Source organism: Centruroides vittatus, unplaced genomic scaffold (assembly GCF_030686945.1).
Source record: "Centruroides vittatus isolate TY-2023 unplaced genomic scaffold, ASM3068694v2 contig_2425, whole genome shotgun sequence".
Classification (NCBI taxonomy): domain Eukaryota; kingdom Metazoa; phylum Arthropoda; class Arachnida; order Scorpiones; family Buthidae; genus Centruroides; species Centruroides vittatus.
The window spans coordinates 30,779-102,867 of record NW_027121527.1 but is presented as its reverse complement, the minus strand read 5'-3'; the positions used below and the strand labels follow the sequence as shown (position 1 = coordinate 102,867).

The following is a 72,089-nucleotide window of genomic DNA, read 5'->3' as shown; positions in this document are numbered from 1 at the left end:
TGTCTAAATTTAGTTGTGACTGTTTTTTCACATTTAAACTTATTCAGAATTCTTTAAAATGGCAAGAATGGATGAAACTTAGAGATCTTTGTTTGTTGCATGCCTTTATTTGCCCAAATCATGGCTTAATTTACATGGAATGTGTTCTATATAATACACTTATAATAAGTGTATTTATCCGCATTAAAATTCATTTTAAAAAAGCACACAATTGCATTTTTATTTTTTTAAAAATTCAAAATTTCAACTTAAAAATTTTCCACGGAAGCAGGCATAAACATCGAAAAAGTTTTTTTTTTTTGAAAATTTATATAACTGGCAACATTGATGCTCGCGAATATTCGAATTATACGTTACGTAACATCAACCAATAACCGTTTAATAAAAGTAAACGTCATATTTCACAACCAATCATATTCAAAATAGTGCGAATCGGTTCAAAAATTTGAATTTGAATTTATGTTTCGTGAATTTTACCGTAAAATGTGAAAGAATTAATCGAGGAAATCGCAATAAAAGGAAGTAAGAACGATTTTTTTTTTTTTCCTCATTTAATTTCTAATTATCGGAATAAAATTGAAAGTTATGGATCAATCAATTATTAAGTAGAAAATGATCATTTTATGTTATTTTGCAACGATTTTTTGAAAAATATGTATGGAATTTTGTCAGTTCTTTGTAAGGATTCCCCGCTCTGATTTGCGGTTTCCGTTTTTATTTATTTATTTTCCTGTATCCTGCCGGCTAATCTCTCTTTCCTTCACGGTTTATTGTTGTAAATGCAGAGCTAATATCTAAAAAATATCATGTAAAATTCTCATGATCCTTCATTTGAGTGGATTTTTTTTTTAATTTAAATTCTAAGGAATTTCAAGGTTTTATATTTCAAAATTTCGTGGAAATATTTCGTGATTTTAAACGAGAATTTCGTAATTCATAACTGAAATTTAATGGGTATAAAATGGAAATTTCATAACTGAAAAGCGCGGTTATGTAGTAAAGTACTTCACAGAACCTCATAGTGTGAAAATTCGCTTAAAAAGTATTTTAAAAGAGCATTTATCATGTATGAAAAGTATGGAAAAACTATGAAAATGCGTTTCAAACCCGGTTTAAAATAGCAAATATCATATGTGCAAGCACTTAAAAAGCGCTATCGTGTAGTAAAGCACTTTAAAAAAAACTCCAAATTATCGATCCAAATATGGATTCCAACCCATTACCGTTGTTCGTGGGTTCGCACTTCACCAACGGACGTGTCTTGTGGACTTTTCTGGATTTTTCCCCGCATGCCTAACACTTAAATAGGGTCCAGTTTCTACAGAAAGTCTTCTCTTGATAGATAGCCCATGTGTTACATTCCTTACCCCATTAAACCAATGTGACACATAGGCGATTTGCCAAGGGTGTAGTATCTTTCGGGAGGACTTTTATGAGAGATTGGTCCTTACTTAGATGTTAGATACACGAATTGGTTGGTTTGATGGGGCAAGGCAATCTTCACATGTCAAGCACCGAAGTAAGGAGCCAGTTTCTCATAAAAACCCCTCCCGGAAGACACCACCCTTGGTAGATTACCCATACGTTGCGTTGCTTTACCCCATGGAAACAGCAATCTCCGTGTGTCTAAACCCGAATAACAATTATTTTCCCATAGAAAATTTACACGAGAAGGACCTCCCCTTTGGTGGATCGCCCATGTGTTGCTCTACCCGAAACCATCGATCTGACCCTGCTTAATTGCACGCATCCTGAAAGTCATGCTGCAAAATATGAAAGTGCAGTTTAGAAACGTTACAAAATACTAAGTAGAACCTCACACGACATGGGAAAATATTTAAAAATTGCTTTGAAAGTATTATCATGTGGAAATCCATTTAAAAGAACACGCGCGCACAAGGTAATAAAGCAAGTAGTATTTATTTTTTTTTTTTTTTTTTGTTATCGTTTCCTTTGATGTGACAACGTCATGCAAGCTCACTCCTGATTATTCAAAAAAATTCCGTGCTTGTTAGAGAATTTCCAAGCGCTTCTTTGTGATTTATTTGATTATTCGAGTTTTCAAATAAAAGGCAAACAAAACACCATGTTTATCTTTATTGTGACGTATTTGTCTACAGTTTTAGTTAGTGTTTGTGAAATCAATACTTATTAACTTACGTATTTCCTGCAAAATTTCACGAAATATTTTTATTATTGATATATTCTGTTTGTGAAAAGATAATTTCGTAGTTCGGGGATTAAACAGATGCACTTTATAACAGAGCATCAAGGAGCGTCGTAATTATTCTTAAAAGCTCTGTATTGTAGTCCAGTAGAGAATTCTCATTTAAAGCTCTGTTTTAAACTCAAATATTTTACACAACGGTTACAAATAATGCAGACGTTACGCTGAAAGTTACGACGTTAATTTAAAAACTTCCTAACTAAAATATGCTACACGTGTTACGCATAAAAGCATTGAGATTTTCCCATAATAAAGAGTAAATCCTTTTTATATTTTAAGTACCCAACTCTTCGACACTATTTATTGTACTTTTTGCTCGGTATACTTGTACGTAACCTGTCGCACCTGGCGTAACGTAACGCTTATCAAGCAGCGATGCTACGTTACGTGAGCAACAGTAACAATATCATCACGATATTAATTTAAAAAATCAAGGTCAAAGCAAGCGATAGATAGATAGGAAGCAGATTTTTACTTTTTTTTTCAGCGCTCAAATTTCCCTAACGGCATAATTATCACTAAAGAAACGTTGCTAATACGGAAGTACAGCTTGTAAAGTCGTAAACGATTGGGTAATCGACCGAGTGACGTAACTTCCAGATGGTGAAACGATCCTCGTTCGGGAATACCGAACGGAATGTCGAATAAGTAGGTGAATTACAGGAAACTCAACCGCGTAACGCTTTTTATTGTTGTGTTTTCTCTTAAGAGATGCCTCGCTTAACCTCAAATGTTGTCCGATCGCTAACTTGTTTACATCAATACTACTCCCATTCCTCTGTCTTCCTATAACGTGAGTATCGTTTTTGGGTTCCTATGCGCGTTGCCCGTTACGCGTTATGCCACTGTTGGTGCCTAATTAGCTGCTTAATGTACTAAAAGTTAAATTTAAGAACTTTAATCGTATCGTGTAACATCGCCCATCACTTACGTGACTCTCTACAAGGCCCTAAATTGACCAATTTTAATGCCTAGACGAAGGCATTACGAATTATTTTTTAGTGACGAGTTTATTCTGTTATTTTAGGCCCTAAATTTCAAATTTAATTCGTTTTATGCTAGTTTTTTCCGTTGCACGAACTCCGGGCATAACAAGTAACAGGTTCAGGTTTCATAATTTCATAATTTAAATATGCCTTCAGGCATTTTGTAAAATGAAAGAATGTTTTAAATTGTTGGTTTTTAGTTCGGAGAAGAAAGAAAATACTTAGAAAATTATTATTTTTTCCTTCTTCATAAGAACCGAACCCGCGATTCTTAAAAATATAACAAACGCGTCGGTTTTCTTTTCTCTGAATTTGATTAAGAAAGATGTTACGTTAAATATAGGCCTATTATTAGTTCTAGGAATGAATTCACGACCTCTAACAAATGTCGTGGGTTTGGTCCCAGAACTAAACCTACTTCGGATGAATGTATAATTGTGTTAAATACTATTTCCTCCCTTTATTTCGCTCATCGTTATTACATGTCCATAGGGACCGAACCCACAACAATTATAATAAACTTTATTCTAGCAGATAAATTAATGAGTTACTTCCATTTAAAGTCGTACATGCTTTAAGTTTGATTTTAAAGCTGTGGGTTCGGTCCCGGAATTCTTTTATTTCGCGATTATGCCTCATGCCGTAACTTTTATAGTATAAAATCAACTACGAACCAGTGTTTCGTGTGAGGGGGTTAATTTTAGGACCTAGGCTGATTATTTCTCCTTGTTTTACAGGAATGACTGTCGAGTTACGATCCCCCTCGTCACCTCAGACTACGAAAGCATGCTGCATCATTTCTGGAGGCCTCTTCGCTTGCTTGTTACTCCTCGGTGTGGCTACGGTCGTAACAGGCTGCGCCCTGATAGGCCTTACCTACTACAAACAACTGCCACGTGAACATCCTCTGTACTTCGCCAAGGCCTACGAAAGAGAATACCTGAAAGCTATAGGCCCTATCATACTTGTTATCGGACTCGTTTTTATCCTCCTACCTTTGGCCATGTGTTGCCTGATTGTACGAGGCCCCAGACACAATAGGTACTTGTTAAGGGAGGCCCAGTATCACAGCCTGGCCCTTCCTTTGTACGACTTGCCACCTGGTTACGAACACGTTACGAAAGTCGACAAGCAAACAGCAAAGGACGATGCCCACATCAGTGTCATCACTGTGTTAGATTATACTGAGGATAAGCCACCCCCTTATCACGAGGTTACTAAATAAAAGAGTGACGATGACGTGCCAGGCCCGACAGTTACGTGTATTTCTATTTTTTGTGAGTGCGGGTAAGATGCCTCTCTGGTGAGAGGTCCACATGCTTAATAAATTAGAAGAGCGTTGTATCATACTGGAGCACGTCTCTCATTTTCGTGAGTGCGGAAAATTTATAACAGTCTTATACCCGATTTAAGTGGGGCATCTCTGCTTCACGTTTAATATCCCACAAATGCTTGGAGAGCGATAAGAAGCCCTGACATTCAGGTTGAATTTTTGTCATGTATTGTTCTAGTCAATCATTCAAAAAACGTGGGAAAGATGCCCCGAAATTGGATTATAGCCTATTTTATGGATATCTCTTTCATGTTGTATAAATGGTTGAAGCGTTTTATCTCTATTATAAATGGGGGAGAGATGCCCCATTGGTGAGAAATCTTAAATACGTTTAAATCGTTCTTCTAAGTGCTATAAATGATTAAATAACAATAAAAAGTTCTAAAATTTATATTTTCTTCCGTTGTATAAATGTGGAAGACATGCCCCTTTAAAGAATAACAGGAAAATGCATTTTAAAAAATATATTATATTAAATATTTTGTAACAGATCGGAAAAAACCGGGAAATTTCTATAACTGTTATCATCTGTTTTATCTATAATTGCGGAACAGATGCCCTTGTAACATAGATATTACTTCATTTTTTAACGCTTATAATCATAATAAACTGTACATTTTGATATATAAACAAGTTAAAAAAAAGAACAAGACCTCGATTCAATAGGCACAATCCATAATGAATCGAACCCATGACTCCTATTAACTCGAGCTCACTATTTAATTATAGGAACAAATGCATCAGGCATTTCACCTCAGCTGAATTGTTACATTTAAGTCACTTATCGAAGACATGGGTTCGGTTCCCGTTCACGAGTAAAGTGAATTTTGTTACAGAATCTCCAATACATACACTTTTATAAAGAACCGAACCCACGACTCCTATAAGCATCTCTATAGGAACACCCGATACAGATATTCCTACAGACCTAACCTCAGCTATGAAATTTTACATTTGTCATTCTTACAGAAAGCATGGGTTCGGTTCTCATTCACGAACAAAGACTTTTTTACTTTGAATTTTGTTACATAAGCACGTAAACACAATACATTCACTCTAAAAAGAACCGAATCCACGACTCCCATTAACTCCAGGTGTCCGATTACACCTGCAATCAGGGCATCTCACCTCAATCGTGGCGTTTACGTTTATCTCGCCCTTATCGAAAGACGTGGGTTCGATTCTCACTCGCCAATAAAGGATTTTTCTGCTTCCAATTTTGTGGTAGAATCGCCGTTACGCGTGGTAATTTAATTAAATTCGGCCCTTTTTTCGATAAAAGGTAACAGAAAAACGTTATCAACGAGATCGTTATGTCAAGCGTTTTCTGGTTACGCCATATCAGCTTCTACGAAAGGAACACGAGAGCTTTGTATACATGACCTTGATGGGGTGGAAGTGAATTAGGACATATCACTTCTCGATATTTTCCATCGTATACAGAAAAAACTAACGTAACAGAAATTTCCGTCGTGGATCTAGGGAACGGCGGACACGTTACGTCAGTCGAAACGACACAGCACTCCTTCAAAAAATTTTAAAAAAAACCGTAACGGTGTTTATGTTACGTCGAGTGTTTGTAGAATTCGCGATGAAAACACCAGCAGATGCTTTTTATTTCACGGGCGAAGTGTTTACGTTTAACGAATTCATTTTACTTTCACTTTCTCCTAACGTAACGGCAAAATGTCGAACGGAATTTTCCATCTTTAGCGGGAAAATCTGGGCCCCCCTTTTTTTGGATGTAAACTTCGTTTTCTATGCGGAGTGAGGTATTTTTTAGGTGTTAAAAGTCTTGTTTTGCTGTTATATAACACCACTTTTACTAAATAACAAGGTAAAAGCCTGCCCATTTGTCAAAAAAAAAATGTCCCCCCTCCGAAGATATTTACATTTCTGGATTTGGAGACTTAAACTTCCAAAAATGCAAAAAATTTGGGGGGTTTTTTCTTTATGTATGGGTGTTTGTATTTGTCTGTGAAGCTTAATAACACACGTGCCTTTTGTCGAGAATATCCGAAATTTTGCAGGGTGGTTTCTCTATTAGGGACATTGATGCGGTTAAATTTTGGGGTTCAAAGGTCGAAGGGGGAAGGAGATAGAGGAAGTCGCGTGTGTGTCATATCTCGAGTAGGATCGGACTTAATGAAGATTTTACTCGTCGTTTACAATTTTTTAAACTTTCTTCCCTTCAAAATTAATTATAAAAGTGTTTTATAATAAAATCACCTAACAGATGGCGCCACGCAAAATTTTAACTCTCGCAGGGAAAGTCACGCAACCTGTTAGAAGGGAAAAACAAAGACACTTCTCGACTCACAAACGTCTTTTTTTCCCCTTTTCTAATTGCGAGAGGCAACAACGGGAACTTTTTACGTTCAAAATTAATTCTGACGGGTATAAATGACGGCCATCTTTGTCGCTAGCCAGTCATCAATTATTTAGGTGTGACGCGTCATTATCTCTGTGACGTGGCCTTGTTACGCGCGCGACAGACGCGTTGTATCTTTTGACTAAGGCAGCCAAAATAAACTGAGGATCAAATTTCTGTTGAGTGGTTCCGTCGTCGGCAATTGGCGTAATGTATGTTGCACTTAATAAACAAAGTAAATTAGCGTCAAGCCGCAAATTCGAAAAAAATTAACTCTTCAACCTGTAGTTCGCGATCGATTTTAATTCTTATTTAATTAGAAAACTTCCTCAACCTTTCGGTCTGTAGCATGTTGATTAATGTAATAAAGGTATCGCGATCGACTGGTTGGAAAATATGAAAACTCGGGCTGACTTAAGGTGAGAAAGGTTGGGAAGTTACTATTGAAAATCATTTTTGCATACTTTTTACGTTCTTAATAAGTTTTTTAACCTGTGGTACGCGAGCTACTTAAACCGTTCGTCGAGCCTAAGGCTACGGCGATGCAGACGCGAGAGAGCGAGGGAGTCAATTTTATGACGTTTCTCGCTTTCTCGCTCTCGCTAACATCGCCGTGCAGTAAAGCTTGAATTTTCCCCTTCGTTCGAGAATGTAGAAAAAGAAAGAATGGATCGACGATAAATTTTGGATGAATTTTAAATCACTTTTTCTATATTTCGAGATAAGCGGTAATTTTCTAAGAAAATTTTCTTTTCGCTTTCTTTACATACGCCATGTTTGTATCGTAAGCGTATCAAAAACGAGGCAATGCGCAAGCGCAGTATAAAGGGAGAACTTCGTATCGCGATAAAAATCAGTGTCAGATATCTGCGAGAGCGAGTCTTTTTATCGCGCGAGCGAGGGATTCTATTACTATCTCCTGCATGGTCTCGCATTGCGAGAGCGATATCGGTCGCTGCTATTCTCGCGTCCGCACGGCTGTATCTTTGTGTTCACATGTTGACGACCTTTATGTTCACTATAAACTAATTCGACTAATTGAGAAGTTAAGTCTGACAACCATTTTGTTTATGAAAATTCGAAAAGCTTTGATTTATATCTTTTAAATGTCTGAATTTTTTGGTAGTTTGGGACTTTCTTAACGAGAGAGAAAGAGATAAAGCGAGAGAATAAAGAGCGAGAGAAGAAAGTGCGAGAGAAAGAGAAAGCGAGGGAAGAAAGAGAGAAGGCGACAGAGTAAAGAGCGAGAGAAAAAGAAAAAGCGAAAGAGAGAGAGAGAAGAGAGAACGCGAGGGAAGAGAGCGACAGAAGAAAGAGAGAGAGAGAGAGAGAGAGAGAGAAAGCGAGAAAAGAAAGAGAAGAGAAGAGAAACTGAGAGAGAGAGAGAGAGAGAGAGAGAACAGAAGACAAAAGCGGGAGAAGAAAAAGAGCAAGTGAGAGAAGAAAGAAAAAAGAGAGAGAAAAAAAGAAAAAAGCGAGAGAAGAAAGAGAAAAAGAGAAAGTGAGAGAAGAGAAAAGCGAGAAAAAAGAAAGAAAAACAAAGAAACAAGAGAAAAGAGAGGGGGAGGAAAAAGGGAAAGAAGAGAGTAGGAAGAGAGAAGAGATAGAGAGAGATAAAAGGAAAAGGGGAAGAGAAAAGTAAAAGAAAGAGAGAGAGAAGAAAGAAAGAGAGAGAAAAAAGAAGGGAGAAGAGAGATTGATTAGTAACAACTCTTCAACCTTTAAATTTGCCGCGCGTTGAAGAACGCGATAAAGATCACGCGATCGTCGAGTTGAGAAATTCCAAACTTCGACTGGAGAAAGGTTGAGAAGTTAGTTAGCAAATACAAAAATCTACTTGATACTTTCCTTTCTCGGTATACAAATGAGTTTGCTTAACTAAAGCTTAAGTCGAGGAATAAAAAATGCAATATACGAGAAACCTGTACAAAACTTTATTTCATTCACACATCAGTCAACATACAATAGAAAAAAAAAAGTTGATATCCAAGTAGACATGTCAAGATATCCAAAAATTTAAAAATCTCATGTACAAATTAAAAAAAAAAAGGAAATTATAAATATATACAGATGATGAAACCCATTCTCCGTAAACTGGACATTGGTTATTGTTTTTCCCTCACGCGCCTGGCGTGTATACCGAGTAACAAAATTTCTCTTAGAAATCACGTGGTGCGGGTACCACGCTACACATTAATACCAGGCACTTTTAATTTCGATATGTAGTTTCTTAAATAAACGGCCATTTACGATTCTCAAAGTACGTGAAGGTTATCGCAAGATTTGGATCTTATGCACGCTTTCTTCAGGATCCTTCTGATGATGCCCCTTGCTTTATTGCCCGATAGGTCTGTGTGTGTCCTCTAATTTGCCTCCTCCTCACCTTCTGCGCGTGCTTGGTTTTCAGGCGAATTTGGCTCAAAATTCCAACTAGAAGCTCGTCCAACTGATGATTGATACCCGCTGAGGTTTCAATAAACTTGCAACCCACCTCCGTGGCTAAACTGCGACCATCTAGAGGTATACAAAGAATTAAAGGGGAGATTAAGTAAATATAGAATAAGTACCTCATCAACATCAAAAATAGAATTTTAAAGTAGTCCCAAAATGAATTTTTTTTTTCTGGGTAAAGTCGTAAACTAGCGTATTGCCTTGACGTCAAAGAAAAAGTAACTTCAAGAGCCAAAATTTTTGTATATCTTAGAATTACGTAAAAGACACAAATTTACTCGAGTGTTTGTATGTATAATAAGTCAGTAGAAGGACTGCAGACGTTAGCAATCTAAAAACACCAGCTGAAAACTAAGGGTGGCAGCAAAATCAAGCTGGATTTCTTACATAAGAAAATTTCGTAGTCCAAATATTAAAATGTATATGCAAATTTTGGCATTCTTTAATCTCCCTGGTGCTACATGGGGCCCAGGCAAATTTAAATTAAAAGGCCCACGTACAGTGTTAACTTTAGACAATTTTCCTCGAGGAAGTTTTTCGAGGGAAATATTTTCTTATAAAAGAATGGTTTGGGGTCCTCTATTGATGGCAGATAATTGCCCTTTTTGCCCGTAGGAAAACCCGCCACTGCTCACAGAGAAAAAGTGTAGCCATCTTCAAAAAAAAAATCCCTTAAGATTTTCATTTTTTCGGACTCAGAGGACCTCGAAACGTTGGAAAATGCAAAAAATTTGAGTTTTTTTTCTGTATGTATGGATGTTAAATGTGTGAGGGACACGGTTTTGTTCTCCCAATTTGAATCTGAATAACTCCTGTGCCTTTTGTCAAAAATTTATGAAATTTTGCAGGAAGATTTGCATATTAGGGGCATTGACGCTATCAAACTTTGGTGGTTAAAGGTCGAGAGGAATCACATGTCGTACTTCGAGTGAGTCGGACTTCATGAAGATTTTACTCGCTTTTTTTTAAATAAAACTCCTCTCTACCCTCAAAACTAAGCTTCTTTCCACTTTATAATCATTAATAATATAAAAAGTTTTTAATAAAATACCATAACAGATGGCGCCACACACAACTTTACCTTTTTCCCTGGAAAGTTACGCAACTCGCTGCTGGAATTTTTGGGGGGAGTTTTATCTAATATAACTTAATTAGAAGTTAGTGTACAGTCCAAAATTTCGAGGCGCCAAGCTGAATCCTTTTTAAGAGAGGATTTTATCGCTCTGCAACTTTGAATATGTGCAGATCTGTGTATTTTCAACGTATTGTTTTTTTGAGTTTCGCTCTAAAAAATCGGAAATTATTGCAAAATCATAAAAAATATGTCAGAGTTGAAGGCAAAAAAACTACATTTTTAGAAGCTTCGTGACCAAAAAAACCATTTAAAAAATATATTAAAATGCCTTCGTTTTAATCTGAAACCTCATTAAATTTTACATTTTTAGTATCAAATACAAAAAAATTTGATTTTTTAGATAAATATTTTAAAAAAACCCTTCTCAAGTATCGAATTGTAAAAGTGACTCACGTAAACCTTTATAAATTTAGCGTGTTTTTTTAGATGTAGAAGCATTAATCACGTTATTTTTTTTAAACAGAAACGTATGCTTTATTAGCATTTTACATGGCATATCACTTAATATAAGACATTTTAATATAGAGTTATCAAAGGTAAGTAACTATTTAAAAAATAAATTATCACATATTTTTTTCTAAATATCTCAATTATTCTCTGTACTAAGAAAGAAGTAAGTGTCCTTCGTCATTTGGCCAATTTTTATGCAAATTTTTACATTTCCTCGCATTTTATTTGGTTTTTAATAGATTAACACCCGTTGATAACTCGGGCGGATATCTACGGGAAAGCAAACATCAGGGGTAAAGGTGTTTCTGTTTATAAGTTTCAATAAAATGGGGGATATTGTAATTATTATTGTAGTTACAATTTTATCTGTTGAGGAGATGGTTATGCTTTCATTTTACAAAGAACTATTTAAAAATTCCTTATAGAAGAGTATAATTTTCGTTGTTTAAATTTCTCTGAATATACTTGGATTCCTCGATATAGGATGTTATATCGAGTGAAGTTGGGGAAAACATTACTTAAGAGGATCCAATTTGGGTGAAGAGTAGATCGTGTCACGTGATTATTACTAAAGTTTACGGGAATATCGAAAAATCCATTTATAATGAGAAACGAGGGCGAGGGCGCTGCGGACGAAAGCGACACGTGAATGATTCACGTGCGCTTCTCATCTACAGCGCCCTCTCGCTCAACTCGCGTTTAAAGCCACGTTCTAAAAATATTATAAACAGTGATTTAGGGCCTAAATTCATCTTTAAGTCCACTTTGAAGCAATTTTTAACGACAACGAAACTTGACATTTAAAAAGAAATGATTTAAATATATACTATTTTTATGCGAATTGGGCGCGAGGTCGCTGTAGGTGATCGGTTCACGTGTAATTTTCACCTACAGCGCCCTCTCGTGCAACTTTGCAATTTTTTTTACGTATTGTTCACTTCCAAAATTCTCTTTCGATGCCGTGTTTACGCCCAAAAACGATGCAGAAAGAGGTTGAGGGCGCAATTTGTTATATTTATCCACCTACTTATAAACAAAGGAACATTAGATGCCCCTTTCGATCGTCACAGCCAACAATACCGATTTAGAACAATTAAAAATCTCGCTGCCACTTTAAACAATTTCGATTTCTCAATAAGGGGGGCGTATATATAAACGAGAAGTGTACTCACTTTCTGTCGTCACCGTCCTTAATCTTGCCAAATCTGTCTTGTTGCCAACTAGGATAAGCGGTTTATTACTCGATCCGTCCCATCTCTGCAATTGTTCTAGCAATTTTCGAGTCTGTATGAAGCTACGACGTGAGGTTACGCTGTAAACCACCACGTAAGCATCGATATTGGAAGAAGTAATCATCATTTGGACCTGCCCAAAATAAATCAAAGTCTTAATAAATCATATACAGGGGTTCTGTACAACACAAACCAAGTAGTCTGCAAAATTAGCTTACCAAATCTTCGTCACACGGGATTTCTAAGAAGATCATCTCCGATTCTTGCCCATTGAGGACCACTGTTACCGATTTCTCGTTCTCGTCTTCTGTATCAAAGAAAACGTAACCATATGTATTTTTCTTTTTAAATCTAAATAGGTAATTAGCGTAATTGCTCTTCTATAAATCGTGTTACGTTAGAAAATACGTATACAAAACAGACAATCTTGTCTATTTATAGAGAACGAAGGGAGAAAAAAGAGGATAAGAATAGGAAAACAGAGATGTCTTCTCCACCCACTCGTCTATCTACAAATCCCACTTCCCCCATATTCGTAGGTAGAGCGTGGGCGTTCTTTATGTATTCTCTCCATTTCTCTCGTTCTCCTTCTCTTCTGGCTGTCTGTACTAATTTTTCTTACTACTTCCCTTCATAAATAACCGTTATAAATGATAGGAGTAACGTTAAATGGCGTCTAATTTTTCCATTTAGAAACGTAATGGGCGTTACCGTCTAACAGAATAAAGCTCTATTCTGAGTCAAACCTGGTTACTTAATCACTAAAATTACTTGTTTTGTTACTATTTCGGTTACGGTGTTTAGCCTTAATTTTTATTTAGAATGATGGGGTTACTCTGAGTAGCAAGAGATCGAACCAGGGGGGTCGAGAACCCCACGAATTATGGGTTCGGCCAGGCCCTCAATGGTGGTGAGGGATGGGATCCGAACCCACACTGAACACGGGAAAAAGGCTCTCAATCACCCTCAAGTGTGACATCAGTAAGTGTTGCTGCAGAAACTTGAATTTAGAAAAGACATGGGGTATGTGACGCAATGGATGACTCCTCACCTTAACAATTAAATAAGAAATGCGTAAAAACTATAAATTCTAAGTATAGCGAGTGAAGTAAGTGTTAAATAAGAAGGTTGAAGAACCTCCTACGTTAACAGTGAAATAACTTATAGGAAATCTTCAATTACACTAGAAAAATGGAGAGCACCACAAAAGGATGTTGAGGATGTTCTCAACATCCTTTCACTAACGAATCTCATATTAAAGGACTGAGAAACCCTTCCAGCTCACATTAATCTTTGTTTAAGAACTGAGAAACGTTAACAACTCACATCATTCTACATTAAGAACACTTAGAGCCTCTATATAAAGTTACATTAAAGCTAGAAGAACCCTTAAATGCTAACAAGAATTCGAGTGTCGAAATTGCGAGTTTGATAGCATCCCGCCATTAAATTTTAATATAAAATAAGATATTTCTTACAGAATAAATATTTATATAAGTGGGTAACAAGAGCCTAACGAGGTATGAAGAGCATTAAAATAATCCAGACAGCAATTTTTAAGGATAAATGTAACATTCGTGAGCCTAATGAACCCCTAGTACAGTAGCTACATTAGTGAGATCGTGACATAACGCAGCTGTGATTATTTATAGAAGTATCCTATTTTTCCTCCCTCTTATATATCGTAAGAGACGAATATAGTAACATAGTTTAAATAAGGTTTAATAATTAATTAAAGACCCCCTCCTCTGGTTTGTTTCAACCGAAATGAACGTAGTCTAGACGGCAGTTTTGCAGTTTTCAACCATTAAAGACCCGATTTTTGAGCGATGATGACGTTTAAAATAAATTCAGAAACGTTTTATCTCGTTAGGAGACAAGATTTGGAACGTTTTTGCCAGTTCTAGAAGATGCCAAAATTGAAAACTTTCGGATTCCTCGGCTCTAGAAAGTAAACCAGAAACCCAACGAAACGAAAACGCCGACAGTGACATATATTTTAGAATAGCTTTTTTGAACCATCGGGGCTATTGTTAAGATCACGTGTAGCTTGGTTCTGCTCTAATTTAACCAATTAAAACATGTATTTTTAGGTCGGGGAGCGGGTTCGAATCGTTCGGGTGGACCGAAAATGCGAAAAAAAAAAATGCTCTTACCTTGAGAACTATCGTAGGCAGAGATGTACTCGGACGTCATGAATTGGCGGGTGATGGACGATTTGCCAACTTCGGGGGCACCCATAACTAGTACCTTGTACTGATCTATGTAGCTGGTCTGGCGGCTTATACACGGTGCTACCTCCTGATCGGGTGAGGACGGGCTCTCCGATCTAGGGCTACTTGCAGAACTGGGGCTAGACGATATGGAACTTGGTTTCGAACGGAAAGAATCACCCCTGTTAATAACACCCTTTGGAGTTACGGCGAAGTTCCTCAGGCGATAATAGTCGGCATCTTCGCCCGAAAGAGGTAGAGAAGATGCCCTGGGTGAGGGCCTGGTGTTGTTGTCCTCGCTGGGGGTGCTGGAAATCCTGGACCTGAAGCGGCAGCTCGGCTCCGTAGAATTGTGAGGGCATCGCACGGTTTTCACCGATTGGGATCTGTTAACCGATCTGCCTTTGCTGTGTTTACAGGAAGACTTGAAGCTTGCCATGTTGTTGTTGTTAGTCCGTACGCTTCGATATTCGTTGCTTATAAAGTGTGGAACGATTTCGTCAAACTCTATCATGCTTCTTGGAACGGGTTCTATGCACCCAATGTCAAGTGTCATTCTGTCTTCGTCGCCAATCTTTCTGGGAACTCCGTCGTCTGCTGTAGCCTTTTATTTTCTGCCGCTCCGCTGACGTCAGCGCTGATGCGCGCGCTAGTTTCTCCTTTTTACAACTGACTCACTTAACGATACTCGATTGCAGGAGCCGCTAGTAATAACAATCGTAGAAAAGCTTTACAGGAAATAATTATATAAAACAGATTTAACTTAAAAGAATTAAAATTTAAAAAAGAATTTAAGCGTTAAATGACCTAATTTCTTTTTGGCAACGTCTGAGTTAAGAGATCGCGAGTGGATGATAATCGTTGATGTTACAAGTGCCAAAAGGTGACGAATCTCCTGTGTTAATATAAAAATTAAATCGTTTAATAATTATCGTAACGAACAAAACCATCGAATTTACATAATTTCCACCGATGAATTCAAATTTAGACATAACAGTCCCGAATTTCGATACGAGACATTCCCATTGGCTAATTTGAATTCAAAACTTCGCATTCGATCATTGTTGCCAGTCAGCGGTATGTTTAAAGAAAGAACGTCAAATTATTTTCGATCTTTGAGGATAAACAGACGATTTTATTTTTGAAATATCAAAAAATAGCAAAAGTTTCGAAGACTATTTAAGGTTCGATTTATTTGAAAATAAACTTAAGAAAAATTCTTTCCCTCGAGAAGTTATTTGAAAAATTTCGTAAACCAACGAACTTAGTTTAAATATTATTTAAATAACACTAACTTAAGAATTTTAAAATACTAATTTTATCACCTTTTAAAGGGATATTTCCCTTACAGAAATGTGGTTTTTGTAATTAATTGAATGGAGTAATGAGTTCGGAGCTTATACAAGTTTCTTTAATGCAGTCTACAAACAAAACTTGACACCGCCGGCTAAGGCAAAAGCAACAGAGAGACGTAAAAGTGCTGAGATAACAGAGATGCTGACGTATCTTCTCTTATACAACTTATTTTCGTGACTAATTTCGCATCGAATTAAATGTTACGAAAATTTAATAGAAGATAATTAAGATACTTTCACGTCCAGATATATGGGGTCACTATGGGTGGGTTCGAAAATAGATAAAATTATGACGCCTCTGGAGAAATTTATGATTCTAAATCCCGATTACTGACACAGTACTTCTTCAGTAAGCATTATTAATACTAGAGAAAGTAGGGCTTTGTCATAATTATTATTATAAATTTAAGAGCTTTGGGTAGTTCAGAGGGGCTGGTACATGAAACTGTATAATTTATAGGGTAAGAGGTGTTTAAAGGATAAAATCTTAATGAGTGAAACCTGTAATTATCTCTCGAGTGATAATCGTAAGTTAAACGTGTGTAGAGTTTTCTTTAAGCGGCACATTTAGACTTCTCTTTTAGAAGGTTCCAAACATAAATATACGATTTTTTTTGTTAGTACAAAGTTCCAAGGATGCGAGATAAAAACATTAACCTAATTATGGAGGACTTTTTCCTTCTTCTTCTTTAGACCGCTTTGGCTTCAATTTCCATCAATAAGGTATCGTTCTAGTTTTCGGATCGACTTCAAAAAGCCATTAGAATGATGAAGAGGGTCTAAGTTTTGACACATACTATTGTTAAGTTTACATAAGATGTCAATGTTCTCTAACTTGTGTGATTTCCAAAGTGAAAGGAGATTCCGTCTTAAGCCCTGGATGTCATCCAATGTCTTCATTACGTCCTATTAACATTGTTGATATAATGTATGCCACGGTAGATTAAAATTTTAAATCTTTCGTTAACCGTTATGCCCGTTCTTTACGAAAATTTCAAACGTCGAGAGGTCGTTAACCCTTATACAGATTATGACAGGTCTTCTGTGGAAGTTGAACAACCTGATGTGGAAGATAACCGCCTTGTTCGAATATGTATTGTCTCTGTATTGCCAAGGTAAACAAAGAATGTCAAACAATGAAACTTTGTTTGATTTAATACTTGATTTTTTTCCTGGTTTCTTTAAATTCAAATCCTGGAAGGGTGATATCAAGCGCCCTTAACATCACCCTTCCAAGATTTGAATTTAAAGTGAACAGTAACATCGTTTATCGATTTTTAATTAAGTCCACGCAGCGTAAACATTAACAATTTAGAAATTGTTTCGTCATACCCCCTTCTAATCGATTATTTTAGAAGGTTTCTTAGTATCAGACGGGTGTTTCGATTATGTACGAGCGCGAACTGACGTTAGCAAAATACCTCCGAATGTTTATAAGCAAACAGTTTCGAGTGGTAAGCAAACTGATTTAACAAGTTCTTTACTAAAATGACTCAACTGTTGACTATCTTGTTCGCTGTTTACCATATAAATTTGCATTAATAATCACAAAACAAATAGAAGAAACTGATCGATACCACTTCCAGAGAATGAGCGGGGATTATTCAAACACTAAGCAAACTTAAAATAAACTTTATATCTACCCTCCCGCTGTTCGATACAACATCAAAATTGGGGACTTAAACAAAAATTTCAAAAAATCAAGACAGAGCAGGGGGGTATGCTTCACATCAGACTTCAGATGATTTACAAGATAGCGGAACTTTAACAGCAATTCTCTTTGTAAAAAAATTATAACAAGGGGCAATGATACTTTAAAACAATTTTAAACAATGTTAAATTGTTGTTTACCTTTAAAAAGAAATAAAATTAACTTTTAAGATATCGAAATGCCATTCTTTCGAGGCACACTTTCTAAATGCGTACGTGTCAATAAAATGGCGCTCGTTTGTGTTTATTTTTAAACCGCTAAATAACACGCGTTATTAATATTTGAATTCATATAGGAAGATGTTTATTTTTAAACTCATTTTTGTGATAAATCTGTGCCAAAACCGCAGCGAAACTACCGTTTACATTCTATCTGAAGGTATTTACAGTAAGTGATGAAAGATAGCATCCTCCATTACAGGAGCAACAACAATTAATCGCACACCGTGGAAGAATGGTATATTGAACTTTCATCCTTTTTGTTTTATTTTATCTTCCTGTTAATATCTGAAAGCTCGTATTACTACAGGAGGCCATTGTACCCTCCTTTTTTATTATATGAAATTTTCTCAATTAAAGGAAACTTTCTTGGAATAAATCAAAGTTGGTAATTATTTATTCATAAGTTTCTTGCTTGTTGATTAATTGTACGGTAAATTTTAATTATTCCTCTTCGTTGTTATTGTTATTAAACAAGAGTTCGAACGAGGTCATTTATGTAAGCGCTAAAAATATCGATTTTTTTGGTCTGCAACATTCCCCTCTTGTGAAAATCCCGATTGTTTGACAGTGTTTATGTTTATTTTATTAATTTAACATAAAATGATGCCGAAGAACAAATAACTCTTCCTTCATACTCACTTTACACTGAATTATTGGCAATTTGCTCTTCCATTCTCATGCAATATGTATTTTTATTACCCATCTCCAAATATGTAGCATACATCAATAGAGAAAATATCACTCTCATAAAAAATAGATGAACAAATTTCTACTTTGACTAGTTCCAATTGAAGGCTGTTTGCCTGCAGCTCGACATTTATAAGGACAATATGTCACACTCGTGATGAACCCATTGTTTTTGAGCATCCATTTCCATTTCTCAATATCAACAACAGAGAGCCATAAAATTATATAGAAAACACATTGAGTTATATTAAGATGTGTTAAGGAATGAAAAGTGCTGTTTAGAAAATCGATAAATGTATACAACACGAGACAAATTCTTGCTTTAGTATCTATATTATTCCTTGTGATTTCTTGAATATTTAATAATATTCGTACCGCCTATTGATTTTTCTGAAAGTCCCTTTCACTATTCCTCGATTCCTTTCTTCTAATCTTTAATTTCTGTAAATTGCTGGTTACTTACTTTTACTATTACCTAATTGATATGAATGTTTTTATTTCTCAACAGCCCATCCGAGTAAACAGAACCACTAGACACTAGTAGTTACCACGTGGAATTTTCCGGGTTTTATTCACGTTTCTAACACCTAAATATGGTCCATTTTCTGTCGAGATCTACTCGAGGCCCCATTGCATTGTCTTCTTCCATCAATCCTACAATACTAAAACAGTTTTCCTTCCATTATTCTCATGATTTTCTGAATACTGTTGCCCATCTATTAATTTTCTGAACAATTCCCGAACATCTTTTTAATTAATTTTTTTCTATTTCTACTTCTCAACCCGTTCGTCTATAAGATTATTTTGCTTCACAAGCTTTCTCCTGACATTGAAAGCGTTGAAAGCATGTTAAGGATTTAGGAACACAAATTTGGATCAATGTATTAATGGATTCAACAGAGAAAAACTGAATTAAATAGACTTCAAAAGGTTAATTACTGCATCTGCTGCATGAATGAGGAAGCGCTGAAAAAACTGCATACAAAACACAACAGGAAGCCACGAATTTGGCTCGAAATCTGCACGTGTCAGTCGAATATCAAAACATAAGCCAAAAGCAAGGCATAAGAAATATAAAAATAAATAATTTCAATTTATTTCTATAAATAAATCAAACTGTAATTACTTCTTCGGATCGTTCTTTCTTTTTAATTTCTAACTCTCCTTTCTATGGATACTAAAAGGGCCTTTTATTCATAACCATCGTGTGTTCGGCCGGGCCCACAATGGATCAATCGATTGGTGAGGAAGGGCATAATAAATTCATGAGGAACAGTTCGATACCTGGTGTCCTACGATTGAATTGTACTGGATTGATGGAGTTAGACAACGCAACACATGGGCAATCTGCCAAGGGAGAGGTGCCTCCGGGAGGACTCGTATGGGAAACTGCCCCTATTCGGGTGTTAATTAGATACGTGAAGAAAACAAGGATAATTTCACGTTGGCGAGGCGCGAACCCGCGACCGACGACCAGTGTTCGATGGTTTATATAACCCCTTGACCACTGGAAGGCCAGGGTCTCCAAAATCCGAAGGGATCAGTCTACCGCTTTCCCGAGCAGTAGACTGACCCCTTAACCGCCTCGACCGTCCGGGCGTGTTTTCACATATTCCTACTCTTCCATTATTTAACTGTACATTATTATGGACGTGAACTTTAATGGTCTCTTGGCATAAATTTCGATTTTTATGTGGCACAATTTGAACTTTTGTATACTATATCAGCTTTTAGGTGTAGATAAATGCCTTCGCTTGGATGTAAAGTATTATTTAGGACAAGTTTGGGACATTTATTTAGGTTAGTAGGTCCAGTAAAGCGAAAGTAAAATTACTTTCAGGTAACGTTTTTATCTTAGCGAGGCGTCAACTTAATTATACATAAAACACTTTCTGCTTTTATTGAATTACTCCGCAGATAAAAAAGACACGAGAAACTAAATAAGCAACAAGATATTTTCACGAAAAAATTAAGTTTTCGGCACCTCCCTGAAAGACTTTTTCAGTTTTTGCAGCTCCCTTTTCTCTCCTCTGCCGACCTTCAAACCCTTTCTTGGGAACGACATCTGCTGATACTCGTGACGTGACACCTGATCTCGTTTAGTATTAATAAACCTTATTTTTAATTAATTATAAGGGTATAAGGCATGAATCAAAGTTTAGGAACTTTATTTTTGGTCCTGATGCAGAAAATCTCCGAATTTATGCCCCTTGAAACGTATTTTTTGCGGGTTGACTAAACCAACTTTCAGCTTGCAGTTACCAGGAGCTGCAAGATCCTGGTAACTGGAGTTGCAAGAACAATTTATTTTATTAAATTTTCCTAAATTAACGATAAAATTAATTTTAAACTTTTAAAGAATACACGAAAATACAATTTTTATAGTAAAATTGATAATTATTTTAGGGATTTAATTCAAAATTGACTAATTTTATGTTAAATCCTGTCACAAATTACTTCTTGGCACGTGTTCAATGACTTTTCTGTACATTAACACGTAATATACTTGTAAAATGAATAACAAATACACTTTTAACAGCATTCGTATCGATAAAATTGCTGTGTAATGTTACATATATTGGAAATTTTGGCAAAATGAAGCTTAGTGTTCCTAATACATTTATAGATCGAACAGTGCCTTTTAGAGGGTTGTATGAACTTTCTAAATAAGTTTAACGTGTAATAAAGTATTGAAAGTGATATTTAATTAACATTTTCGAGTTTGTTTAACTTATATTTTATAGGTTTTTGAAACATCGGGGTCAATAAATGTGTTAATTGTTAGGTTAGGTTATCAAATTGGTTGTTTGATGATCTAACTTCAATTAATGTTTCTTAGATTAGGTTAGGTTAAGCTAGTTGAGTAGTGTTGGGTGATGGCTTAGCGGTTAAGGTAGAAGCTTGTTGTTCTGGAAGAAAGTAAAGAGGGTTTAATAATAGTAATATTGTATCACTTTTGTATAGATTTGGTTACGGGTGATGTGTTTTGTTTTAAGGATAAATATTTTTATTGGGTCACACAAGTATTCACTTATATTTTGGTTTTGTTACATTTGATTTGATTTAGCTTGATTCACAGAGCTATCGCGTAGTTCCAACTCTCTCGGTATAATATAAATATATATAATTTTACACGCTTTATTGAGAAATCGTGAAAAATAAAGCCTCTGTTATTTTTACTTTGATAATGTTTATATTAGCATAACATTTAACTTTGTCAATTGCATTGCGTTTTTATACATGCGATGTTTTACATTCGCCATTTTCTTTCTAAAACTACCATTAATGCATATTTCAGCATTATGTAAATGATATATTAAATTTATTTTATAAATATGTCCTAAACTTTTAATAGAAAATATGCAGTAGGTAGTGCACAAGTGCACAAATAATAAGGGACTAGTGTCCTAATTTTTGTGTATTTCTGCTTATGTACAGTACTTCACAACTAAAAGTACACAAGTAGTGGGTCAAAAGGAATAGGACACAAGCAGAAGCACACAAGTAATAGAACACAAGCAGAAGCACACAAGTAATAAAACGCAAGCAGAAGCACACAAGTAATAGAACACAAGCAGAAGCATAAAGGTAGTAGGACACAAGTAAAAGCATACAAGTAGAAGCACACAATAGTAAATCACAAGTGAAAGTACACAAGAAGTAACACACAGGTAGAAGTACACAAGTTATAGGCACAAGAAGTAATAGAACACAAGCAAAAGCAAGACACAAGCAGTACGACAAAAGTAAAAGTACTGTCAATTATTTAGTTTGATAGGATATTATTAATTCTAGTGTTTGCACTTAAGTTCTTAAAAGCTTAATCTGATCGAATTTATTGCTGTTTATAAAATTACCCGTTTTTATTTAGTAATAACGTTTTATGAATTCGTTTCGGTTTTAATAGTGTATTTCCTGCTCTTATAAAAGTAAAATGTATAAAAAAGATGTTAACTAAGATAAATCGAAGTAGTCATAAAGTGGTCATGTCGATGGCACCTGGAAGCCGAAAATAGCTTTCTACCTATTAACGTCTGTTATTCTACTACTTATCTTTGGTTAAAATGCACTTTAAACGGCTTGCTGACCAGATATGTTTATTTGTTCCTGTCAAATTTTTCAACTGTTCTCTAGCCTTCTGACGTCATGGTAAGACGGGGTGATGCTTTATGTCTAGGGATTATCTACGTCTCTTAAGTTTATGAGATACAATAGAGGTAATATATGTATTTATATAAGGAGATCTTCGTGTAAGCGTATTGTTTAATTATCTGTTAATGCCTGCGCTGTTTAAAATACGTTTCTGCATGATTAAGCATCTTTTTTAAGATGTTATTGTGCGATGTGTTAACGGGAAATGATTTGTAATTCTTCTCTTCTAAGAACTGGAAGGGTTGTTTCTCTTAGCGGAGTTGTTTTGTTCTCTTGAATTGGTTGTTGGCGGATAATTCTCGGTTCGTTTCTTATTTTCAATTCCGACATTAACGAATTTGTACAGATTTGGAAAGTAAAAGAATGGCCCAAAACCGCTGTAGCCTACTCTTTTATTCGAATATTTAATCATATTTTCATCGTGTTTCCATCAGTTTTTAGAAGAAAAACACGCTGTTTTCAACTCAATTACGATCCACATTCTAAACTATACATTGAAGCTAAATACGTTAAGGGTATTTTAGGCCATTCTAGCGTCATTTTAGGCTACATAAATGATAGGAAAAAAAAGATTTATACGCTTAATCTATTTAAAAACTTTTCAAGAAATTAAGCGCATAAATCGTTATATTTTAATCATTTATTATCTTTTACAGCGGAGCAATCGATACGTAGTCTACGTGTTAAATCAGCTATGCAATCTGTGTTAAACTTATTATTTATCACAGCAAACGAATTGTTTTAGTTAAGTTAATATTCTGCATTTAAAACTCATTTAAATTATTAAACTTTGGATTAAAGTGTGAGTAAAAATGTTCAATTAAAATATTACAGAATTTAGGAAACGTTCAGTCGGAAGGGATGGGTGAAGGCAATGCAACACGTGAGCGATATGCCAAGAGGGAGAAGAACTTTCTATAGAAAACTGGCCCCTATTAGTTGTTAGACACGTGAAGATAGGAGAATCTGGCTCCTTTTAGGTGTTAAACATCCGAACAAAACCCGGAAAACTGCACGTAACCTGCAGTGGCGTAGCGAACATAACTGGCGCCCGACACTTTATTGACGCCCCTCTCCTCCCTCCAGAAACATATAGTTTGTCTTGGAGACCATTTGCGCGCCCCTCTGCGAGTGGCGCCCGGTGCATTATACACCCCCTTGCACCCCCCTCGCTACGCCACTGGTAACCTGGCACTCCCCAGACCGAGCTCACAATGGGCTTGCAATAAAGGGCCCTATTAATGCCGACAGGGCGAAAAAATTCCATGCAGTTAAGTCAGAACGACACAAATCAAAATGTAGTAGTCTTGAAATATTTCTATTCTGTTTGCATAAATTATGCTAATTTTTTAACGTGTGACGTAAATTATGAGTAAAATTGTTTATAAATACTCATTAAAAGCTAAAAAAGAGTAAGCAAATATTAATATTTGTGCGTGGTTTATAATAAATTTGACATATCGTAATTGATGCTTGCAGTTCTCCACGCAGAGATTTAACATAAAAACAGATGGTTCTGGTACATAATAGATTATAAAATCAAAAGGAAGAGCGTGCTTAATCTTTTGAAAATTATGTTATAAAGCTGAAAATGAAGATTTTTGTTGTCAAAATTAAATAATTATTTGGCTTAACAGTTAACATACGCGATAAATCAATGAGGACTAGCGAAAGAACGGCCCGCTCGCTGTGGCCCACACAATTACATTAAAGTATGATGGCTAGAGTTTAAATTAGAAATGAAGGTTTTATGACGTCTAAAATATAAAATTCCTTACCTTAAATTGAAATTTTATATTTTAAGTTTGGACATTTATTTATTTATTATTACAACAGTAATAACGGACAAGAATTTCAAATTTTTTAATGGCGTCTATTTTTGTATTCGTTGGAGGTAAGTGGTAAGTGGAATTTACATTAGGAAAATGTTAGAAATTTTAAAAGAAATGCTTGCTTAGTTATAAAATACAGGCCCACCACTGCCCGTGCGGTGCTTTTATCCGCTCGGGCAGTGGTGGGCTTGTATTTTATATTATACGTGAGAACGACGTGTTCGCTCCTCGCCACGTCAAGTTTTCCGGATTTTCTTCACGTGTGTAACGCCTAAATAAGGGGCAGTTTCCCATAAAAAGGCCTCTTGGAAAGCATCCCTCCTCAGCAGATCGCCCAGTGTCGCTTCACCGTATCCAAATAAACCAAACCTATAAAATATTTAATTTTAAAGGTCGTAAATTCTATATAAGGCCCTTTATCGCTGATCAAGTACAGCAGCTTTCATATAATTCTATATAATGTAAGCCTTTCCAATATAATCCTTTTATTTAAGGCTAAAAAAGCAGTTAGCCCAAGAGGCTCTTATACCGATAAATCCAATGTAAGCATTAATTAAGTAGGCCTTTCACTACGTACACTGGACAAATCCTTATAAATTATTTTATTAGTTTTTAATTTAAAGTGGAAATAAGGCCTCAAAACACATCTTATACGGGCACTATCTCATTCTCAGCCTTTACTATAAAGTACAAAATTCAAACTCAATTTTTTAAATTTATAAACTATAAACGAAAGTAAAAGCTTTTATATTAAGAAGCCAGAAGCCTTTTCTTTCTAAATAATAAAAAGAAGAAGGAAAAAATAGTAATAAATATTTTTAAACTCTAAAAATCCATTCGTATATAAGTGTTACGGATCTCTATGGATTTGAGAAATTTGAAATATTTTATTGTTTTTATTGCCCTTATTTATATATTTTAAAATTTATTTGATATATTAAAATTTATGAAAATTGAAACCGTAATATATTATTTATTTTACATATTTAAATTTATAATTTTACGACAAATTTACGACCAATAAAAAAACAAATAAAAAAAAATCTATAACCGATCATCGACATCGAAATATTATTTTATAGACATTGTAAATTTTCGTTTGAAAAATGATATTTTTTCGGTTTATTGTTCCTGAAAAAATGATTTATATTCGTATTGTTATTTCTTTATCGTATTTTCTCGTTTGTTGCTCTTGCAGAATCTCGTTGCATCTAGAAAGATCAAAAGTCAAGATACGATATCGATTTCGACTAATCTGTTGATAGGAATAAGCCAAATAGGCCTAATAAAATCAATTACTTCACGTTATACGGAGCTTCCTACGCTGTTTACAATACGAGAAAATAGAATAAAAGGAAAAGAAACAATAAAAGAGCTCGAGGAGAAAAAAAATGGCGTCGGTATTTCCCAGTTGTGACGTCATTTTCTCTTGACTTCCGTATTTTCTGCCTTCTATAAAAGTAAAGATTCTTAGAATGCCTCACGGGGAGTTAGTTAACTCGTGACCCAAACAAAACTCCGCTTGTGTTTACTATCGGAGATTTTAATTGAGTCGTTAATGTAATTCCGATTATACTGATTGATCATGCCAGATGTTATGACAAACTTTTATATTTCAAGGAAGTTTTAAACGATATAAATGTATATGTTTAAAAACCAAACAGAAAAATGCCATTTACCGTTCTCGGAATACTAAAATTGTGTTCGGGATCGAGTATATTTATAGCTTTCAGTTTATTGATTATTTCTAAATTTATACTTTTCAAATAATGTATGATATACGAGCTGAATACCTGCTTTAGAAGTGACCTGTATTTTAAGGTTAAAGGTTGCGACGATCAGCAGAGCGGCTTTATAGAGAATTTCTCTCGGGTTCGGCGAAGCGAGGTCAATTTTTCCGTTTCTTTCCTAATATATTTTAAGTTTACGGCCCTTTCTTTAGAAAGATCCCAGACACGATGAAGTATTTTGACCTCGCAATTAACGATGGAAGATTGTTGTTCGTGGGGCCTAGCGTCACACTCGTCCTTGTCTGTTCCCCTTTGTTTTTATCATTTTTTGAGTATAAACAATCAAAAATCTCCGGAATACAGTAGCCCATTCATTGGCCGAACACGTGTTTAAATAAATAAAGGAAGAGGCAGTAAGAATATTTTAAGATCGCCATGTTTTCTGGCCTCTGTTCTTTTCTTATCGCATCTCGAACAAGACCATTGAGACCGAGGACAAACCCGAAATTTCACACGAAACGTCAAAATAGATAAATTTTGTTCGGAAAATCTGACGTAAACAGGAAACGATCGGTTATATTTTCGTCTCCTGGTTTATTCTCTCCCCATTTTTTCTTCTTCTGCTTGTAACAAAAGACGACGTCAATCACACTGCCGTGTTTTATTTATAATCCACAGAAAACCAATCGCGTTTCTAACTTTGTGATGATTTTTCAACATCTCCGAGTGATATGACTGGAGTTAATTAGCCGTGGATCCCACCCAAGTCCATGAAATTAGAATTTCGCAGAATTAAAGGTCATTTAAATCTAAAATTAATAACAACAATCCGAAATTTTTTTAAAATTTGAATTTGTGACGTCATCGCGAATTTAAATAATTTTCCTTCTAACTCCAAATGCAGAACGGAGATTTTCTGCACTTTAATTATAAATATAATATTCCGCATTCAAAATAATCCGGCATAAATATATGAAAATTAGTTAAAATGTAATTTTAAAATTTAATTTTCGATAAAATATACTGAATTATTCACTGTTGCCAGATATTCAAATCAGATTAAAATAATTTAATTAGTATTTAAATTAATCATCTTTTTCATCGACTTACAACTTAATTAATACCGAGTGATTAATAATTAGCAATAAATAATTATCTATATTTAGAACAAATTAAAATGACTTTTAAAAAAAAATACGTTTTTAATAAATAATCGAAAATCGATGACGTAACGTCACTTTCCCTAATCCGCGAGATCAATTTCAATGTTGCCAAATAATTAAATTCAAAAATATTCATATAAATTAAATAATTGTTTAAAATCTGTTTCGAATTTAAATTATTAATTACGTACGCATTTATGATTATAAAATATATATTGTTATTTTTTAAAATTAATTTTCGACTCAAAAAAATAATCGAGAGATGATGACGTAACAAGATGTTTTTCACCTCTCTCTTACTAGTGATTGGTAGAAAATATGAAATAAACTAATTCTATTTTATTACATAAACATCAGATGTTTACGCCAATGTAAAAAATCCTAAAAATTATTTTCCGGATGGGGTAAATTCCCGAATTTCGAATTTTATTGACTCCGTGACCCAGATAGTAGTTGATCAATCGCGTCACGTGACACGCCGTAACCTGTCGTTAGATTTGGTGTCAGTAGAGTACAGGGGGAAAAACGGTAAAAGTCACCCATTTGACCTTTGAACTACTTAATTTGTTCGCGTTTCGATTAAAGTTCAAAGCCAAATTCGGTTATTTCCAACAATAAACAAAGATTTTCGCGAATTTTAAAGTCTTAAATAATAACTTTCTATCGGTTTAGTTCGTCTGCCAACCGAGACTAAGTACGCATGCGTGAAATGTGTCGCGTCGCGTCGTTTGCTCATGCGACGCGACGCGAGAAAACTAAAATTTAACATTTTACGCATTAATTTGACCTTTGTGTGTTTAAACTACACTTCGTACACAATTAAATAGTGTACTTTGTGTAATAAACGTATAATTAACAAATATTAACGTCTTAATATGGCGGGAATGATAACTTGGCTCCGCTTCGCGTCGCGTCGCTCTCGAGTTATATAATTCGCAAAATAAGCTATAACGTTATATTTCTGTTAAAGGAATACGTAAATATGCCTTTAAATAGTCTTTTGAAAGTTATAAAGACGTAAACAATCGTTAATACTGTTCGTTTATACTAAAACTTCAGAAACGATTAACGCGTTGCGTAACATCGCAAGGTAGGTCGCGACGTGTCGCGCGCATCACTTAAAGACGCTTCTGCTTCCGTTAAAATACACAAATTTAAAACGTTTTTTGCGCTATTTGTTAAATTTTAACAAACAGAAGAATTTATTCAAATATACGTTGTGTTTTATTTCGTAAAAAGTCATTATTACGACTGTCTATCGCGTCTCGTTGAGGCTACATACTCGACGTCTGAAGCGACAACGCGTAGTCGAGCCTTTTTAAAGAGGCTCCCCGCTTGATAAATCTGTACTAAATTTACATAGTTCTAACGATCAATCAAACCGCTGACGTATTTAATACGTAATCCTTCTTAGACACATGAATAGGTTAGTAGATGCTATTCATCTCGAAATATCCTTTACATTCATATAATAGGAGAGAAACCATTGTGTAGACACGTGCTAAATGCCCTTACATATAAAAATTCTGGGTACTGATCACTACAGCTTTGGTTCAATAGGCTTAAAATAACTTTCTTACGTATAAAAAAGAATTGTTTGTAATAATGCATAATTTTTTTCAGATAAATGCGAAGATTTGAATTTTGAGAGTCTTAAAAGGTAATTATTAAAATTCAATATTTATAAGCTATAAACTCGGATATAAGACAATTATAAGGAATAAAACACACGATAAATGGCAGAAAGAGAATGCCTTATGAACAAGTGGGCATCGAGAACACACACAGATGATTTCTATCACAGACATATCAATAACAAATCTGGCAGACCACCAGCTACCTAGGAAGACCGAGGGTGAGTCTAGGTGTCAAGCAGCTAAGTAAGCAAACCAATGACACAGTCCGTTTCATATGAAAAGGACTGTGTCATTGGTTTGCTTACTTAGCTGCTTGATCCTCTGGAGAAAAGCAATGTCACTACGACCTGCAGCTTTTAAGATATACATCTATTAGCCACAGCCTGATTTATATATTATATTATGTACTGAGTAATTAGGCCCTCGAGTTTTTATTTATTATTTGTTGAAAGAGATCATATTATAATAGTATATGGTCACGCGTCTAGTATTACGGAATACGGCAAAACAACACTTGGGCGATCTGCCAAGGGGGAATGCCTCCCCGGAGGATCTATAAGAAAGTTGCTCCTATTTAGGTGTTAGACACGTAAAGAAACCCGGTAAACTCCACGTGGCCAGCACGTTGGTGGGGCGCGAACCCGCGACCAAACCACCAGCGATCAGTAGTGTTATTCGGCCACCGGTGGGCTGTAAGGCCACGCGTCTAAATCTGGCTCCGGTCCATTAAAGTAATCAAAGTAGAAACCTAGTCATCGGAGTTCTGTTTGTTCTCCACAAACTCTCAACCGTAGTAAGATTTACAACTGGAAAAATACAGTGCGCCCATCAAGAAACCGCTTACCACAATCCCCCATTTTTATCTAAACCAATAAAAAGAAAGAAATAAAGTTTTAAAAAACACATTTCCCCATTCATGCACGAAAAATATACGGTTATGTCTTCATATTCGATACGACAGATGGTGGCCAATATAAAAGTAAACATATGACAGAACTAGTGACACTTTTGACATCTGGATCGTTGCCAAAATGGGGGGTGTTATAAGCAGCTTCTTCCTGGTTCCCCTTCCGGAAGATTTAAAAAAAAATTAAAGAAAAAACGGCGAGTTCATTGACCTGACACGTGTCCCCTAATATGAACGAAAATCTGATTTTCCAAGACACTCTTGATAAGTTCAGATGTACCAACTTTAGTCGTTGCCACTCTCTAACACAAGATTCTATTCGACTCTTCTTAGAAGTCGGGGGGGACGAACGAGGGTTAACTGGTGTTTAAGTGGAAGAGACCAGAAATAAATCAGAGAAATACGTAACTAGAACCTTACATAACCAAGGTAGCACATGTTGGCTGACGTTGCGGCTGTATAAAAATGATAATGATAAAAAATGATGATGATAAAATCATCAAATGATGCTACTACTAGTTACGAGTATCAAAACATTTAATTATTCCTGCATGTACACGAAAGGGGCGCATAAAACAACTTATAATAATAATCCTTCTTGTTTAGGGATGCATAAAATACAATTATCATTGATGTTTATCTTAAGTGCATGCTTAATGTCAAAACGAAAGATTTTTCTTGGCTTCCGTAACATTTAAACCCACGTGTCAATCGGTTTTCCGTTCCAAGAACATAAATTTACGTAGGTATCTACATTTGAATCCTAGAAAATGCGGTATGTATAACAGTAACACACAGAAGTAGATCATTATGCTGAACAATTAGAATATATATATATATACTTACTTAGAATTCTGCGAACAACACGAGTTATAAATCTACATTTATAGCTTAGTTTAGAAACTTATATAAGTATTTTCTTTTTATTGTTAAACGTTAGCAATCTAAAAATTGCTTGACATCCTTATAAAATCAGCAGGGGAAGGTTATGCTTAGGGACAACCATCTTTCTATCAACCAGACGGCATAGCATCTTCCCTGTCAATTTTATAAGGGTGTCAAGCGACATTTGGCTCACCTTGCAAATCTCCGAACGAACTAAAACACTTAGGAGGGGGGGAGAAAATTAAACACGCTTCTAATCTTAAAATTCCGGAATATTAGCAATTTTATAAAGAAATTTTTTAAATCATGCGCCTAAATTTTCTTAATTACTTCAATTTAAAACGCAGCTTGACTACAGACAATTAGCCAAAACACGGGTAGCTGTTACCGTTATAAAGACAAAATCCAGTTTGATTCGTAAGTGCTTAAGTGGCCCTTAACTATTTAACTGACTTTTCGGCTCCGTTTTGCGGTTTCGATCGGTTAAAATACCTATTTGAAAACTTAAATGGGGGTGGCTTTACGGCTGTGCAGCGTGTCTCCATCATAAACTATTAAGGTGGTGTGGCTTCGGTTACAGCGATGAAAACAAAATGCCAGCGGTGGTTAAAAAAACCACTTCTCTGGGGATAAATAAAAACTACGGAACCACTTTGAAGTAGTGACTATGTAGATATATATATATATATATATAAAGTAGCAATCGCAGGGGAAAAAAAAAAAACACTAGAGAGCGGTTAGAGAGCGCTATTTATACAAACAGTCGCCTCAGGATAAGATTCCCTATCAGCTTTTAAAGTAAGAAACGTAGAAACGAAATTAAAATTTATTAAAAAGGGAATGTAATTTCCAAAAGAGCTACTTTTGAATATTAGCTCCCTCTTTGTGGAATTTTCAAGCCATCGTATCGATTAAATAAAGCTTCCCGCTCGCGTTACGGCATGATCGGGGAGGCCATTCACCTCCCGAAAATATTTCGATAAAATTGAAATACAGGAATCAATTATGGGTATTAAACGAGGGGGGAAGAGAGTCATTCACCTCGTAAGCCAGCTTCCAAACAGGTGGCCAAGTGTGACGTCAGAGCAGAAATCCAGTGTTGTATATACGGTTTCCGCGTTTATGTCACAGGTGACGAGCGCCTTAACAATACACAACACAGTCGAAACGTTTCACAGTAGACTTTATTGCATCGAGTTTAGTAAAGAATTATTTACAAGCATATTTGCAATTTTTTTGTTGTTGTTGTTTTGGTTTTTATCCTATTACAATAAACGGTGATTAAATTATTTTATTTATTTATTTATTTATATAATTGTACAATTTTTTTCCAAATTAAACAGATATAGAAACGTATAAACCATAAAACAATCCTAAAAACAATCTTTTTTAAGGCTAGTTTTTCATTCATTTAACTCTTCTACTGAAGCTGGCTTGTGTGTACGTGAGTGTGTGTGTTGACGTCACAATCGTGTTTATCACCGCAGAATCTAAATTATACGTTAAGTGGACAGAGATTTTCAATTTGTTTAGCCGAAAAAAATCGAAATTTAATCGTAACTCCTGGATGTAATTCTGGAAAAAGTTTGTTAAATCAACGTGGTTCCCCATTAGGTTCCATAGTAAATTTCGCAGATACTTTAAATATAAAATTCTTCATTCGTTTTTTTTTACGCAAGATAAATTCGACTCTTTATTTACAGTATTATAAAGTGGATTTAGGATGCCCAGGCTGCCAATTCTTTCATGTCGTCGTCTTCCTCCTCCGGTTTTGCTGGTTTCTCTGCAAAAATCAGACAAATTTCAATCCCCATACACCAAGTTTCTCTACTTAAAAATTCTACCGTTTCCATATTGTAAACTAACTAAACCTGAAGTTACCAAATGGTGCTAAGACAAGTTATCAATGGTGTCAATATTAGGTTTACTTTCTTAGAGAGGTTACTCTTAGACAGTAGCATTATTTTGTTAAATTATCAAGGATTATTTTGATAGTAACAGAATCCATAGCCGTAAGACTATTACTTTGATTTACTTTACTTAATCCAGAACAGTGGTTCTCAACCGGAATGTGCCACAAACTTCTCGTAGTTTTGTGGCAAAACACCAGAAAATACTGATCTGCTGTTTCCTTTTCAATGTAAATTGCACACCTTTACATATAAAACCTGCAGATTTTCAATGTCGTCTTTCATTTAAAGGCAAAGGGTCAGTGGGGCTCTGGTTTCTCGGTGCTGTCGCAATTTTTGTTAGAATGCCGAGCCGGAGCCACAACGAGTTGTGATATGGCACTGGCTCCGTGCGCCACTAAAAATTGCGAGTGCACAATTAGCTAGAAAAGAACTGGCGTAATAGGCTAAGACCACTTGACACCAAGTGAGGAGAGGCCATTATATGAAAAGGGCACCTATTTAGGTGTTACAAATGAATAAAACCTAGAAAACTCTGTGCAGCCAGCCTGTTGGTTGTGAGTTTTTATCTAACCAATAGCAATGGTTTTATCCTTTTATCCACTAGTAGACAGCTCAAGATATGTTGAAAAATCACTGATCTAGACTTAATTTATAACAAAAGAGGTCCTAATTTAGGACTGTTAATGGCCTGTTTTAAATTATTGTGTTTATCGTACCTTAACAGTGTTTTGTCTCACATTAAACACTAAAACAATTACATAAAATGCTTTAATAATACAAATACTGACATTTTACATATTTGCTAGGGTAAGTGAAGAAATGCAAGCACTTTTATTATTGACAACTTCAGTGTGCTTTTTCAATGACTGACTAAGAAGCATTTACGTAAAATTATTCTATTTTGTAAGTGCTGTAACAACAATTGCTTAATATGTAAAACGATGTATACACAACTATAAAAATCAAATTATAAATGCACTCAAACATAAAAATCTGGTCTGGAGATAAATTTCTTATGTGGCAATTATTCTTAATTACTTTCGTAGGGAGATAATCTTACTTTGACATCAAATTACGAAATAATATACAACTTGTCCCATAATTCCGGAACCGTGTTATTCTTTGCTTATTCTGTTGCGGGTAAATCACAATGCAAAGTAAGAAGGAACAATTCGAGTCACTTTGAGGTGGGAACCCACAGCTGGCAAAGTTGCCGAAGAGTTTAACAGATCGGTAGAAGTCTAGACGCGGCCTGTTAAACTCTTCGGCAACTTCGTGCAGACTGCAGGTTCCCACCGTCAAAATAACTTGAATTTGTTCTGCCTTACTTGGCTCCACGCTAACCATAAAAGAATAAGAATTTACACAACTGTAGTTCAGACATGTAGGGGAGACCATATAAAATATTTTTACAATCTGATAAAGTTTGATCGCTTGATTATATGCCGTACAATTAAATTATAATATAAGCCAGTTTAGCAGAACAGTAAGAATTCCGATACGTTTTCGTGTATACCGAATTGCCAAATAAATAGTTTTAAAACAAGCTTATGTAATCTGTTAAGATAAATTTTAATTCAAAACCAGCAGAAAGACTAGTCTTGAGAGTGCATATCTTATTGTTTTGGCACGAATTCGTTCCCCAATATGAAATTTATTCAAACTGGGCTTTCATCATGCATTCTGATTTAAATATAGACAAAACAGCAATTTTACATTGACATTTGCACGAAACTTTATGTCCGTAAGCACAGAAGTCGGTTAAAACTAAAATCTGGCCGACAAGTCAATCCAGTAACTGAAGAATTATAGAAATGTATAAAACCAAGGTTTTATCTTTAATCATACTATAGTACCACTTAAATTTGGATAATCATGATTAAGCAATCCTTGGCTTGCAAAATTGATTGTTACAAACACATCCTCTTAGCATAGTGTAGACAAGCAAGAGACTATCATCCACACAAAAGGATCTCCTACCTCTTCCATAAACTTATTACAGAACTTCTGATTTCACACTAGATATTTGGCAGTATTGATAAAGGATACTAATTAGGTATGATACAAAACTTGATTTAAAATTATTTTGGGGACAGAGCCTTTTGCATTGGAGCAATAGATGTGGCCATACACGAAGCATTTAGATGGGAAGGAAAGGGAAATGAGTTAGTAAAAGAAGGAAAGATAAGGTTCCTCATGCTCAATAATGCACCTTAAACAACAATCTTAGCATCTAGATAGAAAAACTGCTGTCTAGAAGTTGCTAAGATGTCCTTTCTTTACAAGTTCCACACAGCAATCAGAAATATCAGCAGTGAAAAGATAGATACACTGGTCCAGATCCTCCATGAAAAACTCGAGAATGAACCTCAGATTTATCATAGGATTGGCTCAGTACCGGGATATCTGTGAGATAAGTTCTTCCTCTCTCATAGCGGTAGACAAAGGACGTAATTTTCTTATTGTAATTCTCTAATGTCACCATTATAAAGAAAAAACAATTATACAAAATGGTAATATTTCGGCAGAACTTATTTAATATAAACTTGTTTCGTGTCACGATCGCCTTGTCTATAATAATAAAATCAATCGTTACTGTTTTAATATACCTAAATATCAAAACAAAACTTAGACTTGGTAGATTAAAAGAAATATTTTCAAAAAGTTTTGTCTTGAAATGCATCATCTCAATTTTCCATTGAACAGAGCAGACTTTTGGTTTCGGGGCTTTGAAAACGTTTACGTAACAATAAATTACAGCTTAAATAAAATTCTGAAATGTTTTTGTATATTAAGGAACTTGTCAGTGTTCTTTCAAGATTTAAGTAAAAGAGGAAACATAAAAATTGATCTTTGCACCTCAGAAGTGCAAAAACAACATTCAAAAACTGTTTCAAAAACATTGAATTTACTATTTTTTCCCACAGTAAACATCGGCTACTCCAAATACCAGACATTTAGATTCATTCTTAAAGTATAATTTATCCTCTTAAAGACACAGGTTTTGAAACTGCGAGCTCAACAATTCAAGCTGTATTTCCAACAAAACTTAGTTTTAAACACTTTAAAAAATTTTATAAGTTTTCTTTATTCTGACTTTATATTATCGAACCTTAAAACACTTAGCTCTTATGTTACAAAAGAATATAGATAATAGACACTAGGCCAATGATAAAAAAAAATTACTTTTTAAAACAAAACAAACTTGGCTACAAAACAAGATGTTTACTGAATTAAAAACTGGAAAAACAGCAATTAAAAGTAATAAAACAATATACAACCTTAAATAAGCAGTCTGCGACAGTGTAAACAAAGGACGAGGAAAATGAAAATATTTCTTTATGCCAAATTAGGTTAAGTCTCTCGTTGAATTTTGCATTTTTGACATTCGGCGGAGCGACTACTCGAAGCGAAATCAAAACAATTGCACAAAATATTCATTTGTTCTTGAAGTACAATCAGAAGTTAAGGATTAATTGTAAATTCCAGATCATTACAGGCAATTTATACATTATAAACTATCATAACCTAGCCGAAAGATCTTTCTGTTCACGCAAACTTATTTTTAATGCACATTTATAATTATTACTTTTACTAATTAACCCATTAAAGGCATATTGATTACTTCACTGAAGAAAGAGAGGAAGAACTAAAAAGGTCAGATGAGGGTTCAGTAATTGTCTTCAGAATCAAAGCAGCTTACTGAACAAAGGATTCTTGCATTTCTTAAACACTTTAACCTAATGTCTTATAATAGAAATGATATTTAAAAGGAATTTGATTTCTTTTAATTATAAAATAGCCCACCGTTACAAAATATAGTTACTCTTGAGACAAATTAAGTTAATTATTACTAAATTACAGAATTTGGCTTAAAGGTAGGCAATTAAGCTGCCTTCTCATACTAACATTAATATATCTCAAATTCATAATAATTTGAAGAGATCGGCTCGAAGCAGGATTCCGATCTGACATTTGCTCATCATGCGGAGGCGTCATCAATTACATTAGCTAGAAATTAAGTTCTGTAATTTAGCAATTAACTTAATTCTAATCTAACATTTATATATAAAGAGTAATATATTTTAGTAAATTAACATAATAATAAATTCAAATACTTATGTTTACTATGCAAATTTCAATATCTTTAATTATTTTTCGATAATTTCAGAATACTTTACAATTTTAAATCTGAAAAATGGAGCAAGCTACTGGGAAGACAATTACCAAAAACAAATATGAATTACAGGTGGAAGGTTTAGACAGGTAATACGCCAATTCCTCTCTAATTTTGCAGTTTAAGAATAGAAAAGAAGTATACTGAAACATTCCAAAAGCTTTCAGAACACTTTCAATTGAGAGTAGAATTGAAAGCATTCTGTATAATATCATGTTCAAATGAACTTGGATTCTAGCTTACCTCGCTAAAAAATGGACCTAAATGACATTGTATCTAGATTAAATTCCATAAAAATGAGTGTAAACAAGGTCAGATTTAGCTACATCCCCTAAAAATAGGCCTTAAACAAATTTTACTTCAATAAAAACAATTGTATCTATATAAAACAAGCTAATTATAATAGAAAAACATACCAAAATGTATAAATACAGCATCAACAAGTTTTCTTTACCTCTTATCTATCTAATCATTTCTGAGTCACCAAAAATTTGAGAAGACAAATTTTATACAGAATCAGAAACACTGTTTCATATAGATTATTCACTAATATTAATTACTATGCTTTTGGTTTGGCTCGAGGCACAGACACACAATGTACAGTACAACTGTTATTTCATTTGATTTCAGGAATATCCAACTTAGTTGGCTATCGTGGACAAAGAACGAGAAAGATCCACAATCTGATCCGTAAATCGCGATCAAAATCAAATTTTAATCTGGATCCTCTCGACGAAAAATGTCACATTATAATTATAAAATAATTAACTGAAATAGTTACACATTAAAACACACAAATAGTTTCAAAAACTGCAAGAAAATATAGAAAAAGCTATTCAAACAATTCTTATAATAGATTCATATCCACGGTTGGATCTTTGTCAAACATTGTCAATACTTCGCAATATTCTTGTTAATGCCGAAACGCCTACGCTAACATTTGCACAACATTCCTAAAAAATTCTACAATGTTTATTGGAACGTTCAAACTATTTGACAATGATCCAGTTAATTACAAACTGTCAAGTAACTTCTTTGACACATTGCCAAATTACTGCACGAATTAAATTTACTTAAAGGCTCTCACAGTTCAGAAATCTGGCATTGTTGTTATAATAATTTTTAAAATTTTTATCCAATTGATAAACTACAAACACGGCAATTTTATATTGAGATAAAATAAAATTTACTAAGATACGAAGAAGTGTTTTGCAACTACTCCTACACATAGGAGATAAAAAAAGGTGAGCTCATTGCTTGTAAGTATGCAATTGATTAATCACTAAATATATTTTACCTATTTACTACTTAAGAGCAATTTCAATGCACACATTATTATTATTATATACAAAATCAAATGCAGATATTTTTTTTCCATCATCTTATCGCTAGTTACCATACTTTGTCACAAGCGTTATTAAAGTGAAGAAGCCAAGTTTGAACTGATAGAAAGTAAGTAGTAAATTACATTTAAAATACAAATAGAATCTAATTACTCTAAAATCATTTTGAGGTTCACTTATAGCAATGATAAACAATTAACAAATAACATTAAGTAGTCAAATAATACCACAATTAGCAAAATTGGGTTATTGACCAACACTGAAAGTATGCATAAACATCAGATTATTAATAATAATTCATCCAGTGCCGTTTGCTTGATATTTTGGGAGTACCATATTTAACGGCAAGCATATAATTAAAGAAATATTGGCAATTTAAATTATTGCAGTGTGCACAAATACCTAGGAGGATTAAAATACTGTTAAATCTAATGATTACAGCTGAACTTAAGTTCTTTCATGTAGTACAGTACATTTAATTTCGAAAGTGTGTGTAAATTTTTTTACATGTAAGAAGGTTCCCACTTAAGAATATTTCTAGCTCGAGTAGACACAAATCCTTGTCCAGGATTGAAAAATAGATTGGTTTGTTTTACAATTACATAGTGTTTAAAATTTTACACATTTAATTACACACACAAAAAAATTACATTAAGAAATGTAGAAAATTGTGTGAAATTATATCATTGAGACATGACTTTGGGCTACTCTGAACGTGGATTTTACAATTTTTGTGCAGTTATTTGGCAACGATACTTTCCTGAAACAGCAAATTTCGACAAACAGTATCACCCAAACACCGATAAGTCTTCTACAAATACTGTATTAAAATTCATTGAATTGATTTGTTTATGGAAATTATAAAACAATTTTTCATACATAAAAAAACAGATTAAGCTAGCTACAGTAGACAAATATCTAAAATAGATACCGTATAAGCTGAATTCATTGTGACGTAGCAGAACATTGTTAAATAAATATGGATTATTGAAAGACACTTCTGCTTAAGACATTTTTAGTCCCTTGAAGGTCTTAACTGAGTTCTATCATATACACAAAATTCTGATTACAATAAGCAAAGTCAAATAAGTGTATTTTAACTTATGTTTTGAAACATGCTAATTCTGAAAACATTAAATAATCAATAGCAACATCTATTAGTTTTCTGAAATCTCTAACAAAAATTCTTATAGTAGTTGAGAGGAAAACTATGAAAATTAGTCACGTTCCGTTAGTATGTGTCCTAGTGTATGCTAACCATTTGTGTTGGCAACTCAAACTGGTATGCATTCAAACAGATAGTCTTGAGAGAAAAGAGTTTGCAATGATAATCACTGTGGTGCAGTTTAAGACACTAACGCTACAACCTAAAACATGTATATATAATTAAAAATATCACAGTGTACAGTAAATTAGAAATGTAAGATTCTATATTAACATGTTGAGAGCCAAATTTTTCTATGGAATATTCATAGTATCTTTATATTTTAAAAAAATATCACTGTTAAACAAAATAATGTATATTATTTTACATACTACTAGTTTCCACAACTATTGCCAACAGGAAAGATATTGTTGGTAGTACAGTACAGCATCCACAATAAATACAATACAGCATTTAAAAGATCTTGTGCGCAAGTACATATTGCAAGGTCATTCTCTAAACAAACATGATTTGAATTTTAAACTGAATTGTACAAGGATATTTTTGTAACAAATAAAAAATTACATGTGTGTATTTTTTGTTATTATCAGAGCATTCTCCAGTTAACAAAGTTTCTGTATTTCGAAAATTCATTATATGGAGGTTCGACTGTTTATATAAAATGCAGTCAGTTTAAATTGACATGCATTTAAGTATTCTCCAGTGTTCTCACTCCCGGACCAATTATATATTGCCGTTTATATAGGAACACGCAAAAACAAAACACCAAAACCAGTCGTACATGTCCAGTGTATTTACTAAACTGAATGTTTTTTGTCCGACCTGAACAGACATCCTCAGGTTACGTAAGTCTAATGCAAAGAATATTTTGAACTGTAGAAGAAAGTTCAAAGTGAAGTTTTGAACAGATGATGTCTGAACATGCCCTGTAGTATAGACAAGAGAACCTCAGTTAAACCCAAAACACCACTTAAAAAGTTAAAAACAAAACAAAGGGTGCCTTATGGAAGTTCATGCCCATCATGCAGGCAAAAAACGGTCCATGTACTATTTGTAGTGCAAGATCTTTATACTTTCTGGTTAACACTAATGTATTTTACAAATTGTTCTCTTAGACCCCACATTTTTTTCCTCATTGGCAGATCACAGAAAGTCATAACTTTGAAATGAGGAAAATTACCTCCAAGTCGGTGTCCAAGAAGTAAACTGATCCTCCTGCAATACTGCCAGAATTTATAGATCAGGAATATTTATCAATATTATTAGGTACGTGGCTCGCAAATATTTTCCATATTCTGTATGAATACAAAGAAACCAGCCCATTTCTATCATTTGTAAGCAATGCAACAAATATAGTCACAGGCCAGATTAACATATGCTAAAACACTTTCATATGGACACACCACTGATCCAGATTATTAATATAAAACTCATTCATCTTTAATACATACTTTGTTGAAATTTAGTGTCATTTAAAAACTGCAATTTTTTTTCTAATTTAAAAACAAGATGAAAATCAAATTTTCTATAATTATTTCTGTTTCTATATTCATAACTTCTTTTTCTGTCAATACTTTTCGCCAGTATTTAACATGTCCTTCTATCAAACGAAATTACAAAATAATTGCAACAGACAAAGCAATTCTCATGTTACTACATTTTTAAAATTTATTTGGCAACTCAAGCACATGCCAGCAGAAACTATTCCCGATTCAAAAACCTACGTCAAGACACAGTTAAGTTAGTCGCTTAACTATATTTACGTGACACACTTAACATAACAACATGGTAAAACTGAATGAACAAGTCTATCAATAATAGCTAACACAGTTATGAGTAGAAGCAATGTCAGTAATAAATTATATTTAAAAATAAAGTGTGTGACTTATGGTTGTAAAGCTTGTGTCTTAAATGTTTGGAAATATTAAAATTATAATTTGTTTACAAAATGGTTTAATATCAAGTATAGCAAAGCAATAAATCAATAATCATGTTAATTAGATTAAAATTTTTAAATTTAACAGATCATAAATTTCGTACTCACTTCTACTACTGATGGGTTCGGCCGTCGGAGGACTCGGCAGATTTTCGGTCGCCGGTCCAGCCACATCGAGCAGCTGCTCGTCCAGCGATTCTTGTTCTAGCTCATCTAATTCTCTTGCAAGTTCGTCCTGTTGTTACACAAAATACAAATTAGAAAAGTATAAACAAGCACATTAAATCAAAATAGAATAGAATGTCCCATTGACCTAAACTGGATCTATGTTATTAAAGAATTACACAAGAAAGCAAACAAAGTTCTATCAGGCTAACGTTTTTGGCTTTATTTAAATGTCTTCGGGTTAAAACGCTTAAAGTTTTGACAGTTGTTTCAGTCCAAAACCATTCTTATTAGCCCAGCATGATCCGTGTAGAAGAGGCACTAAGAATAAGTGTAATGCCAAGTCAAGTATTTGTAATAGAAAAACACAAAGATGCACCCACTCCAACAGAACAACCGTTAAAATAACTCCTCCTTGACTACATTAACAGAAAAAGGTACCATAAATCAATAAATAAAGATACTAATTGACAATTTTTTTACAAATAGTTGAACAGATTCAGATGATAAAGATAAAATCTCAAAACAAATGCCCCAGAAAACATATCATTGCCTCAACACCGGAACGTATTAACCAAAATGCTCTAACCTGTTACCGGTGTGCACTCTCCAGACGACTATCAACACAAAAAAAAATCAACGGAAATTGTTCGTTACTAATGTTTTCATTGGAGCCCCAAAAAACGGTAGTAGCTTTGATGATTTTTTTCTAAGCGGCATTTAAAATTTGAATTTATCAGAAATGATCCTAAGACCAGTAACAGATTGAACATAATTTATTTTCTTTAAGAATAAATGATAATGGAGGAATACGGGAACACATTGCATCGGTTTTATCTTACAATATTTTTTAAAAGCAGAAAGGATTAAATTTAAAGTCAGATTGTAAATTACAAATGATCTTTTTCATTTGTGACTCTTTCCACACTTTGGGCACCAAAAGAGCCGTTTACTGAGCCCATCGTGGATACGACTAGCACACAAAGAGGAGATCGGGTGGCAAAGGAAGAGCCCAAACGCATCTGGAACAGACTGCCATACATAATTCATAATTTTAATAAATCTCTCGCTAGAATCAACTTAAATTATATGAAAATTATATATACAGTAGAACCTTGCCATACTCCAACTCACTACAAGCAATTTCAGATTTTCGCTATTATAAATCTGGAGAAAACAAAAGCCGTCAAGGGCTTTTCTCAACTTTCCTGGCATACAAATGGAAGGTTAAGGGAACTGGGAAAGAAGTCTAATTATTGTTTTCAATTATAATGTAATAGAAAATTTAAATTAAAGCTTAAAAACAGCCAATTCTTGCTCAAGATATGATGTAACTCCTTTTTTCTCATCCCTTGACTTTTAACAACTGAAATTAAATAGCATTAATGCCCAGCTACAAATAATCCTGTCACATTTCGAAATTTTTGGTTCAACTAGTCCCGAGATACAACACAAAATAGACAGCGACATGCAAACAATGTTAGGGTTTTTACATTTTTGGACTCCCGGCACATCAAAATATCAAGAAATGCAAAACCAGGATGGGATTAAATTTGACTTTGCCGTACTTTTCTTGTATTATATTCTGTAATAGCCAGTAAAGTAAAAAAAAAATGAATACATAAAATGCACTAAATCTTTGCCATTTTTAAGGCACAAAATCTTGCAGCATCTGCAAAGTAACACTTGTTTTGGGAAAGCATTACCATTGCTCTTTTCTGTTTTGCACTCAATATCAGGACGTGCATTAGTCTTTGGAGTTCTTGTCTAACACAATGCATTTGTGATATCGGCACTTCTCTTGTTTTCTTTTATGCTAATTTGTAAAAATGGCTCCAAAACAGGAGTGGCAATACCTCCAATAATCCTGAAGAAAGGCCAAAAAGTGCTTTGTTCAAAAAAGGTAAAAATTTTAGTTTGTAAACCATTTAATAAAGTTATTAAAATGGAATGGATATAACTAGGTTAAGGTTTTCTCTTAAAAAGCACTAATCTCGCTATTGGATCACATCTTTCTTAATTACATACAATAAACAGACACAGAGATTAGACAATTCACTTTATTCACCAATCTAACTATGCATTTCAGACTGGTAAGTATTTTTCCCATCCTTCCTTCGGGCTCACAGCTTCAGTGTGTAAGGCACTGTTGTGAATTCACCCCAAGAACATTGCAATGTGTGGAAAATAGAGAGAAATTTTAAAAATCTGTAATAAAATTTAAAAAGTAAAACGCCACATCTACTTGACTTAAATACCGGTTAACTTAATACACACTCACTTCGTTTAACCTTAATATCCGGTACTTCTTGATCGTCAAAACAAACGTTTTCGTCCTCTCCGAGGACTGCCTCAGGTTATTCGAACAAAAGAATAAATTAGAGCAGGATTCCAATTTTTTGAATTAATTTCTCGAGGAACTTTCAAAATATTCGAATATAATTTGACTATACGCGTGCGTCAGTCCGACTAAAACGTTTGTTTGGACGATCAAGAAGTACCAGATATTAAGGTTAAACGAAGTGAGTGTGTAAAAAGTAAATGAATTTCCTTATTGAAGAAAATCTGATAATACCAGAAGTTATAATAGATATGCTGAAACTAGGAATAAACTTTGATACCGCATTATATATATATAAATTCATCAGGAATCTTATCAGAGATTGATAAAATAATAAATACTTCAAGAATTAATAAAGAAGAAATACAAATTCTTAAGCGTAGTATCAAAAACAACCTTATAAGGATAACAACAGCAAATAAAGCAGAATGACTGCATTATTTGGGGTAAATAAAAGAACTAAACAATTATAATAAGTGTAAATTAACAAACAAGTTATTTAAACAGGCACAGTTTAACTCTAGTAAAAGCTGATAAAGCAGATCAAATAGTTATTGTTAATAAACAGTAAAAAGAATCTAATAAGGAGTTTATAGAATTACCAGACCAGCCAAAAGATGAAATTAAATGGTTGAATGACAAAATAAAAACAACTATATAAAAAGAAAGGAGCCTTTAAACAAGGTGAGAAACATAAAATGAGAACACAACAACTTAAAGTAAGACTGAAAATGCACAAAGAGGCTGATAAATGTTGAACAACCACCTTAGACACTAAAGACGGGAGCCTGAAAAGGCTTGGGAAAATACTTACCAATAGTTAAATTGACAAATAAAGTGAATTGTTTTAGTCGTGGTTTCTATTTATTGCAGATAATTAAGAAAGACGTGATAAAGATCGCTAGCCTCACTATTGGAAGACTTTAAAGTTTTAGAGTTAGCAGAAGAAAACACAGCTTCCAAGAACTTTTATAGTTTTCTTTATGATGTACAATGTCATGCTATTCATTGTTAATCTAGTGTTTCTTTGTCTTATATATAAAAAAACATATATGATAGGTATATGTTAGTATTATAAATACTTATATGGGATTCTTTAACTTTATACAAATTTCAGCTTATGCAAGAGGACTCAGAACATATTGGTCACATACCACAGGATTCTACCTTATTATATTTCTTATTTTATATAATAGCAATCAATTTTTCTTGTTTACAAATACAATTACCCAGACTAAGCTTACCAAGAACCGACAAACAGTATTTTTCCAGTATTATTTTAGTACCTAATGATATGTAAATCAGTAATATAGACTATAGTTCATCTGTCTTTTCACTAGTCAAGTTTAGTTTGAATATTGTTCGTTGTGAATGTCGGCTTAATTAGGATTGCATAATGGCACGAGGCAGAAAAATGGCGATATAAAATTATGATACTAAACCGATAGTAAACTCACAACGGATTTACAGGGGATTAGTTTATTCATCTTAGAAGCTATTTGTAAAATTTTTAAATATTGGATACCCTCTATTTATACCAGTGTTGCATCCCAGAGATGGTTTCATGAACAAATCTGGCACAGAATAAATCCATTTAGTCATCCATGACGAATATATGGGGTGTTCGGCTTAATGTGGAATGAGTATGTGGAGACCTGACAAACGCTTCAGATATGGAAATTAAATGGTATTCCTCCACAGACCTCAAATGAAAGCAACTTTAGCCAAACAAGACATGCCTCCAATTACACAATCTTGCATTAACCGAAAACTAACAATATAAAGCAACCGCTGGATATAAAACAGTGTATTGCATCTCTGTAGTTTCACTCCAGATTCCCCAAAATTTTGGTGAAAAATGTATCGCAGAATTGGCAATCGAGTGACAGGCTGTTTTCTATGTAACTTGGTTGTATTTTATGATGAATGTAAACAAACTAACTATCTCTAAAAGTCAGTCAAAAATTTAAATAAAAAACACTATTCCGAATAACTAAACTACAAAAGTCGATAATAAAACGAATCAAGTTTGAAATTCCTCACTTCATCCACGTCGTTTCCGAAACCGATAGGACTCGAAATCGCTTCGGATATCTCATTTGCGATATCTTGTTGTTCCTGTACTTCGTCCATGAGATCGTGAACTTTGTCGACGTCCCTGCAATATGATAAAAATAAATTAGCAATAAAAACTACTACATATAGACTGTAATATTTTAAACAATTACACAAAATAAAGCAATGTATTATCCAATTCATTTGCTAGATACTTAACAGATGCACTCGTGTGTTAGAAACAACTAAAAATTTAAAAGTGATTGAATAGTGAATTACTATACCATTCAAAACTAAGTTAATTGGCATGTCATTTAGTTTTGATTGAATTATTCTTAACAGGAGCACATAACAGAAAGACTAGTCCATAAATTGTACACTTTGTAAGGGATATTTTTATTGTATTGTTTCTTTACAGATTACAAATGGAAGTGCACTCTTGCAAACTTTATTCTACGATACAGAGACAGAGGCTAGAGGTCCGTAATGCAACCGATAAAAACTAGGCATCAGAAATTGCTATATAAACTAACTTTGAATATAAGAATAAAGATCAGAAAGTGGCTCCCGCTAGTTAAAAAAGAACAAGAGGCGATAAAACTTCTTCCAAAAACGGTCAGAAAGAATGTCCAGTTGTGGCAACCAAACTTGAACAAAGGAATGGAAGTCAGAGTGCCCAAGGGAGCATTATAGTTCGTTATAGTTCAATATAGTTATTACTTTTTTCAAAGAAAAGCAGAACACCGTAATCTCTCGTCGTTGCAGCCATCTAATATGTCGAGACAAGTTCGTAATAGAAAGAACACAGATAAATGCATACGATTCTGGTTCACGATCGGTCCGGCACGCCAACACTCTCGACAATCAAATAACTAGCTCCTAACACAAATCACTTTAGAGAAACAACATAGCAGAAAACGTGAAATATTCAAAAAGCCATACAAAGAAGTACGTTCACATGTGTATCATCATATTTCGCAAATAGAAAGAAGGGTAAAACAAACAACAGATGAGTTATGTGCATTCATCTGTCTCTAATTTAACAAAGTGTTTTTATCTTACAATCAATAAATCAGACTTGAATTTAACAAATTTTACACAAAAATATTTTGTGTCTATAAATTTGAATAGAGGAGAGACAACAGATTAAAAAAAAAACTCGAGATCTTACTTCAGTTGCGGAAGACCAATTACGAAAAAAGCCATTAAAAATGTATACGCCGGAACAAGGACACGAAAAATTGGCAAGTGACGTAAAGGCGTGGTCCACCAAGTTTGCCAAAATTACAATTACTTTACATCTACACCAATTGAATCAAATCAATCTTTGAATTACTTAATAAATTTTTTAAAAATTCTCTTTGAATGTTTAAATTTTCCCTATAATCGTCACTCCTTGAAGTAAATTTTGCAGGATAAAAATTAACCTAACGCTTAAATGTATCGCAAGTTGCTTTCAATCGACACATTTAATAAAGGAAAATTTAATTAAGAATATATTAACAGACACCCTCTACAGATCACATTTAAAATCGTTCGTCCCTAAGCGAGTCATTGAAAATGCAGTAAACTCGAAAGCTCATTTTCAATAGGGGAGTTTCAAACTAAACATTTTGAAGGATGCAAAATTTTTGATCCTCCTCTGTTGTGTATAACAATAACTTTGAAAAATTCTTCTCGTTTAACTAAGTATACAATAATTCACGGATCACCCTTGAAGTTCTGGGAAATTTACTAATATTTTCTGAGTTTATGCATGCAATTAGTAAAACAGGCTTATAAGAACAGATTTGTATGCCACTAATACCATTAAAAAAAGTCCAGGTAGACGATGTCTCGACCCCTCTTCTCATCATATACGATATACTTTTCGTGTCCTCCCTCCACCCTTAAACTGTGCACAGTATTAATAGACGATCCCTAAATGAGTTGAGCAGAAGTAAATAGGGAAAGTTGCTTGAAAGTAATGTATGCATTGATGAAAATTAAATTTATCTAGTTTGCTTTACTTTGATTCAAGTTACTTTCTCAGAACGAAATTATTTACAAAAGTCCAGCATTTATGAGCTTTATAACTAGCATTAAATGAAATGAAAGAAGGAGAAAAATTCACAATCTAACAGCCCAAAAGTATTAATTTACTAAACATTTTCATTCCAAAATGTATCAGAGTTAAATTTTACACTTCGGGAGCTTCCTAAAGTCAAAACATATCAGAATATAAATTCTTATCTAATAGTTTAATTTTCTCAAAGTGTCTCCCAAAGCAAAATGCTACCATTTTAAAATTACTCTATGTTAGTTATTGTTGAGGTGAATGCGCCTCGGTCTTTTCCTGCAGCACATCGCTGCATACGTTTGTTGCCTTTTCACAACGGTCGTCAAAAAGGGTCGTGTGCAGTTTCGATCTCACCTTTTCTTGTTCTGTTGTAGACTTTGAACTTTTATAGAGAGACATTTCTTTTTGGCATTAAATCAGCTTGTTAATGTTAAACGTAGCAGCTTTTTTCTTTCTAATACAGCTTGACAATTATTATGCGAGACATATACGACATTAACCAATCGACAGAGTGAACAAAGTTTCTTCTCTTATCCACATTTGACATGTGTCTGTCTACTAGGAAGCACCGTAAACAAAAATGTTGACTAACAGAAAAAGCACGTTGCGTTCTGTAGTACATGGTGGCAAACATTGTTGCACGATAACGGATTTCAACTTTGCACACTGCAGAACAAAGCCTCTGTCGAGGAGTTGCCATTTTATTTATGGCACTTTCTACAAAAAACATTTAAATGAAGATGGTAGACGAAATTGATGATTATTCTATCTATTGTACGTTGCATACTTCGTTAATAATTAGTATAATTACAATAATTTAAAATGGTAGCATTCTTTTTGAAAGGTCCTGTATATGTACAGGTATGCACCGCTTAATGACAGACCACACACAAGATAACAGAACTGAAAAATTTTCTACCCTCCTGTACCTTTCTTCTGTTAAGTATTCATGTATCTAAACATATGTAGATCATTGCATTCCATGTACAGTCAAACCTGTTTTTATGCGCTCTTTTTATGTGCGATTTTTATTTGTGCGATTTTTTTAATGCAAATTTTTAATTTGTGCGGTATAGTTGGCGACTAGTCTCGTGCGATTCGTCATGTCTCACGTTGACTTATTATAGCTAAATAAACTTATTATAGCACAAATGCACTTATTATAGTAATATTATTGCTGATGAATATGCGAAAAATGAAATAATTTACTTTTTAAGTCAACAAAACACCACCTGGACAAAAATATGTAAAACAGACGATAGACCAGACGATGCAGTCAAGTGCTGACATCTGTTTGTCAATAAATTCTATTTCGTACGGTTTTGAGTTATTTTCTATGTGAGACTTTTTTTATGCGGTCCCTGTTGACCGCATAAAAAAATTATTTTTTTTAATTGTGTTGCGAAAACTATTATTTACAGCCATTCGTGAAGTTTCGTGAGATTTTATTTTTTTTAATGCGGTCCCTATCCCCCGCATAAAAACAGGTTTGACTGTATTCCAATTATTTCAGCGAGATGTCAGCACAGTGATAAAACTCGTTCCATATTTTAGCTCGCTTGCAGGGCCATCTCAAAACACTTACAAAATTTCGTTAGCGAGGTTAAGAAGCGCTAACTTTTTGCTAAGAGAACAAGCGAAGATGGCGGTGCCACGTTTGACTGTTTTAATTGAACTAAATAATCAAAATTTTTTTTAAAATATTGATGAAAGAACTTATGAAAATTTTCAAACAAGTAAAAATAAATATATTTTAACTTTTGTCTATCTGAATGAGTATGACAGGCGTAATTTTTCGTCTTCGTATGTCAGATACGTAAACTGAATTTCTTACTTATCTTATTTGTATCTTGATTTTAGATATCAAGTAATAATATAATAATTAGCAATTGTAGAATTTCGTCGAATGGCAATTATGTAAAAATAAATTTTAAGGGAACCACCATTTAATCACTTCGTGATCCAGAATACAAACTTTCTTGACGACCGATCTTTCTTTGTAGGCTACTTGGTCATCAGAAGATTTTATAATTAGCATTATATAACCCAATGTCGAAACTTTCAGTAAAACCATTACATAAATTTTATTTATTACTACCTATATTTTATAATGCAATCTATGGCATTATAAAATATTAGGTAATAATCAGTAATTAATTATTTACCGAGTATAATTTTGTTTTAAAACTAGTAAATGCTTCATATTTTCATTAGGAACAGCAACCAATATCAAAAATTATTTTAAAGAACTCCAGACATCATTCAGTGCAGCTGACCTAGGCTTGCGTGAAGGCACAGACATTCTTAATTGGAGACAAATAAAGTTATGGAAAGTATTTTCTGAAAATAATGGAACTTTCGGTAAGTACATTTAATCTGAAAAATAATTAATTGATAACTTGTATGCAAGTATAATGAAATTGTATGACATTGTTTTTAGAATGTGGAGAACAAATTCTCATTATTGATGACAATCATACTGATCTACAAGAAAACTCTGTTGTGGTCAGCTCTCCAGGTCCTTCAAAAAGAATGGATAATAAAAGTAAAGGTAATTGTGATGGGTATACATGATTTCAAATATTTACCAAAGTAACAGATCTTGCAAATTAATTTAAATATTTGCTTGCAGCGGAATGGACTGATGCAGCAGTAAAACTGTTAATAGCAACTAGAATAGATTTGGAAGACGACTTTCAAAAATCTCAAGTAAAAACAAAGCTCTGGGCTAAAATAGCAGATAAATTATGCAAAGAGGGTTTTGCATTTACAGGTTCAGATTGTGACCACAAGTGGAGAAATCTCATAATTACATACAGAAAAAACGTTGATAAAAGCAAAACGTCTGGAGAAGGCAAAATACGATGGGAATATTTTAAAGAATTGCATGAAACTTTTGGTAGGAATATTGACACAAATCCGCCAATTAATTATATGAAATCTTCATCAAAAATTAATTCCAAAAGCATAGATTTTATGAATGAATGTACTCAAGGTGTGCTAACTGAAATTACCTGTGCCCAAAACAGAGATTGTCAGTATTACAAGTACTGAAAATTCGACAGTTCCAGTAAATTCAGCTCCCGTGGCCACTCAAACCTCTTGTACACAGTTATTGAATAATGAAAATGATTGTATAGCTAGTCTGAAAGAAAAAGATGAAAGTGAATTAATTCAAAGTAGAAAAAGAAATCGGAATGAGCCACCATTGTGGTATGTTGAAGATATGAAATGCAGAGATAGGAAGAGAGAGGAGAGAGAAAAAAAGGAAAATGAAAGATGGCAGGAACATAAGGAATTGGAGACTAGGAAAATACAGGTTTTGGAAAAACTAGTTGGATTATTACAAAATGTACCAAAAACAAATTGCAAATAAAAGTTTTATTAATTTGAATGTTTTTTTTGCTTAAAACTAATGTTGATATAAATCATTTGTACATTTTTTCTTAAGAGAATAATGTGAATTTAATTTAATGTAAGTAGACCACAAGTGTTATTAATAAGACATTACACAAAAATTTAGCTAATTCTTAAAACAATTCTAACCAAAAAAGGGATTAAATGTTTTATAACAATTAGTTATCTGAATAAATATAAACTATTACAAGAAAATATGATTATTTTTGTCTGATTTGCGGTAAAAAGATATTATACACACACTAAATTAAAAAGGTAATCTGCAATTTGATCCCTTTTATATGCACCACTGGCATTCTTATCAATATTTGCACCAGACTGTTCTGTACCGTGGCAAGAAAGTAAATCCAGTTGATCATATACGTCAGATGAAAAATCATTATGCATAATACATAGGTTACTGTAGAACGCAGGCAGCTACAATCACATCTGGAACAAATTCCCTTCTTCGTACATAGATGTAAATTAGCTTCCGAAATCGTCCAAACAGATGCGCAAAGGTTTGTTCTATTACGACTCGTGTAGAACTCAGACTTTTATTGAAGAACTTCTGCTTTCTTGTTAAATGACCATTGTTTTTATATGGTGTCATTATTGTTCAATGGGTAGGCACAGTCACCAAGAATGTGGCAGTCTGAAGGGATAAAATCCTCTCTCTCTTCCATATTTTTAAATAATGGACTGTTTCTAAAAACTCTAGCATCATTTGCAGAGCCTGGCCAACCTGCATAAATGTCCAAAAATTTCAACTCATGATCACATACAGCCTGTAGGATTACACTAGGATAACCTTTTCTATTTATATGATCATTTTTTTCTTCTTTATTCACAGAAAAGGCAGTATGGGTGCCATCGATGCAACAGATTGTTCCTGGAAATGGTTTCACTCTAAGTTTCTCAAATCCTTGTCTTATCCTCTCAATCTCAAAACCCTGTGGCATCCTAATGACTGAGTTTGACAAAGCACAGATTGATGTACAGAATTTTGTAAATTCTCTGTGGCCACTAGCAAATCCTAACCCGAAGCGGTCACATACACCACGGTAGCTCTCCTGGTTTCCCATAAACCAGAGAAAATAAAACAGATGCTTCCTTAGGAATTCGTGCTTTTCTCCTTGCCGGTTCCTGTGGCAGCATAGATAGCAAAATCTAAAAAAACAATAATGCCAAAGTTAGTATTGTAAATCTATAAAATTTAAAATAGTATGAAATATGTACAGGAGTCCAGGAAATTTTGTTTTGTTATGCAGTCAAAATAACATATTCGAATGGTGGTATTTGTCATTTATCATTATCGGTTCTTTGTTATTTTTTTAATCAATTCATTAACACCTGTCCTCAAATTGAGTGTAAATTTGAGCGACAGAGATAGTTAAAATATTTTAAAAATATTTTAACTATCATTATTAGATTAAAATTAAACCAAAATAAATATATCTTTTGTCACTCACCTCGGCGGTGCTTCTTGTTAGACGAAAATGGCTTTTGAAAATATCGTCGCTGTATCTTGGCATGATGTCATGCATGTAGCCAGATATTTTATATCTATCTTCCCTATATTCGTTAGAATCGATGGCTGCTATTAATGATGAGTCTTCTGGCTCATCATAGTCATTTTTGAAAAACTTCGAGTTTGGATTTACAACAGATTCAGAACAAATACTTAAAACATTTAGAACAGATGCAGTGAAAATGCCATCCATTTTAGTTAGCGGAATGTTCGCTGTTGTGTTCCTTCTAACACATCAGCAGGAAGTTAAATATTTCACATATCCGCTAGCGGATAGCAAGCGCTACGCTGAATAACAAAAAACGTGGATTACAATTGTTACGTTTAGCCTATAGACCAGGGGCGGCCAACTTTTGTGCACATAAGATCTACTTTTTATCGTAAAAATGTGTCGCGATCGACTTGTTGTCATAGGCATAGTCTAAGTGAGGAGGGGGAAGTGTGAAATACATACTATGTTTATACACTGTTTCAGTACAAAGTGCACTCATTGCTTATGAGTCAAGTCATAACTGCATGCATACAGTTGTGTTCGGTTACAAATATAATATATTAAGTCAAGACATCGCTAGCGATCGACCAAAATTTGCTTGGCGATCGACCGGTCGATCGCGATCGACTTGTTGGCCACCCCTGCTATAGACTATACTACGTAAGTTTTGTCCGAGTACACTACGATGTTTGCTTTATAAAATTGTTTAACGATGTATTTCTCAGAATGCATCCCTGTCATTAAATGCCCATATCTGTAGTTTACATTCACAAGTTTCTATATTGAGTCAGATGTTTAAAATTATTATAAAATGTGTGTAAAGAATGTAAAAAAGTACATTTTTTTGTAACAAATTCAGTTTTACGTACATGTCCGAATGAGTACCCTTCAGAGCTTTGGCTGCTATGCCCATGATTTTTAGCACTTCCGTATTCGTGTTGGCATTTTCAAGAGCCTCACGCTGGAATTCGATGGTAGTCAGAGTGCCGTCGATCTGTCCCAGCTGTTTCTCGTAACGTTTCTTCCTCTTCAGAGCCTGTATGGCAACTGAAATACAAAAAATACTTTATTGTCATCTTCCTTAAGAACCAAAATATCTGAAAATAATATTCATTTTTTAATAAAACAGGTTTTTTCTTCTTAATTTAAATTTAAGGGCATTCAACTTTAAGATACAACTATCCAAATCTTACTATTTGCCATTAATTTTTACTTACTTTAAACAGTTATTTTAGGAACGAACAAGGAATATTTCCATTTTTACAAACAAGTAAGATCATCGCTATATCAAAGCCATAGATAAAAAGCCAAATTAAAAGTAGAATGCTTAAAAGAAATTGGTTCTCGGCTTTAAATTTTGTTAAAACAAATGAATTTAGAAAGCTCTCTCTGTAACAACAAATGATAAAGTATTGTGAGGAAGCAGCCACATCAACACTTACTACTACGAAACATTTAACATTTTAGCACATCACCACCACAAAGAAATAGGAAATTACGGTATTTTGATCATTCGTATATATTGATATTGATTTATGGTGTTAGTTTGTGTTGTACTTTCACGACAGCAATTCACTGCAAAAGTAATCAAACGTAGCTTCACTCGTATGTTTTCTTCTTGGTTCCCTTAAAAAAACAAATTGGGCTTGATTGTATTGGGTTGTAATATTAATAAACCATTTATTATTACAAACATTCACTTATATACCAGGTGTATAAGCTTAAATCCACTGTTTGCTAATAGATAGCGTGAGCGAGCGTATTAAGCTACCATGGAGATGCCATACTTGTTTTTTTGATGATTTTCACATTTGTCAACATTAATCAGTGTGCATCAGCAGCAATTTCATACAACACACATTTTTCCTTTGGTAATCATGTCTAGTTTTGTGCCAGAAAAAGAGCATATGCGGCAAGCCCTGCTTTTCTGCTTCAATTTGAAGAAATCGGCTGCCGAAGCACATCGATTGCTTGTGCAGGCCTAAGGCGACAGTTCTTTATCGGAAACCACGTGCAGAGATTGGTTTCGTCGGTTCAAAGACGGCAATTTCGACCTGAGCGACAAGAAGTGTGAAAATCGACCCAGGAAGGTTGAGGACCATCAATTGCAGGCTCTTTTGGACGAGGACAATACCCAATTGCAAAAAGATGCTTGCCGAGCAATTGGGTATTACTAACCAGCCATTTCCATGCGTCTACGTGCCATGGGAAAAATTCAGAAGATTGGAAAGTGGGTGCTGCATGAATTGAACAATAGGCAGATAAAGCAACGCCAAAACACATGCGAAATCTTGCTTGCCAGACAAAAAAGAAAGCCGTTTCTGCAGATTGTAACAGGCGATGAAAAGCAGATATATTTCGAGAATCCTAAATGCAAGAAATTGTAGGTTGATCCAGGCAAACCATCAACATTTTCCCCAAGACCAAATCGCTTCGGATGGAAGACAATGCTGTGCATTTGGTGGGATCAGCAGGGTATCGTCTACTATGAGCTGTTGAAACCTGGTGAAACTGTTGATGCCCACCACTACCAACAACAACTGATCAAATTGCACCGTCTCTGTGTGAAAAAAGGCTGGATTATCAGCAAAGACAACAAGCTGATTTTTCTCGACGACAACACACCATCGCACGCATCAACATTGGTCTGAAACTACTTGGAGACACTCGACTGGGAGGTGCTACCCCATCCTGCTTACTCACCAGACCTGGCCCCTTCCGACTATCACCTGTTTTCATTGATGGGCCACACACTCGCCAAGCGGCACTTTGATTCTTACAAAGACATCCAAAAATGGCTTTCTATGAAAAAAGCATGTGTTTTTCTGACTAAAAAGCAGCAGATTTAAGCTTATACACCTGATATACTGTGGCCACAGTATATCAGTTCAGAAACAAGTCAAATCATTTTATTGTCGTCGTCTCAACCTACCGACAATATATCATTCCGTATATATCGCTCGTGTATGAACAACCATCCACTATGATAGACAGTAGTGACACATCCCCTGTACACCTTCCCTTTTAAATGACAGGATGCAAGTTTTGTCAAAAATCGTAAAACTTTTCATAAGTAAAAAAAGGTACGCTCCATGAAATGGTCATCAAGTTCTCACTTTCAGTTACACACCTATCAAAAAATGTAGTGATTTACATAGCCATGTCTGAGCAGAGTGGAAGCTCGTGTCGGCGAGAACAATGCTATATTTGAACATTTAGACCAAACCGTGCTTAAAATTGGCACAAAATAGATTATGCCAGAATAATTTATGTACACAAACCTATCATGTAGCATCAATTACACATGATTATTGGTGCCAAGATTTTTGTCCATGTCAATGGTTCTTAATGAGGTATTTTCTTAGTTTTATGGTATTTTTCTCCATGCACCATACTTTCAAAAACCTTTTACGGTTGATGCAGGTATTTGCAAACAAAATTTTTTTTTGCATTAATCCACATCATTTTTACATTCCATGTAAAAATTCCCACTTCCAGTCGGTATCACAAGCTGAAAACAAACATCACCATTTGATAGAGCATACCTGATTCACTAATCAAAACTTTTTGGATTTTTGACATAACTTTCTATCCTTCATTTTAAAACGGACATACAAAGGGCCGCATCACCCCGTACGGTAAAAACAATCAAAAACGTTATAATTTGCCAAGAGATATATATTCGACTGGATTTTCAGTTCATTTAAATCTATGCTTGCGGAAAAGTAACATTCCCAACTTAATTTTACAGTTAAGGCCTTCTTAAGTTTCATTTTATTTTATTGTATTTAAAAATTAAAGCACGACCGACAAATCACCTTGACGTTTGTTAAACCCACAAATAAAAAAACCCTATATTTTAATATTAAAAAAATATAAATTTCAGTATATATGTTATTACAATTCATAGAACATATCTTTGCAAATGCTGCTTTACACAATTTCTCTATGACAGTCGCATTCTCACATCTGTGCCACCTACCTAATAATTTTTAATACAGGTACTCCTCACTTTACGACAGAGTTCTGTTCCGACGAATACATCGTTAAGCGAATTGGTCGATAAGCGAGGAGCTTGCGCCGGAAATATAGGATTGTTGTAAAATTATCCAAATTATGCAACAAACTTCAAATTCATTCATAAAAAGACTATTATAGTATGTGCAAGCCTATTATAGTACGTTTAGTGTGCATATCACCATTTGCCACTGACCGAAGCTCAAGCTGAGAAAGGGGATTCCCCTAATTGCAGGTCAAAACTCGATTGGTCGTAAGTGCGAGTGGTCGTTAAGCAGATAGGTTGTAAAGTGAGGAGTACCTGTATATTAAAATTAGGTAAGATTAAATTAATTTTCATAAATACTAGACATTGGTAGATAAAAAAGGATTAAGAAAAATTATTCCTAATAGATTTAATATTCTAACTTATCCTTTGTATCTTCTGCAATAGACAACGTTTCAAACATGTTGCATCACTTTGTTATCCCTGTGTAACAAATAAGTCGCCATCTCAAAAATAAGTACTGTACATTGAATATTAATTGCTTAGAGTTATTGAAGCTATGTGATAAGGATATTATGATACAATTTAAATTACAATTGTAAAATGGCAACTTTAAATTCTACCACCACCAGAGAACAACCGCGAGAATGGCCTCAAAATAAAGATCGAGTCTACCGAGTAACACTGTCATTCCTGTGGGATTAGAAAGACGATTGTGAAGAACTTTGTTTCTTCTACATGTTTATTTTAAATAAATTAACCATCCCCCTGGTTTATTTTTAATAGAGAACAGATATTAAATAAGCACAAATCAAAACACAACTTGTGGTACTCTCGAGCCTCCCGGATCGTCGAGGGCATCTACTTGTCATAAAAACATACGAATGTAAAAAGCTTTTAAGTCCGTTCCAAATTCCGAACATCTGCTGTCCATCAGACGTGTTCCAAGTCGAAATTCCAGAATAATTCTCCAACAAATACTAATATACTTTGATATAAAAATAAATTTTTCCAATAGCAATATTTACTAATGTTTCCCAAGGGGAGGATCAGGGATGCATTTCGTGGATTTTACACTTATTCTGAGGCACCGAAATGTATCCTCCGCAAAGCTGTAGATTTCACTCGTGTTTTATTCGAGGAAATCGCAATTTCGGGTTGTGTCAAAGGATTGCCTTTGGATCCAGGAAAAAATCGGTAGCATATTTTAATATTTCAACCGAAATTCGACATACATCAAATGTTCAAGAGTCGGCAAGTGGTAGGAATTAACACAGTAGCAAAGCACACACTCACAGATTCTATACTTGTAGGTTTGTTTGAAGCTAGACAAACTGTCAAATTACTGGGCTAAAATATGGCTAAGTTCATAATTAGATATATAATAATACCACATATCTCTACTCAAATTACTTTGTATATAATTATTACAGCCTGACCATTTGCAGATTGTCTGACTTAACTCCGAAAACCAAATTTTGATTAAAAAAAATAAACTTTAGATTATAAATTAATTTCTCACCACAAATTAATGACTTTCAGGCTATTATTTTCAGTCAAGTAATGTACTTATATTTACTTACAATTTGTAACCATTATCAACAAACTGATAAAAGACCAACGATAAGATAACAAAGTTCAAAAAACGCGATAATGTAGTTCTTCGGATAAAAGTTAATACAAATTTAATTAAGTATTCAATTAATGCATTTTAAGAGAAGTTTAGTATAAATTATAACTTTATGTGTCCGAAACAGAAGTTGAAATAAAAACAGGATAAAATTTTCAAATAACTTCAATGGAGGGTCATGCAGTAGGAAAACAAATTTTGACGGATCGGTGGATGACTATTTGGGTCACGAAAGGTCAAGAAGAATTTTCAGGCAGAAAATTGCCTTTATTTCCAGCAATAATTCTTTCATTCTTGAAATTTCTTCAGAATCCGTATCATAAACCTTTGATAGCACATACCTCGACCCTATTCGATTACTAATTCCAAAACAAACTGCCGGATTACTCGCCGGGCAGTAAGGAGTCTAATTTAACAATCAGATTGATACAAATAATCGGGCAGTTTGTTTGAATATCAAACATTTTAATGCCAGAGATTTTCAGAAACTTATCGGTAAATTTTATAACGTGCAAAACTATAAACTTTAATACTCAATGCCGACCGTGAAAAACACACCTCTAGACATTATAGATATTCCTACGATCCAGAAAATAATTAGCTAAATTAATTCTTTTATTCTGGTTGACGTAATCGCACATTGCTAGTTTTGAACGACAGATCTGACGAGAAACAATAAATATCTATTGTAATCTCTCATGTTCACTTTGTATAGATTCTGATGGGAATTACGGGGCCAAAAGGAGTTTAAATCAGAATAAAGCCGACTCTTAACGGATTCAAGCATTACATTTTCTTCCGATATCTCAGAGTCATCTAATCAGAGTTAGGTAACGCAGTTTACCTAACTCGGATTAGATGACTCTGAGATTAGAACAGACTTAAAGCAGTTTGTGAAAGCACGTTCATTGTAATTTATCAATAGTTACACACAGAAGTGTAATTGAACTATGTTACATTACCGCTCTTTATCATCACGATTCATTCTGTCACCAAGGATTTCCCCACTTGATTTAAATGAATCATTCGCCACAATGTCAGACAAGTTAAATGACAATTTCTTCCGCAAACATATATGTTTAGCGTAGGCAATTTGTCGAAGAATATTTGAAAAAGCTTTCAAATTCTTATTAAAGAAGAACTGCCATTGGAAACGACGTCAGACGAGTTTCAAAATCTCTTAGTACACTCTGATATATAAAACTTTCAATAAGAAAATTTTTATAACTTAATGTGCTAAGGAAGAGAAAGCAAATAAAAATGAAAGCATGCACGTAAAAACTTCTTTTAACAAAACAACATACACTAAATTATTTTTAAAAAAACAATTACAGGAAGCAGCTACAGAATCAAACTGAAAAACAGGGACACAGATTTATCTAAACTTTACCTTGAACTTTACACATGAACAATAGAGGACGATGCAGCTAAGCAAATGTCAATAAACAAACAAAACCAATTCGGAAATAAACAAGGCGTACTTTAACTTATTCGCCTATAGTCGGCCTAATTATGGAAAAAAAACCCATTTGACAAGCAATTTATCGTAGAAGACTTTATATTTCTACACCATACAATGGAAACTTTACCTATACGTAGACAAAATTTCTTAAATACTTTAATAATTAGAATTAATTTGGTAAAATTGAGTTCAAACACAACTCTCACAAGTGAAATATATTTCCAAGTTTAACTTCCAAAACCAAGCAGACCTTTGCATCTAGAAAAATGATTAAATTTATGTATATGTAGATATACCAATGGTTTTCCAGCACATTAATGCAGGTAGAATTATAAGAGAAGGCAAAAAAATGTAACAAGTTTTATTCTTTGAATTGCCAAATAGTACTGCACGTAGCATGCATTCAAACCGTCTGCATCGCGATTGTCGTCAATCTTTCTTCACGATTTTTAAGTCATTTTATTTACCATAGCTTCGAAAAAAAACAAACACTGGACATTTAATTATGGTAAAACCTGTTCAAAACCAAAGCAAAAGTATTCGTTACCATGTAATTCTGGTTTACACAGGTAATACATGCTTAAGTTTCTAGCAATGCACGATGCTTTAGAGCAGGGGTGGCCAACAAGTTGATCGCGATCGACCGGGTCGATCGCCAAGCCAATTTTGGTCGATCGCTAGCGATGTCTTGACTTAATGTATTATATTTGTAACCGAACGCAACTGTATGCATGAAGTTATGACTCAACTCATAAGCAGTGAGTGCACTTCGTACTGAAACAGTGTATAAACATAGTATGTACAGTAGAGAGTCGAAAATCGGCACCCTGGTAATCGGAATCGCCCGATAATCGGCACGATTTTCAGTCTGACTGTGTCGTGCTGAATCAAACGTTTTTGATACTAAATTTACTTCTAAAGTATAATTTTCATGTTTTTATATTCTTCAATATATTTATTTTGTTTGTACAAAATGCAGAAATAATTTTTAACGATACGATAGCCTCGATTATTATTATAAAAATTTTCGTTAGGCTTAAAATCGACGAAAATTCAACACGAAGCGACACGCAACAGAGAAAAATTTGAACATCGGACAGGTTAATATATTTTTTCGTACATAGACCGTAATCGGAACAAATCCCTAATCTGAACAACCCCAGTCCCCAATTGATGCCGATTTTCGACTCTCTACTGTATTTCACACTTCCCCCTCCCCATTTAGACTATGCCTATGACAACAAGTCGATTGTGACACATTTTTACGATAAAAAGTAGATCTTATGTGCACAAAAGTTGGCCACCCCTGCTTTAGAGATGTGGCAGACATGATCAGTAGTCTAAAGAGCTATTGAATTATTGGTTATGTCCAACTTAAATCTCTTACATAAATAAACATTGAACCTACTCTTTACCTATAAACTCGAAAGCAAAAAAAAATTTTGACTTGGAAGATCAACTAAACTTGATAAATTTTAGTTTCTCTCTCATCTAAGTAGCATTTTATTATTAAATTTAGCATGTAATAATGCAATTGTGTAAGAAAAACACTTTAAATGTGGATTGAATATCTCAATCATAAAATATCCCATCGAGTACACAAATCTACTATTGTAATTTTCTTTATACAAGTTTAATGTGTTTTTAATAATCCGTAATCGGAACGGCAAGTTCTACGGTCTTCGTGCAATGCATTAATTTAAATATTCTCCGACGAGACTCTCTACGACTTTCCTCTCTTAAAATTAAAATCAAAAATTAGAAATTAAATATCGAACATTTTGCAAGAAAAACTTAAATAATTTAAATAAAAGTGTAATATAATTAAACTTGTCAATACGCTCTAAGATCCGCCAGACTTCTTAGCTAAAATGAAGTCTACGAACGTTTCGTGCTTAGGAGGGCACTTAATATTAAATTCGGAAACACCGTAACCATTTACACATGCAGTATTCTATAATTGTAGAATTAAAACATGCAAAAATCAAACAAACTAATACCGCTAACCATTAAATAACAACAGGTATGATTATGTATCATTCACTATGATGATGCAGTCTGCTTTCAGATGGCTGTGCAGACAATACCGATTTACAATCAAGTACAGACTCGTCTTAGATTTGGCTGTAGAACCTCTTAAATTAATATGTTAAATTCTGATCTAGTAATAGTCTCTTTAATCCAAAAAATTGACGGTAGACTGCATCACAGCTCAACAGGTTCAAATGTAAAATTCTCTATCGATTGTAACACTACAGTTTTCTCACTTATTGACCATCTCTTACACATTTTGCATTGCTTTCGTACTTATTTGGCTCTCCATTTTTCTCAATTGAAAAAATATGGCACGACTCCACCTCATAAGATAATCCACAATGGTAATTGTCTAGAGACTGACTAGAACTAAGAGAAATTTATTTAAGAAAATAGGTTTTATAAAGTTTGAAACCTCTAGCAACATTTTTACTGCATGTACATCAATACTAGGCCTGTAAGACTGCAAGTACCCTGCAACAGAACCACTAATGCATAAACAGTACAGAAGAAATTTACTTCTGAAGACCTAACTAGACATATTTTAACTAAATATTACTAAAATTAAATGGCAAAGTTTTACTTGCAGCGATGGCATTTTTTAAATCTTTGGCTTCCGAAAGACCTGAAAATTATTGCAAAGTGGGTCAAAGCACAATTCGACTGTCGATGCCTGCAAAGCCTTACAATGTATCACAATATAACGCCTACAAAGATTACCGAACTAAAATTCTTAGGCATTATACTACGATACATTTTAAGTATTACACATCCATAAATCAATACATCACAGGCATTACAATATCATTATGCCACCTATAACTTTTATGATTATTATTATAAGATACACACTATCTTTAAAAGCAATAACACAAGTACATACCTATCAATATGCATTACTTTATAAATGTAGTAATACCAACAAAGATTGGCACGACAACAGTTATAGGCACTTCTTCCCAACACGGCAATATTATAGTACTATAATGCCTACAATGCGTGACCTTCGTAATGCATTATAGACAGGGACACAACTAGAACCTCCGTCACCCAGCACAAACTTAAATCTAACCATAACCACTCATTCTGCAAGTTCGGGACAGTGACGAGACACGATACATCAATGAAGAGTCACACTATACCATCCCTACTTTCCCTTCAGCCCGGAAAGAACTAGTAAATGCAACTGCTTCAACATGTAGACAGAAACAGGTTTTTGTCAGGTGATCATTTGCCTTCTACTGCCCAAGCATTGCTAGTCACCAAACAAAAACATCCGAGTCAAATAAAACGTTCCTCGAGAGGTCAGTCCTTCGATTGAAGGCAAATTTGTTTCGAGACCAATTAATTCAAGCCAGGCTTTACACCCATGCTTGGTACCCTCTTGTATTATTCCTGATTTACTTCAAATAATTTCCTAATTACTCTCCCCCTTATCTAGCATATGCCCCACCTACCCCTAGTCACACCTTTGTGTAAAGGACAGCACCAGTTACTTAAGTCATGCCATTAATGGTGTATAATAGGCATTAACTTACTAATGCCTTTTATACAGTATAACAGCTTCACAACTGGCGTCTCCCTTTAAAAGCCCCCGACCAGATACACCTATCTTCGTAATGCCTATAAAGGGGAGGTATTACTCAACACGTAACCTTTACAACCCTTAATAAGCATTAAATGCCAACTCAAAGGTCAGCGTGACGTTTGTTTTATTCAACACAAGTCACGCAGGGTGGTGTGAACCAGCCATTCCCGTGCGTAATCAAGTATTAAGGCGATAAAGATAAAGGAGTTTTCGAGTCACCTCTTCTGTTGGTCCTTCCGTTCTTCTTGGCAAGGGCAAGTTCTTGTTCCACTTTCTTCTCCAGGTAGTCCTGCTTCTTCATTAACATCTCTTCTATGTCCCTCAGTCTTTGTATGGCCTCGGCTGGTGATGGGGTCTTGTCTTGAGACTTGCCGCCGCCGAATAGTTTACCCAAGAAGCTCATCTTTCCGTCAGGAATAACAAATTGTTCCTTCGATTTAAACTTCTTCGCTCCTCGCTTAGCCCTCGACGCAATTCTTAGGGATAATCGGGCGGAAATGACGTCAGTGCTGCGTCACGTTTCGGATAAATTTTTAACAATTGTTTTCTTTACATTTTGAGAATTTACTTAATCAATTTTTACGTATTATTTCGTGTATTAATTTTTTATTATTTTTACGCTTATTTAGACGAAACGTAGCTGCTCTTTTGGATTGTTTATTATTATTATTATTATTACTATTACTCTAGTGGACGGTAATATGGAAATCGCTACGGGCGTTTGGAAGAGATGACTCCTTAATGGCTAATATTATTCGGGATTTTTTATTTATTTAGCAATTAGACTGAGATTTTTGTAATAAAAACTTTTTTGATTATAAAAGATATAAATTAAGTATATTTTATTTAATTTAAATATGCCAACTGTGGCAAATCGAATTCAAATTTATTACTGTAATGGACGGTAATGTGGTTGCGGTGCGGCGTAAATCTCATAATGCGTAGGAAGTGACGTGTATAACTTACACAAAAACAAACAAATAAAAAATAAAAAATAAAAGTTTTAAGAAAAAAAAGAATTTGATAATTTAGATATAAATTAACCAGTTATTTCATATATTAACCGTTGTTTGAGTTTTGCGATGCATTCGTTTCTCTAACATTGCGATTGGCCGCGTTTCTTTATGCAGCGAGAGTGTAGCGAAATGACGTCACCAGCAGTGTTGGCCAATTAGAAACCAGTTTCAGTGTTTCTGTAAAGCGCTTCTCGAGCGTTGCATAAAGAAACGCGAGGTTTCTGACATAAACAGCATATGCTATGAAGCGGTAGTGAATCAAGTTTCTCGATGGTGACATCGTGCGAGAGTCGTTTAATTCCCCAATGGTTTAAGGTCATCAGGACCCTAAACCATTGGGGGTTAAACAGGCACAAAACGGTAAGATTTATTCTCCGAATGAGGAGGTTAAACTCCCAAAGTGTGGACTTCCCCTGTATGAACAAAAAATGTCTAATAAACCGTACCCTTTGCGAAGATATAGCCCTCCGAAAATTACTGCACCGGTCACGTGACCGTCGTGTCGACATAATTCAAGGTACGAACGATGGGGTCGGCGTATCCCCGAATTGTAGACTCCCTTGTGCAAACAAACAATTCAAACGAACCATACCCCTACGCGCGACCCTTTACAAGATATAGCCCTGTAGAGACTCGCCTACGTCATTTTCGGCCAGCGCGATCGGGAATCGAACCGCTCTCTCCCTAAGCCTATCGCGTGTTTAACAGGCAGGCCGGCCATATATTCTACAGACAGTTATCGGCAAAGACTAAAGAAAACCGTCCACCCGTAAAACGCCAAGAAAACAAATTGTACAGTACACTCACCTTCAATAGCGTCTCCCGCCACGTCCTTTCGCTTTCTGGCGACGCCTAGCCTATTCCTGATGTCGTGTAGGCGAGGACAAAGTGAAGCCGCTGGTCCCTGCCTCGGCTAGGTCCTGGGGATCGATGACGAAGGTGGTGTTGGCACTCGATGTTGTCTGAAAAATCACATAATCCACGTTTCACATCCGCAAAGAAGTATCGTTTGGTCATGCACACTATACAAAAAGCTGGGCGGTCGTCATCCCCTTGCCTTCCTTTTCGTCGCCCTCGTGCACGAAAAGATCGAAATAAGGCTCGTCTGGCGGCAGATGTTGTTCCACGGGCACACCGATCATCTGGAGGTGGAGACCCCAATGACCAGAACCGGGTAGACGGCCACGACGTCCCGCGGAAACTGTCGGAATTTGGCCGATGTTGTTGGCCATTGGGACAGGAATCGCGTCCGGTACACATACGTGCAGGTGTAACTTTGCAGGCTCCTGTCCGTGCGGAGCGACTTGATGGACTTCTTCAGCCAGCGATTTCTACACTCGATGTTCCGAGTTTGGGCCTCGGGATCATCCGTATCCACGAATCTGTAAAGAAAAGAAAAAAAATAAATGTCACTTCTCCATAACGCCCGTCCATTTCTTTCAAATATCGATACTAATAGCTGCCTACGGCACACGTGTAAAAGCGGGAATCAAGGAAAGGCTTACCTCCTCACTTAGGGCATGGCGGGAAGATACCGGTTAGGTCCGGATGTGACACGAGCTTCACGTGATGGCAAAATTTCTGTGCGGTCTCTTCACCGGCGCGGTAGCGAAGAAAGGTATAAGACGTTAAATTTTAAAAAATGGCGGCGGGGTCCACAACGGGAGACGCTGAAATATCGCAATGGAAAGGCATGATTATCACGCCCACAAAGAAATACTGGGTGCGAGGATACGAAGGCGAGCATGGCTTATATAACTTCAGGTGGGGTGCCGCGTGTCAGGTCTGGCACCCCATTCGCCCGCAGAGCAAGCTGCATCTCTATGGCTGAGGGAAGACCACATGTTGGGCTGTCATGCGCAGTGCCGTCCTTGGGCTCGCATCTCTGAAATATGAGTTCCAAAATGTTTCTAGGAAGGCGACGTGTTGGGTTAGTGGGTGGAGAGGTGGATTGTAGGCAAAGGTAAGATTAATAATAAATTGTATTTACAGGCAACAGATGTCAACTATGGATAACCTCAGGCGGGTGATGTAGCCCGCGGATCATGTGGAAGGGACTAGAGGCGGTAAGGACAAAGCGGTATCACGTGACCGGAATGGACGTAGGCGAATTTTCGGGGCTTATATCTCGTGAAGGGTCGCGCGTAGAGATATGGTTCCTTTGAACTTTTTGTTTGCACAAGGGAGAGCTACAATTTGGGGGGGTCGTCACCCCTCATTCAGAGAGTAAATTGTGCCCACAAAACATCTGGCAAATCGGCCAAGAGGTGTTCGTCAAAATCTCAGGAACGTCAACCAGTCGCCCGCTTCGCCCGTCACCTACTCAACGGACTCTCCTCCACCAAAGTCCCGAAGCACGTATTTCCTGGCATCGTACTCTTACTTGACGACCAACATCTAGAACTCCCCCAATTACAGACGATCTAGATCGCATTCTTGTGTTGACATTATGTAAGTTAATTTGATGTTAAAATAAACGGTTCTTGTAAGACAATTGTCATCTGTCCCTAGGCTTCTCCTGACGCACAATTTAATTATTGCCCCTGAAAGTCGGCATCTTACATATATTTCTGCGCCGCCGGGTACAAATTTTATTCGTTCCCGAATAGACAATACTCTGGGAGGAAAGAGAAATGGCTGGCTGCAATTCGGCGGATTAAGTATTCTTCTTGGGCATTTTTATTAAAGGTATTTTTTTTAAAGTTGTGTGTGTATATATAACTGTGACATTTAATTAAAGGCATTTTGTATTGTAATTATCTCTGTAAACCGCTAGAGTGCTTTTTTAGCGGTAAATAGATGTAGTCAAGGGCGTCGCCAGAAAGGGGGCAGAGGGGCAGTTGCCCCTCCCTAGACATGCGAAAAAATTATTTAAATGCTAAGTCATTTATTGCCCGATTTATAATTCCCGCGCGAAAAACCCAAGATTATGTTTTAATTAAAATAATCTTCTTAAGCTTCTTAAAATTTATGAATCGTTTTTATTTTACCTACATACAATTCATATCCTCTATCAATTTATATCATCTTGCCCCCCCCTGGCCCATTGGCTGGCGACGCCCTTGGATGTAGTCCACTTTATATTGCTACCTATTGCTTACGTAGTGTATTGAGTAATAACTTATTAAAAGTAGGAAAACATTTCGTACTTCTAAAAATTGAAAATATTGATAATAAATAACTGAATTTAAAAAATGCTTAATGGTGTCATTACTAGCCATGGGACACTATTAAAGAGCATTTCAAGTAATTCATTACTAAAAAAGTGACCAAAGTCGCCTGATAATTTTAATACAATATATAAAGATGGAAAACATGGCAAACCACAAAGTATAGCAAAGTCTGCAGTCAGCATTTTGTAGGTGGACGGAAAATTGATCACCCACACAATCCAATGACGTTCCCACTTTTTCCAACATGCGGGGAACAGGGTTGTGGAAATGTTGATAGGTTTTTAAAGCAGGCAAGAAGTGAAGAAGAAAAGGTAGAGGAGAGTGAGGGTAACAGCATGGATGTGGACACCGAAACCACCTGTGATCACCATTGGAACACAAACTGATGTAGGAGAGCCACTTTATAGTACAGATAATATTGCAATCTTATTTTGTGAAACGTGTAATGACGTGGGTACCCAAACAAATATTTATTGTAAAAAGCTGTTACTTAAACCTAACAACCAAATAGTATATAACCAACTTCTCCAGTGATGTCAGTTGAACCTCGGATCTGTGTTCTCGTCCGTGGAAATCTCTAATAGTTTGGAAACGTGTTCACATTTGAACAGTTTTTCTTCTTTTTTTAATTTACTTTTCCTCGGGATTTCGGTAGATATTGTGTCAAAACCACACTGCTTTCTAAGAAACATTACTCGTTCGCTCCGAAATGTAGAATCACGGGCCGCCTTTGTAGCCCCGATCCTGTTTCCCGGCGTCGCCGCTAGAGGTGCCTCGATCAAGCTTCGTCGTTCCTTCCACTAGCTCTGTGTACAGAAAGGGTGCGTTCTTTCATTCCTCCGCGTAACTCCGCGCGAGCGATATTCGTTTAAAAATTTCTGCGGAACGCGTTCCTAAATTTCGGTGGGAGTGCGCGCCGTCGAACGGCAAAAACGGCCGCTTGTAGCAGTAGTTTACGGTGGAAAGCAACATGGCGTCCTCCATGGCTCAGATAGTTTCGTTTCGGGATCCATTATGTGGTTTTATGAATGAAAATTTAGAAGTTGTGAAAGCGCAAGTTAGTGCACGCGGTGATGTAAGTGTCTTTTCGAATGGTAGCCGGCATTCTAATTTTTTTCGTGGCTATTTTGAATGCTCTTTCAACAAATAATCTATTTTATGGTTAAATTTTACAATTGAAACCCTTCTTTTGCTTTTAAAAGCTCATATTTTAGAATTAAAGATTCCTCCATCAGCATACTATCGATAGTGCAGGCGCCGCCATCTTTCTTTCTTTTACCGTCGTTCCTAAATGTCTACAAACAGCAGCGCAATCCCGTAGTAGCGGCGACGCGGAACGACCGCTATTAAAGAACGCACCCAAATGGTTTTGATCTGTGAATCGCATTTAAAAAATCAACATGGCGGTCAGGATAGACACCGATGACAGTTTTCTTTAATGAAAATTATGTGAAAAAATTTTTTTTTCATGAAAATATATTATTGTTGCAATAAAAAATATTTTTATTTATAAATTCTCTTTGTGTAACATTTTCTTAATGTCTAGAAACAAAAAATTCCATATAAACGTGCGATTTGGCGACTTTTTGGCTACACCAGTGACGGAGTGAATGTGAAAACAACTTCCTAAACACGTCGGTTTGGAATTATTATTTTGTATTAATGTAAATTAATAAAAATTATAGATTAGGGCTTTCAACGAAAAATATCGCTTTGTTTAGCGAAAGTAAGTTGCAAATTATATTTTAAAAAATAATTATTCATTTTTATAATGAAAACAAAACATTTATTATTTAAATACTGCATTTTTTGATAAGTATATTTATAAACTATGCATGTTTGTCCCTCCATGTGGAAAACATCACGTGGGTTTTTTACTGTGTAGAATGGGAAAATAAGACTGATGCAGCACGATTATTTCAATAGAAGGTTCCTTTTCAAAAGGAAAATGGCCGTTTTACCTTTTTCAGAGACCCTGAAAATGGCCGTTTATGTAAGGAGTTGAAAGAAAACTTCTCCGGAGCTAGTATTTCGTGGATAAAGACTCGCAATAGGTATTAGAAAATGATGAAATCGGTTGGTTTGAGAAGGAAGAGCCGGCCCATATTTTCAAAATGTCTTTTTTTCCCGCGCTTTTTCCACTCTACAGCGCCCTCTCTGGGCCATAACTTACATACCTTTCTTTTATTACAATACATAAAATCAAACAGAAAAGGAAAACAATTATCAAATGTTAAAACTGTTTTATAAATCTGCCGAGAGGTTTCACTTCTCTTCAGCTAACAGTATGTGTTTTCTCTTGGTGTACTTCTAACTTTTGTTGCATTGGTTGATCTAAATTCTTATCATTCCGGCATTGTGCTTTTTCATTGTTCCTTTTGATATTTTGAAATCTTTTAATGCTGTTTTTATGGATCTATTCTTCGTCTAAGATGTATTTCTTTTATAAACTCTTTATCACTCATAACTTATAAAATCTTGGATAGTCAGACTTCCTCACTACTATTACTACTGGAGTCCAACCAATATCAGTTTGAATGTAAATCATCTACCCTAGTTTGAGATCTGATAAACTTTGTACATGCTGATTAGCATAATGAACTTGCTTTTTCTTATTTTTTTTAGTTCACTTCTAATCTTTTGAACATTTGGTTGGAGTTAACCTACCTTTGCACAAGATGGTGACTGGAACTTCACTATCTTTGGTGTCGCCTGGTTCAAGAATATATCTGTGACGTTGCCGATGACATCATTTGCTACGTTTCATGAATGATGTCGGGCTATTGTGGTTGCGCTGTTCTGGTATATTTTGTAAGCTGGCTGAGAGGAAAACTAGGTTGTGCATTTTGCATCGGTTTTCAAGTTAACCCTTTACCATACCAAGGATTTCTAGAATGTTTCCCCCAAGGTTTTGAATAAAAATGTAGGTTACCAAAATGTAAATTGTTAACAAATTCTAATGTAATACAAAAATGCAAATGGGAAACTTATCAGAAAGTTAAATTTTGTTTGGGTTTTCATTTGCAAAAGGGTGTGAATTTGGAGTGAAATTCCTGTACGTGCAAAAGCATTGTTTGAAGGAACGAACAAACACGCTTACCTAATGTCTGTCGGGCTCAAAATGAATGGGATGGGGAATAGCTGCTGCCATTACTAACTGCTCCTCATTCCTGCAAACTGGCAAAGGTGCTTGCCTCTCTGTGTCAGCATAGAAGTTTTTCTTGTCTTTTTACTATGCCACACATATGAGAGATATTTGCAAATCACAGAACATTTTTATGCTTATTTATATAAAAAGCTCTATAGACAAAAAAATCGTAGAATACTTATCTACCTCAGCAATGTGCCAACTCTGACATATTTTCTGAGAACTTGCGTTTTACAGAAGAATTTGTTTTTTTGGGCTGACTTTTTGAGGCATGTGATACAACCGTGACTGATCTCCTATTTCCTAACACTCAAGTCACGTATTTTTGTACTCCACAGACCACAGTTTGATAAACATAACATAGCATTTTTGATAACATTGAACATTCTACAACAAAACCCATGGTTTTGTGTTTGTGGACATATTTTCCATTCCACAGACCAATACTTTTGTGAAATTAAGTAATTGTAAAATACAGTTTACATTTTTAAAATGTTTATACTGAAGCAGTATGAAGAATATGACAGCAAAATATGCTGTGTTCACTACCACTATTCTATAATAATCAACAACACTCTTTACATCCTGACAATGATCTCATAGAAACGAGAGCTACAACTTATATGATAAACTATTATTTGCACATAATCAAATGTGTGGTTTTTCTCATAAACCCTATATCACAAATATAACTAAAGGAGTCTTTTGAGTCTTGCTATTTAAGATAGGACAGTTGGCTCCATACGAGTGATAACTAGTTAGATGCAGATTCTAAAGCTTGTTTCCATAAATAATAAAGCCTAGTACAATGTAGAGTTTACATTCCAAATAGTCAAATACTGTTCTGTGAAGTTTATACCTTTGTACTACTAAAAATTTCATACTTCTAATGAAAAAATATTTATCTAGTTATAATTGAAAAATATAAACTAAGTTTTAAATTAAATAGTTAATAATTACATATAAAACAAACCTGATATACTGTATGTTAATTAATAATTAAACGATGCATCTAAATTTTTCTCGGACTATTTTATAGCCAGATAAGAAACTAGACATTATTTTATTAAGTAAATAATTAACAAAAGTGTATTTGATTCTAAAAATTTATTAGAATAAAATTTATTAAATAATTTAATACAAGGGCAGTTCAATAAATAACCAGCTGGGGCAATCAGTTTGCTGTTGCTTTTGGCTAGTTATTTATTCATCCATTCTTATAACTAAAACTTTTATTATTAGTTTTTGTTTCTCAATAATTGTACAAAAGTAGATATATGAGTA

The 72,089-nt window shown here is 34.8% G+C and overlaps 1 protein-coding gene, 1 long non-coding RNA gene and 1 pseudogene across 2 annotated transcripts; 1 reads left to right on the top strand and 2 right to left on the bottom strand.

Annotated features, from left to right (window-relative positions):
- Positions 1–2,586: 2,586 nt before the first annotated feature.
- Positions 2,587–4,937, top strand: LOC136971262 (uncharacterized). Its single transcript, XR_010880128.1, has 2 exons — positions 2,587–3,020; positions 3,951–4,937. It is a non-coding gene; the product is annotated as an uncharacterized lncRNA (long non-coding RNA).
- A 3,892-nt stretch (positions 4,938–8,829) lies between these two features.
- LOC136971261 (ras-related protein O-RAL-like) lies at positions 8,830–15,126 on the bottom strand (annotated as a pseudogene).
- Positions 15,127–31,843: 16,717 nt separating this feature from the next.
- On the bottom strand, positions 31,844–63,964 carry shrb (charged multivesicular body protein shrub). Its single transcript, XM_067265727.1, has 5 exons — positions 63,688–63,964; positions 53,621–53,798; positions 45,762–45,876; positions 41,321–41,447; positions 31,844–32,461 (listed from the first exon to the last, which is right to left on the bottom strand). The coding sequence occupies exons 1-5, from the start codon at positions 63,869–63,871 to the stop codon at positions 32,397–32,399; spliced, it is 669 nt and encodes a 222-aa protein (XP_067121828.1). The 5' UTR covers positions 63,872–63,964; the 3' UTR covers positions 31,844–32,396.
- Between the last annotated feature and the right edge of the window lie 8,125 nt (positions 63,965–72,089).

Excerpts from the sequence above, each read along its gene's own strand:
- shrb (XM_067265727.1), bottom strand. The coding sequence starts at position 63,871 with ATGAGCTTCTTGGGTAAACTATTCGGCGGCGGCAAGTCTCAAGACAAG. Across the intron at positions 45,877-53,620 it reads AAGGGTACTCATTCGGACAT|GGACGTCGACAAAGTTCACG; the intron begins GTACGTAAAACT and ends ATCATATTGCAG. Across the intron at positions 41,448-45,761 it reads TCGGAAACGACGTGGATGAA|GACGAACTTGCAAGAGAATT; the intron begins GTGAGGAATTTC and ends GTGTAACAACAG.